The following is a 72,089-nucleotide window of genomic DNA, read 5'->3' on the forward strand; positions in this document are numbered from 1 at the left end:
TCGCCGGCAGTTCCAAATTGATAAGCCATTTTTTTTTCGCCATTAGAAAACAATGAAGGGACCAATATAGCGAGAAGCTAACTTGCTCTTGATCTTAAAACAATGTGCACCTCTCATTGGTGTGACGTGAAGATCAGCCTTTACGCCAGGTTGATATACCATATCTTGATGATGACGGTCATACCGACTCATCTAACGAGACTGAGCAACCTTCAGATTGTCATGAAAAATGTGGACTTGATCTTTAGTATGTTGGATAATATCCGGACCGAAGAGTGATCGGTACATTGAACGGTGGCTCGAGAATTTCATACGAAGCCAAGTGTAAAGGATACTTTGGAGTCAAAGATGTACAGGAGAGCCAGGTTTCAATCCTGTGGAACTTTGGGTTATGGGTCCACCATGTGGGCCGAGAGTAGACAGAGGGGTGACATATTAAATGGTCTTGGTAACAAGACATGTCAGAGGATAACCTATCAGATATATTGGGAACATCGTCGATACCAAGGGCGGGGGACGAATAGAACCATTTTCCTGCTCGTTGAAACGAGGCGGGCCAATAGGCAAGGTTCTGTCCACCGGCAGCTACCGGAATGTTATCCACAATAGTAACACGGTCTTACTGACAGAGTTGTACACCAAGAATTTTACCTAAGCAGGGAATTAACACTGCTTAGATAAGTTATGCCACAATAAAAATCAAACAGACCAATGGGAAGGGAAAATGTGTTCACACACACACAAGTATTAGAGTATACCATTCCCGAGGAAATCCTAGATTATGGTATACATGATAGGTCATCCAGTACATAACCATCTTGGTAAAGAGACAAGAAGAATCATCATGTTTATCCATACCATGTGGTTTGGATAATTGATCAGGAACAATTTAGCATCGCGCTTCCAATTGTTCCTGTTGAATTTAGAGTACCACATTCATGCTTTGGGGTAGCATCGACATGGTCATCAGATAAAGGTTGGACTTATGGATATACAAAGAGGAACCAGGAGGGACAACTTACAAAGCTAAGTCATACAATTTCCTCATGGTAGAATGGCGAACCTTACATATGGAAGGATTTATAACAATAGGTCCTCCGACCCAGTGTGCCACACAAGACATCACTGTACCGATTTTCCTAAAGGCCAAAGTTATAATTATTGGGAAATGTTCCAACTATCATATCTGCCAGAGAATTAGATCTGATTGGTGCCGGGACACCTCACACTCAAGATGACTGAGAAGAAAAATGAAGACGCAAGATTCTCATGATATGAACTACACAAGCAATTCTTGAATCAAGAGTTTGATTTAATACATATGAACACAATGTCAAGACATTCGTGCCCACATAGAATTTGTACGTCAAAATGCAACTAGGTTCTCATTTGGACACCATCATCGAGGATAACAAGGCTCCATGTGTAAGTATGGATTAGCTCTTATGAAAGAACTCCTTTTCCTTGATCAAATCAGTCAGTAGCTTGACGTGCTAAGAGAAATTATATGGAGTGAGGATAGCAAATCATCAAAACGTATAACACTTCGCTCATGCATGAATGATTTGGTATTTCATGAGAGGAAGCGAAACAAAACTTTCCATATTCACGGCGAAAAGAGTGCACGTGAACTTTGGGAAATACACTCCTACTATCCACATATTCTTCATGAGCTAGGCACAAGGATAATGATTTCAAGATCTTCATCGTGGTACATAGAGAAGTTGAGGGTGTGGCTGATAGGCTCAACAGCAATCCCTCAAGGTTTTACCAGTGTTGAACTTCCAAAATTTATAATATTAAGGAGATAGCATTTGTCAAATCAAATGGTATAATGTCGTATGCTCGAGGGAACAACAACAATTAAACATTGGTCGAAGGGTGCACTCGGAAATACGGGTTGAGTAGCACAACCAATGCTAAAATGATGAGTCAACACCCAACACACCAAGAAGGAAACAATCAGTTGTTAACCTCAAGGGGATAGGGTTGACAGAAGTATGGGAATCACACATCAGAGTTCATTTGTCGGTATACCGGTTAGAAACAACACGGGACCAAGAAATGAATGGTGACGGCGAGAAATATTACTATATCAAGAATTCTTAAGAGGCATGCAATCCTCACGACATTCTTGACATAAAAGATAGTAATACTTCAAGGCAGAGGATAACATAAGCTGAAAAGCAAGGAACTTAAGGGACAACACCAAACACGAACATGTTTGTGTTGGCGGGGAGGCAAAAAGGTTGTTGATGAAAACACAAATCATCAAGGGGCAAGGATGGCATTTCTCATCATGCATTCGATCGATACCCTGCAAGAGCTCGGCATGCTGACGATGACCACGACATAATTGTCGAGAACGTCATGAAGATGTAATCGATCAGCGGCGACATCAAGCAAGGGAATGGTGAAGCTACAGGTTGCCGGAAACACAGATAAGACTGCTAGCTTAGAATTGAGATTGCCTTTCAAGACAACCAACATGATGTGGAAAGCTCGATGCAAGCTTATCACACAGTTGGAATCGTGTTCCCGGGATGAAGGGTATAGATAGCATGGTCGAGCTCCAACATGACGATGATGATGTAGCTTAACAACTTGGAATGACAGGATCGAGTACAAACTCGTAAACAAGGAAGATTACTAAAAATTGTTGAATCACAATGCGTACTCGATTCAGTTATCGATGTACTCGCGTGCCCAACAATTCAAAGTACGAGGAAAAACTGGAATAAATGAAGATATCATAGTTGATGAGGAGCTCACAAGATGTTATATTGCTCCGCGATATCCTTGAGCTACAAGGAATAATACTCGGAGGTAGATCAACTTTAAGGTTTGGACCGATGTATCGATCTGAAGAAGACAAGTACTTTAACTCGTCTGAGAATTGAAATTAAGGTAGGACAACATGGTCGGAACCACGATTACAAAGGACAAGATCACCGATACCAGATTAAACCACAGAATGAATTGATTATTTATACGAGAAGTTTCTATGATAGGATCAACGTCGTTTCCATGGGCATGAACACAAAGTTCAAGGTCGACTCCCACTTCATCAATGCATCACCTGCCATTTATTCCTCGCCTTGGATCAAGTTGTAGCTTGAAAGAACATTTGGCAAAACACCAGAAGAGCAAGATTTGTGAAAACTCTTCAGGTCATATTGATTAAGGAAGGCACATGTTCAACCCATCGGGGCATCTTAGGAACATATACCACAAACTTCAAGAGTAATTAGCACATGCTTGAAGGGCATGGATGACAAATCGTATGGTACAACTTATCAAAGGGAGAAGACACAATTTACCAATGGCATCATGTGTCAGGGGAAGCAATCACAAGAATTTTCTAAAGCAAAGGATGTCGTCGGTTAACAACACAGAATGAGTATGGCAGTACACAAAATATCTGATGTCAGTATCGGTGCTCAATCCGAGGGGGTAAAACGCAAGGTATCGGATTATAGAACATCTGAAAAATATTAATACTTAACTACCAAAGGAATTAGGATTTCAGATTGGTGTATCATAAACAGATGCTCTGGTCAAATACCAGTAGGTTGAATGGACTTAGATGGACAGCCAACCAAAGTTGATTTGTCGAGAACCTGCTCCGTCTGGAAGGACGTCTGAGCCGGAAGATAATTCATGAGTATCATCAGATGATTGTGTGCATTCACCCAAATGTAGAATCAATAGATCACAGGAAAATTCACCAAGGAATTTTAATGAATGCGGCTAGTCATATGGATTTAACAATAATGTAAGCAGGTGAGAAGGTCATGAACATTAGGCTACGGAGGATTTCTGAAGAACGAATAGTAAGTCGAAGAACTTTCGAAACCCATGACAACTGATGATGGACGAATCCCCGATATTATAATTCGTTGCATCTCGTAAAACAAGAGCAATTGGAGAAGGAACTATGAACGACATTTGTATGTAGTCATCCGTAGTGGCTGACGAAGGAAGGGAAAATTGCAGAAGCAATGAGAACAACAACTCAAGAGAACATCGAAGAGTAACTGCAGTTCTTCTGAGGGATAAAGCCATCGTGTGGAATACGGGGTTCTCCGGGGGGAAGTATTTACGAGAACCTAATGTTAGAGTTAGCAAAATCTTTGTCCCGACAGAGAAGAGAAAGTAGAGCCCAGAGTATAGGAAAGGAGTAAAAGATACTAATACCACCCAATTGAGATGTGGGCCCGTAAGCCACAACATCACTGTTAGTAAAGTTTTTCAAACACTAGACTCAACTTCGGCCAAGGAGTTGGAAAGGGGGCTACCTACAGGCAGTTGGCTCTGATACCAACTTGTGACGCCCTCGGCTTAATCGTACGCTAATCATACACGCAAATGCGTACGATCAAACCCAAGGACTCACGGGAAGATATCACAACACAACTATAGACACAAATAAAATAACATCAGCTTCATATTACAAGCCAGGGGCCTCGAGGGCTAGAATACAAAAGCTCGATAAACACACGAGTCAGCGGAAGCAACAAATATATGAGTACAGACATAAAACAACATGGGGTGCCTTAGAGAAGGCTAGCACAAAAGATACAACGATCGAACGAGGCGAGGCCTCCTGCCTGGGAACCTCCTAACTACTCCTGATCATCAGCGGCCTCCACGTAGTAGTAGGCACCGTCCGGGTTGCAGTCGTCGGTGGCGGGGACCTCCATCTCCTGGGCTCCATCATCTGGTTGCAGCAACGGATCAAGAGGACAAGGGGGGAGCAAAGCAGCGGTGAGTACTCATCCAAAGTACTCGCAAGTCTTACATCAGAACTATTCTAATTATGCATCAGTATCAAAGAAGGGGGTTATATGTGGACTGACTGCAGCAATGCGAGAATAGAGAGAGAAGGCCTAGTCCTATCGAAGACTAGCATCTTCAGGGTCTTGCAGCAACAGACGAGAGTAGAACAGGGGTAATGCATTAATAGTCATATTGTTGCAGCAATATTAAAGTGAGGTCATGCCTAAGGATCCTCCCTCGACTCCCTGCGAGGAAGCAATCCCGAGACAAACTAATTCCAGTTAAGTAATGATTGTAGTTGTAAAAGATCAGGGCACAACTCCAAGTCGTCCTGTAACCGTGGACACGGCTATCGGAATAGTTAATTTTCATCCCTGTAGGGGTGCACCACATGTCCCGTCACGCTCGATAACACTCTGACCGGACATACTTTTCTGGGTCCTGCCCGGCCTCGGAATATCGACACGTCGCAACCCCACCTAAGACTAATCAGAGAGGCCAGCCCGCCGGTCTAAATCCTAGGCACAAAGGGTTCGTGGGCCCAGTTCCCCTTCACGCTCCTGCACGTGGCGTGGGCGGCCGACGTCAGTCCTAGCATCCCTTAATCACAAGCACGATGCATCTCGGGACCACTCGGGCGCGCGCCGCTACATTGCTGGCATATGAAAAGCTTCGGCTAATACCGCGACGCCGAGTACCCATAATTCTTCCCGCGTAGCCGGTTAGTGCGAAAAGGTCTCCGACCAACCCAGATCAAATACCCAAATCCATTAACATTTTAATTAGGCCAGCAACACAGTCTCACGGGAATCCACCCGTCTTACAACTAATCACCAATGATCCCAGTAACATGGTCGAGTAACTGTGTGGTTGTAACATCGGGGGGAATCCGAGGTATCACCCTCGTTGGATTCCGAACGATGTACCCGTCAAGGTGGGCTTAGAGGAATCACCCTCGGGGGTCCCACACTCGCGGGGTTGCACGACAGAGGCGTCATCGGGAATGGTGAAAGAGGAATCACCCTCGATAACCACGACCGACTAGCTATACTGCAGAGATATCATCAGGAGTACTTAGCGAGGTGTCACCATCGGTACCCGATAGTATCTCTGTAGCGTCGTACAACGAAGGGGGTGAATGTGCTGTGTCGGGTCTGGCTCGTCGATCAGAGATCGAGATTTAAAAACAAGCGGGGCAACTGAACTACGGGGTCAGAGGGGATGACTGCTCCACCTATACTAAGCATATTTAAAGTACAGGACTGAAAGTAACAGTTCATCAAAAATAGGCTATGCATCAGATATAGGAGCTAACTACAACAGTAGCAAAATACTAATGCAAGCAGTAGGAAGAAAGACATAGGCGATATAGGAATGATCAAGGGGAGTTTGCTTGCCTTGCTGCTCTGCGGCAAAGGACTGATCGGCAGGGTCGTAGATGTACCCGACAGCAGCGTCAGTCTCGGGGTCTACCGGTAAGAAGAGGGGGAAGAAACAATAAATAATAGCACCGATGCAACACAAAGCATGACATGGAAAGATGCAGGCTAGACATGAGCTAACGCAGCAACATCCGTCATAGACGGGTCGGAAGAATATCTGACGATATTTTCCGGGTCTCGGGCTACTACCGGTAATACTGGAAACGATGGAAAAGTTCCATGTTTGCAATGCTAGGGACGCGTGACAGACGAATGGACCGTGTATCCGGGTTCGTCTCGTTCTGCTGATCAACTTTCATGTTGAAAATATTTTGATCTGACTTACGGATTATTTTATATTAATTTTCAAAGTTTTATTAATTATTTAGGAATTAAAAACAGATTTAGCTATTTTAATAAAATCCTATTAGGATATCATCGCGATGTCATGCTGACATCAACATTTGACTGGTCAACTGACCTGCGGGTCCCGAACGTCATAGGCACAAGTTTCATTTAAGATTAATCAGATTAATTTAGTGGGGGACCCACGTGTCATACTCTAGTTATTCTAATTAATTAATTTAACTAATATATCTATTTATTTATTTAATAAAAACATTAATTTTTTATTATTTATATTAACTATCGCGTGGGGCCTCCCTGTCATAGACAGCGGGTGCGTTGGTCCCACCGGTAAGTGACCCTAGGCCAAAAACACATTTTTAATCACAAATACATAACCATACAAATGTCGTATTTCTTCACATGCCTATATACGCAAATACATACATAAATACGGGTATCAAATACATACATACATACATACGGAATACAACATTTGTTTTTATTTATTTTCTCTCAAAACTCTCATCTCCCTCTGTGTGTTAACAAATATAACAGAGAGGTTCTTTGCTAACTCCACATAGAAGAACCAAATGTTCAATCCTTCCTACCGGAGTCTACCATCGACGGATCGAAGCCTCGTTTGCCGGAACGGAACCGGGACGGCGAGGAGAACGACATGGTGGGAGGAGCCCGAGGAGGGGCTCACCAACGGTGATGGGACGGCCCGATGAAGCCGGAGTTCGCGGGAAGCGGAGGTGACGGCGGTGATGGCGTGGTGGTGTGATGCCGGTGAGGACGGTCGCCGGAGAAGCCTCCCAGAGCCGTGGTGGTGGTCGTCGCCGGAGTTGGTGATGGGGGCCCGGCCGACGGAGGTCCGGGGGATGGCCAGCCGAGGTGTGGCACGGGAGAGGGCCTGGCCTCGGTTTGGAGAGGGGAGAGGTGAGGGAGGCCGTGGGGAGGGGTGGCCGAGAGGATGGAGGGAGGGGCCAGCGAGGGGTGGTGGCCGGTGGAGAGGGTGAGGCGAGGTGGAGAGGAGGGGGGCCTCGGGGTGGCTCGCCGGTTCGGTGGGATGGGGGAGGGGCTTCGGGTGGAGGAGCCGGTGGAGGGAGGCCGTGGGGGGGGGGGGGGCTCGCCGGCGGGAGGAGGAGGCCAGGGTGGAGGGAGTGAGCTCGGCGAGGATCTGGGAGGGAGAGAACGAGAGGAGGAGGTGGGATCGTGGGGGCGACGGGGGTTTGTGCGTGGGGGGGAGGTGGAACGAGAGGGAGGGAGCCTCTCGGTGGGGAGGGGTAGGTGGGACGGGAGGTGTCGGTGGGGGGGTTGGCGGCGGCCAGTGGGCTGACGAGGGAGGGAGCGGGGGCGGCTAGGGTTAGCTGCGGGTGGGCCGGTGGGGGCGGTTGGGGCTTGGCCAGTTGGGCCACTTGGCCCAGCTCGGCCAAGGGTGGGGCGGTGTTTTGCCTTTTTTTTCTTTTTCTTTATTTGTATTTCATTTTCAGTTTTATTTTACCCTTTTGTTTATTTCTTTATATAATTTTTTTTATTTTCTGCATTCTAATTTAGAAAACATATTAACCACTATTATGTGCTATAACTCAAATATTTTTATTTTTCTTACATGTGAAAATTTAATTCGTTTGTCTTTAAAATAAAAATGATAACTGTTTTGACTTTTATTTAGTGACAACCTAGCTCAGTTAAATATGATGACCTAGCATCATTAGGGTGCGGTTACTCTAGCTTAATTACCGAGGTGTCACAGGTGGAACGTTCATGGAAATCATGTTAGGGGAAGCCATAAAACTCCTAGACAACATCATGACAAACTACTCTCAGTGGCACACTGAAAGGTCACCTACTAGTAAGAAGGTACATGCTATAGAAGAAATTAACTCGTTGAGTGCTAAGATGGACGAGTTAATGAATTTGGTTGCTAGTAGAAGTGCTCCTTTGGATCCCAATGGTATGCCCTTGTCTTCTTTGATTGAGAGTAGCAACGCTAGCTTGGACGTTAATTTTGTTGGTAGGAATAACTTTGGCAACAACAATGCTTTTAGAGGAAACTATGTTCCTAGGCCTTTTCCTAGTAACTACTCTAATAATTTTAGCAACTCCTACAACAATACTCATGGAAATTACAATAAATTACCCTCTGATCTAGAGAGTAATATCAAAGAGTTCATCAACTCTCAAAAGATTTTCAATGCGTCCATAAAGGAAAAACTACTCAAAATTGACGATTTGGCTAAGAGCGTTGATAGAATTTCTAGTGATGTTGATGCTTTGAAAGTTAGATGTGCTCCGCCCAAAATCAACATGGATGAAACTTTGAAAGCTATGCGTGTTTCCATGACTGAGAACCAAGAAAGAAGCGCCCAAATTCATGCTAGACATGAATGGCTTAAAAAGGCATGTTCTCATGATAAGAATCACGAAGATCTTAAAGTGCTTGGTGTGACTCCCATTGAATCTTTGTTTTCTTGTGTCAAACCTAATGATTATGGGGCTGGATATGAATCCACTTTGGTTGAAAAGTGCCCCAATGATTCAGAGTCCATCTATCTTGATGCTTAAAGCATTGAAAGTGGAGTAGAAGACGTTAAAACTTGAGTAGTAATGAAATTACTACCATGGATTTCAAGGAATTCAATTATGATAGTTGCTCCTTGATTAAATTTATTTCTTTGATGCAATCCATGTTGAACTCTCCACACGCTAGCCAAAACAAAGCCTTTACCGATCATATCGTCGAAGGTATGATAAAATATCTTGAAGAAAAACTTGAATTGGAAGTATCTATCCCTAGAAATCTTCATGATGAGTGGGAACCTTCCATCAAAATCAAAATCAAAAACTATGAATGTAATGCTTTGTGTTATTTGGGTGCTAGTGTTTCTGCGATTCCAAAGTCTTTATGTGATGTTCTCGGTTTTAATGAGATTGAAGAGTGTTCTCTTAATTTCCATCTTCCTGATTCTACTGTCAAGAAACCCATGGGAAGGATCAATGATGTTCTTATTATTGCAAATAGGAACTATGTACCCGTGGATTTCATTGTGCTTGACATTGATTGCAATCGTACATGCCCTATTATTCTTGGTAATATTAGATTCCAATTTCCATTAAGGAAGGGCATGGAACAATTTCATAGAAAGAAAATAAGATTGCCTTATGAAGCCATGATGAGGGCCACTTATGGTTTGAGCACCAAAGACGACGATACGTGATTCTATCGCTTTTATGCCTAGCTAAGGCCATTAAATAATAGCGCTTGTTGGGAGGCAACCCAATGAATTTATCTTTTTTATTTCTGTTTTCTTGCGTGCACACTTTTATAATTCTGTTGTGATTGTGTTTTTTGTGCTTCTTTTTGTGTTTGAGCCAAGCAAAACCTTTATGACTAGTCTTGGTAATGGTTGTTTGATCCTGCTGGAAAAAGACAGAAACTTTTCGCTCACGAGATGATTTTTCATTTTTATTCAGAAAGATATTTTGAGTTTATTATTTTTGCTGCTGGTTCATATGACTTTTTCCCAGGCCGTCGTAAGTTTTCAGATTTTTTGCGGTACCATAAGTATACGAAGTATACAGCTTGCTACAGACTGGTTTGTTTTTGATATATCCTGTTTTTGTTGAGTTGGTTGCTTGTTTTGATGAAACTATGGTTAGTATCGGGGGGTACTAGCCATGGAAAAGTGAAAATACAGTAGCCCAACACCAATATATATAGAATTCAAGTTTGCTACAGTACCAAAAGAAGTGGTAGTTTGTTTTCTTGTGCTAATGTTATCACGAGTTTCTGTTTATGTTTTGTGTTGTGAAGTTTTCAAGTTTTGGGTGATGTTCTCATGGACAAAGAGATAAAGAGTGGAAAGAGATCAAGCTTGGTGATGCCCAATGCATCCCAAGCCAATTCAAGGACACCAAAAAGCCTAAGCTTGGGGATGCCCTGGGAAGGCATCCCCTCTTTCGTCTGCAATCCATCGGTAACATCACTTGGAGCTGTATTTTTATTCACCACATGATATGTGTTTTGCTTGGAGCGTCTTGTATCTTAGGAGTCTTTTCCTTTTGTTGTGTCACAATCATCCTTGCTGCACACCTTTTTGAGAGAGAGAGACATGCACTCATCGTGATTTTGCTAGAATGCTCATAGTGCTTCACTTATATCTTTTGAGATAGATACTTTTGCTCTTAGTGCTTCACTTATATCTTTTGAGCTAGATACTTTTGCTCTAGAGCTTCACTTATATCTTTAGAGCACGGCGGTGCGTGATTTGGTAGTTGGCTTATACTATGAAAGTAGTCCCAAATGTGATAGGTACCCAAAGAGGATGCAAAGAAACCTCCATCTTCATGTGCATTGAGTAGAAAGAGAAGTTTTGATTCCTCTCAATTAGTTTTGAGACGTGGATTTGGTAATATTAAGAGCTATGTCAGTAGGGTGTTGTGAATCTAGAAATACTTGTGTTAAAGTTAGTGATTCCCGTAGCATGCACGTATGGTGAACCGCTATGTTAGCAAGTCGGAGCATAATTGATCTATTGATTGTCATCCTTTCTGTTGAGGTCGGGACCGCGCGATGGTTAACACCTACCAACCCTTCCCCTCGGAGTATGAGTTTAGCACTTTGTTTTGATTACTAATAAAAACTTTCGCAACAAGTATGTGAGTTCTTCATGACTAATGTGAGTCCATGGTATAGATGCACTTTCACCTTTCACCATTGCTAGCCTCTCTAGTGCCGCGCAATTCTCGCCGGTGCACAAACCCACCATATGGCTTCCTCAAAACAGCCACCATACCTACCTACTATGGCATTTTGATAGCCATTCCGAGATATATTGCCATGCAACTCCCACCGTTCCGTCTCATGACTTGTGCCGTCACTCTCATATTGCCATTGCATGATCGTAAGATAGCTAGCGAGATGTTTCAACGTCATACGCCATGCTAGATCGTTGCAGATCCCGTTACACTGCCGGAGGCATTTCCTATAGAGTCATCACCATTTTTGAGCTGTGAGTAAATAAAAGTGTGATGATCATCATTATTAGAGCTTTGTCCCATGTTAGCAAATAATAAAAAAAAGACCAAAGAGCCTAAAAAGAGAGGCCTAAGAGCCCAAATGAAAAAAAGAGAGAAAAAGAGAGAAGGGACAATGCTAATATGTTTTTCCACACTTGTGCTTCATGATAGCACCATGTTCTTCATGATTGAGAGCTTCTTGCTTTGTCACTACGATATGCTAGTGGGAATCTTCATTATATAACTTGGATTTTATATTCCAATGATGGGCTTCCTCAAAATTGCCCTAGGTCTTGGTGAGCAAGCAAGTTGGATGCACACCCACTAGATTTCCTTTTGAGCTTTCACATACTTATAGCTCTAGCGCATCTCTTGTATGGCAATCCCTACTCATTCACATTGATATCTATTAATGGGCATCTCCATAGCCTTTTGATATGCCGAGTCAATGTGATCATCTCCTCCTTTTTGTCTCACAACCACCACCACACTCTATTCCACCTATAGTGCTATATCCATGGCTCACGCTCATGTATTGCATGATAGTTATAATTTTTTTGAGAAAGTAAGAGTGCGAAAACAATTACTTGGCCAATTCCGGGGTTGTGCATGATTTACATTAGTTGTGTGAGGATGATGGGGCATAGCCAGAGTATATGATTTTGTAGGGATAACTTTCCTTGGCCTTGTTATTTGGAAAGTTCATGATTACCTTGCTAGTTTCCTTGAAGTATTATTGTTTTCATGTCAATAGCAAACTATTGTTTTGAATCTTACGGATCTGAACAATCATGTCACGTGAAAGAAGTTGCAAAGGACAACTATGCTAGGTAGCATTCCACATCAAAAATTCATTCTTTATCACTTCCCTACCCGAGGACGAGCAGTAGTTAAGTTTGGGGATGCTTGATACGTCTCAAACGTATCTACAATTTTTGATGGTTTCATGCTATTATCTTGTCAAACTTTGGATGTTTTACGTGCCTTTTAAATATTTTCTCGGACTAACTTATTAACTCAGTGCCAAGTGCCAGTTCCTGTTTTTTCCATGTTTTTGACCCCTTTGAGAGGAGATTTTGAAATAGAGTCCAAACGGAAGAAAATCCCCGAAAAGATTTTTTCGTAACGGAAGAAGATCGGGAAGCTTGGGAGCCAAGGAAGGTGAGCCTCAGGGGCCCCACAAGCCCCCACCCCGCGGCCAGGGGGCAGGCCGCGTCCCACAGTCTTGTGGGCCCCCTGAGCGCCCTCTGACCTAGGGGTTGCGCCTATATATTCCCTAAAAATCCCAAAAAAATCAGGATATCATCGAAAGTACTTTTCCGCCGTCGCAAGCTTCTGTCTCCGCAAGATCCCATCTGGGGCACGTTCTGGTGCCCTACCGAAGGGGGGATTCAGACACAGAGGGCTTCTTCATCAACACCATGACCTCTCTGATGATGCGTGAGTAGTTCACCATAGACCTACAGGTCCATAGCTAGTAACTAGATGGCTTCTTCTCTCTCTTGGATCTTCAATACAAAGTTCTCCATGATCTTCACGGAGATCTATCCGATGTAATCTTCTTTTGCGGTGTGTTTGTCGAGATCCGATGAATTGTGGATTTATGATCAGATTATCTATGAATCTTATTTGAGTTTCTTATGATCTCTCTTATGCATGATTTCATATCCTTGTTATTCTCTTCGAGTTGTGGGTTTTGTCTAGCCAACTAGATCTATGATTCTTCCAATGGGAGAAGTGCTTGGTTTTGGGTTCATACCGTGCGGTGACCTCACCCAGTGACAGAAGGGGTAGCGAGGCACGCATCATGTTGTTGCCATCAAGGGTAAAAAGATGGTGTTTTCATCATTGGTTTGAGATTATCCCTCTACATCATGTCATGTTGCTTAAGGCGTTACTCTATTCGTCATGAACTCAATACACTAGATGCATGCTGGATAGCGATCGATGTGTGGAGTAATAGTAGTCGATGCAGAAAGTATTGGTCTACTTGTCTCGAACGTGATGCCTATATGTATGATCATTGCCTTAGATATCATCATAACTTTGCGCGGTTCTATCAATTGCTCGACAGTAATTTGTTCACCCACCGTGATATTTGCTATTTTGAGAGAAGCCTCTAGTGAACACTATGGCCCCCGAGTCTACTCCACATCATATTTTCAGCCTTACACTTTTTACTTCGTTGCACTTTTTGGCTTCAGATCTCACTTTGCAAATAATCTTGAAGGAATTGACAACCCCTTTGAAGCGTTGGGTGCAAGCTTGTTTGTGTTTGCGCAGGTACTCTAAGCTTGAGGAGACCCTTCTTCCGGATCGATACCTTGGTTCTCAAACTAAGGGAAATACTTACTGCTCCTGTGCTGCATCACCCTTTCCTCTTCAACGGAAAAACCGATGCAAACCAGAGAAGTAACAAGAAGAATTCCTAGAGCCAAGGAAGGACTTTTGTTGCCGTAGGAGGGTTGTCAATCCCTCATGGGTATAGTAAGGATAGATTGATAGATGCAAATAGGAGTGATAGAAAATAGAACACAAGAAGGTATTTTTGTGTTCTTTGATAACATAGATCTGAAAATAAAAGAGCAAATAAAATAAAAACACAAATAGAAAAATAGAGATTGCAAATTGATGATGTGAAGTAGACCCGGGGGCCGTAGGTTTCACTTGTGGCTTCTCTCGAGAAAATAGCACACGGTGGGTAGACAAATTACTGTTGGGAAATTGATAGAAGAGAAAATAATTATGACGATATTCAAGGCAATGATCATGTATATAGGCATAACCTCCAAGACAAGTAGACGAACTTCTGCCTACATCTACTTCTATTACTCCACACGTCGACCGCTATCCAGCATGCATCTAGTGTATTGAGTTCATGGAGAAACAAAGTAAGGACTTAAGAATGATGACATGATGTAGACAAGATCTATTCATGTAGGAATATACCCCATCATTTTATCTTTGATAGCAACGATACATGCATGTCATGTCTCTTTTTGTCACTAAGACTGAGCACCTCAAGACCGAACCCATCACAAAGCACCTCTTCTCGTTGTAAGATAAAATATCAAGTTGGCCAGATAAAAACCAAATATCGGAGAAGAAATACAAGGTTATAATAATCAAGCATGAATATGTTTTCATAGACTGGATCATAAACTCGTAATTCATCGGATCCCAACAAACACACTGCAAAAAAAGAGTTACATCATATGCATCTCCAAGAGACCATTCTATTGAGAAACAAATAGAGATAGAAAGCAATGTAGCTACTGCCTACGGGTCCGTGGGTCTGATATGAATTAATCACACATCATCAGAGGAGCACCAATGAGGATGGTGATCCCCTCCATGATCGTGTTCCTCTCCGGAACGGGCTCTAGATTGGATTTAGTGGCTTTTGGAACTTGCAGCGGCTCAAACGATTTTTCATCGAGTCCTCTAGGGTTTTGTTATTATTGGGGTATTTATTGAGCTCAAAGGCACCGGAGGAGGTGCCCGAGGGCTCCACTAGATACCAGGCCGCGCTAGGTGCCCTCGGCGTGCCCTGATATCTAGTGGGTCCGTGGGCCTCATCTGCTGCTCATTCTTGGCTCCCAAGTTTCCTTATGGTCCAAAACAATTATCCGTAAAGTTGGTGGCATTTGGACTTCCTTTGATATGGATTTTCCTGAAGAAAAAAAACAGCAAAAAACAACAACTAGCACTAGGCACTATGTCAATAGGTTAGTCCCAAAAAATGATTTAAAGGTACTATAAAATAATCATAAAACATCCAAGAATGATAATATAACAGCATGGAACAATAAAGATTATAGATACGTTGGAGACATATCAATCATCCTCATTGGTGCTCCTCCGATGATGCGTGAGTAGTTCATATCAAACCTACGGGTCCGTAGGCAGTATCTAGATGGCGTTCTCACTCGTTTTACTTTTCTATACAATGGTCTAGTGGAGAACTATTTGATGTAACTCTTTCATTTGCGGTGTGTTTGTTGGTATCCGATGAACTGTGAGTTTATGATCAGATGCTTTTGGGAGAATTATATCCATGCTTAATTATTATAGCCTCGTATTTCTTCTCCGATAATTGGTTTTTGTTTGGCCAACTTGATCTTTTTATCTTGCACTGGGAAGAGGTGCTTTGTGATTGGTTCGATCTTGCGGTGCTCAATCTCAATGACAGAAAGAGACATGACACACATGTATCGTTGCTATTAAGGATAAAACGATGGGGTCTCTTCCAACATGAATAGATCTTGTCTACATCATGTCATCGTTCTTAAAGCATTACTCGGTTTTCCATGAACTTAATACACTAGATGCATGCTGGATAGCGGTTGTCGTGTGGAGTAATAGTAGTAGATGCACACGCTAGTTGGTCTACTTTTCTGGGACGTAATGCCTATATACATGATCATTGTCTTGGATATCGTTATAATCATTCGCTCTTCTATCAATTGCCCAACAATAATTTGTAAACCCACCATTTTCTATTTTCTCGAGAGAAGCCACTTGTGAAACCCACGGCCCCCGGGTCTATTTTACATCATCTATTTGCAACATCTATTTTGCTGTAGCGACCCGACTCAAGAGGAGTCAAGCCTCTGGTGTTTCCGTACCATCCCAAGATCATGCTGGTACACACTCAGTACATAATGTATTTATTCAAGAGTTCAATCACACAGCTTTATTAATCGAAATCTCATAAAGAGTACTTTATTACAATAAAGGATTACAATAAAGTGGCTGAAGGCCATCTCATGACATATCTAACGAAGACTAGCGGAAGCATCAGGTAGACGAGTCCATCCGACTCCAAGGGCATGTCGCTGAGCGTAGATCGTAGCCTCACTCCTGGTCGGAAAAGTACTCTGCAACATGATACGTTGCAGCCGTGTAGGTCAGCATATTGAATATGCCGGCAAGTCATCAAAGAGAGGAGTAAAATCATAATCAACTATCTCTACATGCATATTTGGCTTGTGGGGCTATGAGTTTTGCATAAAGCCAGATTTATCCTACAACAAGAGGGATTGGAAGCAAAATATTACTACATTGTTTGTGGTTAACGAGATGGTTCCGCCAACCAATTCTCGTACCCGAATAGTTGTTAACACCCACATCATTATTAAGTTGTGTCGAGAGTTCAGGGGAATTTCAATGCCTTCTGCTCAAGTTGTCCATGACCGTGGACACGGCTAATCGATTAGGTTGGGCACTCTGCAGAGTTTTACACACGTTCCCCACAAGATTTGATCGCCTCCGGGTTTGTCCTCGCACTTCAGGGTGTTTGAAGACCGGATGATCAAAACATGGTCTTTCAACGGGTCCCTCTGAATCCCTGTCGGTGCCCATCCATTCCTACCGTTCTTCTACATCTGCTAGCACCGCCTATCCAGAGTAGCCGCGTTGTCCAACCAAGCCAGAGCCTTGAGTCTTGAAGTCTCCGTCCGTCTCTTCGAGCCTGGGTGAAGCTTTCCGCAGGATGTCATGGCCATCCCCAGCATCCCGGGCATCCACTGGGTTCTCCAGGGAGCCGATCAACCGTCCTTCACCCAGAGTTGCATTGCGTCCGAGGTCTTGAAAATCTTGTCTTAGCCGGTCTTGATTATTTAATCAACCTAGCAACACTCGTGATATACACTCAACCAAAAACCCGTCTACTCAAGCATAGCATTAAGAAATTGTCGTCCCGGGGCCAAGTATCGGGGTTGTTGTGTGCCTACCACATGATACTACAACTTATACTAAAGTTTCCAAGTACCTAGGCAGCATGCAATTTGGCAAAGAAAGGTGAACTACCATGCATCCAAAACATAGGAAAATAACATGATCAAAATGACTTGCCTTGATGATAGTTGTCTTGACCGAGCGCTTCTAAGTAACACGCTTCGCACTCCGGATGATCTACCGATACAAACACAAAACACACCATAAGCACTACAATCACGCAACAAGTAAAACTAACATCACAAGTAAGGATTCGCTAATGCCTAAGTAAAAGAGTTCAACACGCGTTACTAAGGCAGAAACTTTTTTCTGTTGAAAACACCAGTAAAAATAATTTACAATTTTTTAAACTTCTACCACAGTAAGAATTGATCACCAGGAAGCAGTAGCAACAAGAATCAACTCAAAATCATTTTTTAAACTCCTGGAATAGGCAAAACAAGGTTTAAACTAAATCTGATCTAACTTATATTTGAAAACTTCAAACATTGATAAATTATATGTTTTTAAAAACTACAGACAAATTGGAGTCTACTGGAACAAGAATCTATATCATTGGACTTCGGGATCAAAAGTTATGGCCAACACAAAACAGAAACGTTTATGTTTTTGCAATTAGACAGAAAAAAGAAGCTAACTAGCTAACTAACAGGGGGGTATACGTGGCGCGTTGTGATAGGCTGCGGGGGTGTTTGTTGCAAGGTTATAAACAAACGGCCGAGGGCTAACAAAACTACTGGCTAACCGTGTTAAGTAAAAAAAACCAGCACGGTTTTCTAATCTAAACCTAAGAGGTACCCTAATCTAATCTACACCGTAGGATATGGATCTAAGGGCTAACTAAAAAAAGAAAAAACAACTGAAAGAGGAGGGAGTCTCACCGGCAGTAGGAGGCAACTCCGGCAAGGGTGGTGTCGTCGGCGAGGGAAGAGGCTCCGGGAGCGGTGGAGGGACGGGGAGGTGGCGGCGGCTGTCCTCCACCGAGGGGAGGCGTCAGGCGAAGCGAAGGGAGGCTCGGGGCGCTGCTCCAGGGGGTGGCCGAGATGAGGAGCTCGGCTGCTCTCGCGGGGCTGCTGCAGGGGGCTTGGGGAGGCGGCTTGATGTGGGCAGGGTGGGAACGGGGTGCGGCCGGGGGCTGGGGTACTTATAGGCCGAGAGGGGGAGTGGGGAAGGAAGGGGGAGAGGGGATTCCGAGAGGATCCCGGTTCCTGGGGAGCTCGGGCTGGGTCGGGCATGAGTTAGGAAGGAGGAGGGAGATGACCGTGGGGGAGGAAGGGTCGGCCAGGGGAGGGGCCCGCGTGGCAGTGGGTGGGAGGGAGTTGCGGTTGGGAAGGGTGGCCGCAATGTAGGGGATTCGGTCCCTCGGCTGTGGGGGTGGCGGCCCACAGCTATTAAGTGCTCGGGGCGGTTGCAAAAAAAACAAGACTTGCCTATTTTAAATCTTTTCCGAAACATAAAAACAAAAGTGAATAAAAGGAAATAAATCAAATATTTAATATAGAGTATTATATACCAAAAAAATCAGAAAAATATCCTCTACCCGAATAACATTTTTCCAAAGCAAAAATAAAAACTTTTTTAAAAAATGTTTTTTTCAGAAATTCCTAAAAATGCTTTATTTTCTTTTTGCAAATATTTTTGGCAAATGATCTTTGGATTTCTTGGCTCCAATATTTCAGAAATTGCCCGCACTTTGGAGGGTCATTTTCCTCCGCTCTCTCTCTCTCTCGCGTGCAAGAGAGTATTCCCCTGGGCATTTCTCGTGCGAGGAAAAAGATGGGAAAGCAAATCAAAAGACGAAAGAATTCACGTGCTAAATTTATTTCAATCAATATGCATAGATGCTTAGCTACAATGTAAAACATTCCCAATTAGGAAAATTGGGATGTTACAAACCTACCCACCTTAAGATGAATCTCGCCCTCGAGATTCGGGTTGGCTAGAAAACAGGTGCGGGTGGTCTCGACGAAGATCCTCTTCTCGTTCCGAGGTGGCTTCTTCCTCGGTGTGGTGGCTCCACAACACCTTGCAGAACTTGATGATCTTGCTGCGGGTAACTCTGTTGGCAGTCTCGAGAATCCTGACGGTTTTCTCCTCATACGTCAGATCACTGTCAAGCTGTATGGCCTCTAGGGGCACTGTATCTCTTAACGGAACTTCGGCCATCTCCGCGTGGCATTTCTTCAACTCGGAAACATGGAAGACATCATGAACTCCGGACAATCCTTCCGGCAGTTCCAGTTTGTATGCAACTTCGCCTCTATGTTCAAGAATTTTGTAGGGGCCAATGAAACGAGGTGCTAATTTTCCTTTCACACCGAATCTCTTGATTCCTCGAAGTGGAGACACCCGAAGATATGCTCGGTCTCCCACTTCGTACGTTACTTCCTTGCGTTTGCTGTCAGCATAACTCTTCTGCTTGGACTGAGCTATCTTGAGTCGGTCACGAATAAGTTTGACCTTCTCTTCAGAATCTCGGATAAGGTTTGGACCAAAAAGTTGTCGGTCTCCAACTCCATCCCACATCAACGGCGTTCTGCACCTCCTTCCGTATAGAGCTTCGAAAGGGGCCATCTTCAAACTGGTCTGGTAGCTGTTGTTGTATTAGAACTCGGCATAAGGTAAATTGTCATCCCAACTAGACCCATAGTCTAGTGCGCAAGCTCTCAACATGTCCTCCAGAATCTGATTGACTCTCTCGGTCTGTCCATCTGTCTGCGGGTGAAAAGCTGTACTGAACTCCCATCTCGTTCCCAATGTTTCATGCAGTTGGTGCCAAAATTTGGATGTGAACTGAGTCCCTCTATCTGACACAATGCTCTTCGGTACTCCATGCAGACATACGATCCTCGTCATATATATCTTGGCCAGCTTGGCACTCGTGTAAGTAGTCTTCACCGGAATGAAGTGAGCTACCTTGGTCAAACGATCGACCACAACCAAAATAGAATCATAGCCAGAACGGGTCCTGGGTAATCCTGTGATGAAGTCCATATCAAGCTTTTCCCATTTCCACTCGGGTATCGGCAGAGGTTGGAGCAAACCTGCTGGCTTCTGATGCTCGGCTTTTACACGCTGACAAACATCGCATATTGCTACGAACTCGGCAATGTCTTTCTTAAACCCTGTCCACCAGAAACTTTCTTTCAGATCCAGATACATCTTGGTGTTGCCGGGGTGTATCGAGTACGGGGAATCATGGTCCTCCTGAAGTATCAACTTCCTGAGTTCGGGATCATTGGGCACATAGATGCGACCCTCAAACCATAAAGTTCCGTGTTCATCCTCACAAAAACCTTTATCCTTCCCGTCTTCCATTTTCTGCTTAATCTCAGCTATCTCCTTGTCTGATTTCTGTGCCTCGCGGATCTTTTCGGTCAAGGTGGACTGAATTTCCAGTGTGGCAACAAATCCTCTTGGAATTATTTCCAATTTGAGCTCTCGGAGGTCATCGACTAACTCCTGGGGTAATCCTCCAGCTGTGAGTGTGTTCACATAACTCTTGCGGCTCAACGCATCGGCTACAACATTTGCCTTGCCTGGGTGATAATGCAATCTCATGTCATAGTCCTTGATCAACTCTAGCCATCGCCTCTGTCTGAGGTTCAACTCCTTCTGCGTGAAGATATATTTCAGAATCTTGTGATCAGTGTAAACATCACAACTATTTCCGATCAGGAAATGTCTCCAGGTCTTGAGAGCGTGCACTACGGCTGCTAGTTCCAAGTCATGCATGGAATAATTCAACTCATGGGGTCTGAGCTGTCTGGATGCATAGGCTACAACTTTGCCTTCTTGCATGAGCACTCCTCCGAGTCCTTGACGAGAAGCGCCACAGTAAACCTGGAAATCCTTCCGAATGTTTGGCAATATCAGCACTGGGGCTGTAACAAGACGTTTCTTCAGCTCTTGAAAACTGGTTTCACATTCCTCAGTCCAAACATGCTTGGATTCCTTTTTCAACAACTCTTTCATGGGCTTGGCAATCTTTGAGAAATTCTCAATGAACCTCTGGTAATATCCGGCAAGTCCGAGGAAACTGCGGATCTCCTTGACTGAAGTGGGTGCTACCCATTCGGTGACTGCTGCGACCTTGGCAGGGTCCACTGCTATTCCTTCTCCTGAGATGACATGTCCGAGAAATCCAACTTCCTTCAACCAAAACTCACATTTGCTGAACTTTGCATATAGCTTATGCTCTCGAAGCTTCTCCAGAACTAGACGTAGATGTTCCTTGTGTTCCTCTTCGTTCTTGGAGAATATCAGTATGTCATCGATGAACACCACGACAAACTTGTCCAAGTATTCCATAATTACCTTGTTCATCAGATTCATACAATATGCCGGAGCATTAGTCAGTCCAAATGACATGACCGTGTATTCATACAAGCCGTACCGAGTGGTGCAGGCTGTCTTGGGTATATTCTGTTCACGAATCTTCAACTGATGGTACCCGGATCGAAGTTCGATCTTCGAGAATACGCGAGCTCCAACTAACTGATCAAACAGATCATTGATCATCGACAAGGGGTACTTGTTCTTGATGGTCACATCGTTCAATGCACGATAATCGACAACCATTCTCAAGGACTTGTCCTTCTTTTCAACCGAGAGCACTGGGGCTCCCCAAGGTGAAGAACTTGGGCGAATATACCCTTTGTCCAACAACTCCTTAATTTGCTTCTTGATTTCTATCAAGTCATTTGCGGGCATCCGATAGGGTCTCTTGGATATCGGGGCTGTTCCGGGTAATAGCTCAATCAAGAACTCAATCTCTCTATCGGGTGGCATGCCCGGCAATTCCTCCGGAAGTACATCTGGGTACTCCTGTACAATCGGTACTTCCTCCTGGACTACTCCCGTGAGAGAGTTTACTCGCTTACTCCGTGTCGGGCGCTGAGACACGTACTTAATCCGCTTCTGCTCAGGGGTGGTGAGGAAAATAGACTTAAGGGCATAATCAATATTCCCTTCATACTTGGCCAACCAATCCATGCCTAGGATTACATCCAATCCCTGGGACTCTAATACGATGAGGTCGGTGGGAAAATTATGGTTCCCGATGTTGAGATTCAAAGCATGGCATCCTATCCTGGCTGTCATCATGCCTCCTGGGGAACTGACCTTAATAGGCTGGCTGAGGGTTCTAGTTGGTAAACTATACTTTTCCACAACTACCCTTGATATGAATGAATGTGTTGCACCAGAATCAAAAAGTACCAATACTGGACGTGAATTTAGCAAAAACTTACCAACCACAGTATCGGGGTGATCATAGACCTCTTCAACATCAATGTGGTTCACCTGAGCTCGAGGAAAAGGATTGGGCTTCTTTGCTGTAGAGTTGCCATTGCCGTTTCCATTTCCTTGCTTGTTCTAGGGACATTCAGTGGCATAGTGCCCCGTCTTCTGACACTTGAAGCAGGTGATGTGAGTCAGATGCTTCTGAGCTGGAGCTGAATGCTGCTGAGTGCTAGTACCGCCATTCTTGAAGTTGTTGTTGTTGCGGTGGTTTCCATTTCCTCCATGGTTGTGGCCTCCATGGTTGTGCACCGGGTGGTTATGCTGAACGTGTCCTCCAAACTTACCGGATCCAGTCCCGGTATTCCCTGAATAGGGGGTGTAGCGAGGCTTCTGCTGAGTGCCGGAGTTGAACTTTCCAACCCCATACTTTCGCTTGCGGTTCTCCATCTGCTGGTGTTTCCCCTCCAAGATGAGGGCCTTATCAACCAGCTCCTGGTAGTTGTTGAAGGTGGCTACAGTCAACTGAATGCTCAGCTCATCATTGAGTCCCTCCAAGAACTTTTCCTGCTTGGCCGCATCATCGGCCACATCTCCAGGTGCATAACGGGCGAGCATGCTGAATTCATCGACGTACTGGCCCACAGAGAGATTCCCCTGGCGTAAGTTGCGAAGCTCACGCTTCTTCAGACTCATTGCACCAGCTGAGACATGTGCGGTGCGGAAGGCTTGCTTGAATTGCTCCCAAGTGACTCCAGCAATGGGGTAAGTGGTGGTGTAGTTCTCCCACCAAGCAGCTGCAGGGCCTTCAAGTTGATGCGCGGCAAAACGCACCTTCTCAGCTTCAGAACAACCAGCAGCGATAAGTTCACGCTCCATCTTGCGGAGCCAATCATCTGCCACAATGGGCTCAATGCTGCTGGAGAAAGTTGGAGGGTTCAACCTCAAGAAACGGGTGAGATTGTCGGCCTGGGGTGGGTGACGGTTGTTGTTATTGTTCTGGTTCTGGATGATCAGTTGCATTAGGGTGTTTTGTTGCTGGATCAACTGGGTGAGTTCCGGCGGAAAGTTGGACTCAGGGGCGCGTCTCGGAGGCATCTGATGTTTGTGGAGGGGTGAGATTAGCATAGAACAATGGTCTAAGAGTAATTACACTACCCATATGAATGCAACACACAAGTATCACACCACACATTTTATTCAATACCATCACAAAGGTTCACACGTGGATACAAAATTCGATAATCCTAAACATCGGCCTAAGCTTATAACGATAAAGTAAATTTGGTGGTCTAGTCTAAGTGTCCTCCTCAGAAAAGCATGGTGATGGGTCCTTCGGTGGAGCTTTCTTCATAGTCCTCGTCGTTGCTGATCAAGGGGGCTACGTCTCCTTCGGGATGAAGGTTCTCGCCCATGTCCAGTTCCTCCTCGAGGTATGCAACTCGAGTCTTTAGCTTCTCGATCCGCTCCAGAAAGTCCTTCACCTCCAGTTCGTGCTCATAGTGGGCTTCCTGGGCTGCTTCTTCAAGTTCAAGCTCGTGCAGTGACAGTTGCTTGATCTTCCTGGCGTCCTTGATCACACGATGCTCCAGAGTCCCGCTGTGCTTCTCCAAGGTCTGGGCATAAGACAAGAGAGCGTCCTTGGTCTTGCTTGAGATGATTTCTCCGTCTTCGTTTCTCCGGGATACGGTGAATAGGTCTGGAGAAATAGGGCAGCCTTTGTATTCTTCCTTGATACGTTCGAGTGCACAATGGATCGCCATGTCCCTTCCAAGAATCTAGTTGGGTGCGATGAACTTGAAATCCATCGGCTCATTGCGCGACTGGAATGTCCTTCCGGGAACGTGCACCTCGATCCTGTAGCATGAATCCTCCGGGTAAGACGAAGTTGGCTTCCCTGTGATAGTCGGCAGAGCAATCCTCAAGTCCTTGGTGATCTGCACCAGCTCCTTTCCGAACGGCATAGTGGCGTCGGGCTGGCAAAACTCCGTGAACTTAACAGGGATGAAGGTGGCCATCTAAAACATTGGAAAATCGGAGAGAAGTCAGAAATGATCAGAAGAGGAAATAGAAGATTTATAGACATAAGAAAATAGTTTTCTTCCTAAGGCTTTTCCATTCCTAGAGGTTACGTCCTAAGGTCAGCGTGTGCTCTGAATACCATTTCTGTAGCGACCCGACTCAAGACGAGTCAAGCCTCTGGTGTTTCCGTACCATCCATAGATCATGCTGGTACACACTCAGTACATAATGTATTTATTCAAGAGTTCAATCACATAGCTTTATTAATCGAAACCTCATAAAGAGTACTTTATTACAATAAAGGATTACAATAAAGTGGCTGAAGGCCATCTCATGAGATATCTAACGAAGACTAGCGGAAGCATCAGGTAGACGAGTCCATCCGACTCCAAGGGCATGTCGCTGAGCATAGATCGTAGCCTCACTCCTGGTCGGAAAAGTTCTCTGCAACATGATACGGTGCAGCCGTGTAGGTCGGCATATTGAATATGCCGGCAAGTCATCAAAGAGAGGAGTAAAATAATAATCAACTATCTCTACATGCATATTTGGCCTGTGGGGCTATGAGTTTTGCATAAAGCCAGTTTTATCCTACAACAAGAGGGGTTGGAAGCAAAATATTACTACATTGTTTGTGGTTAACGAGATGGTTCTGCCAACCAATTCTCGTACCCGAATAGGTGTTAACACCCACATCATTATTAAGTTGTGTCGAGAGTTCAGGGGAATTTCAATGCCTTCGGCTCAAGTTGTCCATGACCGTGGACACGGCTAATCGATTAGGTTGGGCACTCTGCAGAGTTTTGCACACGTTCCCCACAAGATTTGATCGCCTCCGGGTTTGTCCTCGCACTTCAGGGTGTTTGAAGACCGGATGATCCAAACATGGTCTTTCAACGGGTCCCTCTGAATCCCTGTCGGTGCCCATCCATTCCTACCGTTCTTCTACATCTGCTAGCACCGCCTGTCCAGAGTCGCCGCGTTGTCCAACCAAGCCAGAGCCCATAATGACTTGTGGCTGTGCAGGTAAGCCTTGAGTCTTGAAGTCTCCGTCCATCTCTTCGAGCCTGGGTGAAGCTTTCCGCAGGATGTCATGGCCGTCCCCAGCATCCCGGGCATCCACTGGGTTCTCCAGGGAGCCGATCAACCGTCCTTCACCCAGAGTTGCATTGCGTCCGAGGTCTTGAAAATATTGTCTTAGTCGGTCTTGATTATTTAATCAACCTCGCAACACTCGTGATATACACTCAACCAAAAACCCGTCTACTCAAGCATAGCATTAAGAAATTGTCGTCCCGGGGCCAAGTATCGGGGTTGTTGTGTGCCTACCACATGATACTACAACTTATACTAAAGTTTCCAAGTACCTAGGCAGCATGCAATTGGGCAAAGAAAGGTGAACTACCATGCATCCAAAACATAGGAAAATAACATGATCAAAATGACTTGCCTTGATGATAGTTGTCTTGATCGAGCGCTTCTAAGTAACACGCTTCACACTCCGGATGATCTACCAATACAAACACAAAACACACCATAAGCATTACAATCACGCAACAAGTAAAACTAACATCACATGTAAGGATTCGCTAATGCCTAAATAAAAGAGTTCAACACGCGTTACTAAGGCAGAAACTTGTTTCTATTGAAAACACCAGTACAAATACTTTAAATTTTTTGAAACTTCTACCACAGTAAGATTTGATCACTAGGAAGCAGTAGCAACAAGAATCAACTCAAAATCATTTTTTAAACTCCTAGAATAGGCAAAACAAGGTTTAAACTAAATCTGATCTACCTTATATTTGAAAATTTCAAACATAGACAAATTATATGTTTTTAAAAACTACAGACAAATTGGAGTCTACTGGAACAAGAGTCAATATCATTGGACTTCGGGATCAAAAGTTATGGCCAAAACAAAACAGAAACTTTTCCGTTTTTGCAATTAGACAGAAAAAGAAGCTAACTAGCTAACTAACAGGGGGGGTATACGTGGCGCGCCGTGATAGGCTGCGGGGGTGTTTGTTGCAAGGTTATAAACAAACGGCCGAGGGCTAACAAAACTACTGGCTAACCGTGTTAAGTGAAAAAAAACCAGCACGGTTTTCTAATCTAAACCGAAGAGGTACCCTAATCTAATCTACACCGTAGGATATGGATCTAAGGGCTAACTAAAAAAAGAAAAAACAAATGAAAGAGAAGGGAGGCTCACCGGCAATGGGAGGCAACTCCGGCGAGGGTGGTGTCGCCGGTGAGGGAAGAGGCTCCTGGGGCGGTGGAGGGACGGGGAGGTGGCAGCGGCTGTCCTCCACCGAGGGGAGGCATCAGGCGGAGCGAAGGGAGGCTCGGGGCGCTGCTCCAGGGGGTGGCCGAGGTGGAGGAGCTCGGCTGCTCCGGCGGGGCTGCTGTAGGGGGCTCGGGGCGGCGGCTTGACGTGGGCGGGGTGGGAACGGGGTGCGGCCGGGGGCTGGGGTACTTATAGGCCGAGAGGGGGAGTGGGAAGGAAGGAGAAGAGGGGAATCCGAGAGGATCCCGGTTCCTGGGGAGCTCGGGCTGGGTCGGGCATGAGTTAGGAAGGAGGAGGGAGATGACCATGGGGGAGGAAGGGTCGGCCAGGGGAGGGGCCCGCGTGGCAGTGGGTGGGAGGGAGTTGCGGTTGGGAAGGGTGGCCGCAATGTAGGGGATTTGGTCCCTGGACTGTGGGGGGTGGCGGCCCACAGCTATTAAGTGCTCTGGGCGGTTGCAAAAAAAAAAACAAGACTTGCCTATTTTAAATCTTTTCCGAAATAGAAAAACAAAAGTGAATAAAAGTAAATAAATCACATATTTAATATAGAGTATTATATACCAAAAAAATCAGAAAAATATCCTCTACCCGAATAACATTTTTCCAAAGCAAAAATAAAACTTTATAAAAAAATATTTTTTCAGAAATTCCTAAAAATGCTTTATTTTCTTTTTGCAAATATTTTTGGCAAATCATCTTTGGATTTCTTGGCTCCAATATTTCAGAAATTGCCTGCACTTTGGAGGGTCATTTTCCTCCGCTCTCTCTCTCTCTTGTGTGCAAGAGAGTATTCCCCCGGGCATTTCTCGTGCGAGGAAAAAGATGGGAAAGCAAATCGAAAGACGAAAGAATTCACGTGCTAAATTTATTTCAATCAATATGCATAGCTGCTTAGCTACAATGTAAAACATTCCCAATTAGGAAAATTGGGATGTTACATTTGCTATTCGTGTTTCCAATTTATTTGCTCTTTTATTTTCAGATATATATTATCAAAAACCCAAAGTACCTTCTTGTGTTTTATTTACCATTAATTTAATTGCATCTATCAATCTATCTTTTTACCATTTTATTTTAACCACGAGGGATTGACAATCGCTACATGCGTTGGGTTGCGAGGATTTGTTGTTTGTGTGCAGGTACTGCTTACATAGTCTTGTGGATCTTCCTACTAGATTGATACCAAGGTTTCATAACTGAGGGAAATAATTGTCGTCGCTGTGCTACATTACCCTTTAAGCTTGGAGGGAAACCAACGCAATCAGCGAGGAGTCAAGATTTCTCGCGCTGTTGCTATTGGTGAACGTAGTAGTAATTCAAAAAAAAATCCTATGTCACACCAAGATCTATCTAGGAGAAGCCAGCAACAAGGAAGGGGTAGAGCATCTTCATACCTTTGAAGATCGCTAAGCAGAAGCGTTACTATGAACGCGATTGATGGAGTCGTACTCGTAGCGATTCAGATCGCGGAAGATTCCGATCTAAGCGCCGAACAACGGCGCCTCCGCATACAGTACACGTGCAACCCGGTGACTTATCCTTCACCTTGATCCAGCGAGGATAGAGAACAAGTTGAGGGAGATCTCCGCAACACGACGACATGGTGACGGTGGAGCTATGCAGTTCTCCGGCAGGGCTTCGCCAAGCATCGCGGAGGAGGAGAAGAGGGAGAGGTAGGGCTGCGCCGAGAGGTGGTGAAAAGGTGTATGCAGCCCTCCCAGAACCATATCTATATATAGGAGGGGGAGAAGGGGCTGGCCACCCTAGGGTTTACCCTAGGTGGTGTGGAGACCAAGATGGAGGTGGGGGCGGCGCCCTAGGGGTGGGCTTGCCACCCAAGGTAGCCCACCACACATTGGGTTTTGCATCCCTTGCCTCCTTGTGCGCCTTGGGCCTTTGGTGGGAGAGGAACCAGCCCATATAGGGGCTGGTTCCCATCCACTTTTGGCCCACGTGGCTCTTCGGGGCTGGTCGCCCCTCCCGGTGGAACCCTCGAACCCTTCTGGTGGTCCCGATGCAATACCGACGATCCCGGAAACACTTCCGGCGATCAAATCTCCACTTCCTATATATGAATAATTACCTCCGGACCATTCCGGAACTCCTCGTGAAGTTCAGGATCTCATCTGGGACTACAAACAACCTTCGGTAACCACATACTATTCCCATTACAACTCTAGCATCATCGAACCTTAAGTGTGTAGACCCTACGGGTTCGGGAACCATGCAGACATGACCGAGATATCTCTCCGATCAATAGCCAACAACGGGATCTGGATACCCATGTCGGCTCCCACATGTTCCCCGATGATCTCATCGGATGAACCACGATGTCGAGGATTCACTCAATCCCGTATACAATTCCCTTTGTCTACCGGTATGACACTTGCCCGAGATTCGATCGTCGGTATCCCTATACCTTGTTCAATCTCGTTACCGACAAGTATTTTTACTCGTTCCGTAAAACATCATCCCGTGGCTAACTCCTTAGTCACATTGAGCTCATTATGATGATGCATTACCGAGTGGGCCCAGATATACCTCTCCGTCACACGGAGCGACAAATCCCACTCTTGATTCGTACCAACCCAACAGACACTTTCGGAGATACCTGTAGTGCACCTTTATAATCTCTCAGTTACGTTGTGACGTTTGATACACCCAAAGCACTCCTACGGTATTCGGGAGTTGCACAATCTCATGGACTAAGTAAATGATACTTGACATTAGAAAATCTTTAGCAAACGAACAATACGATCTAGTTCTATGCTTAGGATTAGGTCTTGTCCATCACATCATTCTCCTAATGATGTGATCCCATTATCAATGACATCCAACGCCCATGATCAGGAAACCATGACCATCTATTGATCAACAAGCTAGCCAACTAGAGGCTCACTAGGGACACATTGTGGTCTATGTATTCACACATGTATTACAGTTTTCGGTTAATACAATTATAGCATGAATAATAGACAATTATCATGAACTATAAACATAATAATAACCACTTTATTATTGCCTCTAGGGCATATTTCCAACAGTCTCCCACTTGCACTAGAGTCAATAATGTAGTTACATTGTGATCTATCGAACACCCATAAAGTTCTGGTGCTCATCATGTTCCGCTCGTGGAAGAGGTTTAGTCAACGGATCTGTGACATTCAGATCCGATGTACTTTACAAATATCTATATCTCCATCCTGGTCTGGTACACATCCTCCATAAACGAGATCCTTTTCAGGTACTTAAGGATATTCTTGACCGCTGTCCAGTGATCCACTCTTGGATCACTTTGGTACCTCCCTACCAAACTTATGGCAAGGTTCACATCAGGTCTGGTACACGTCATGGGATACATAATAGAGCCTATGGCTGAAGCATAGGGGATTGTACTCATATTTTCTCTATCTTCTGCCATGGTCGGGCGTTGACCTGTGCTCAACCTCACACCTTGTAATACATGCAAGAACCCCTTCATGGCCATATCCATATTGAACTTCTTCAATATCTTGTCAGGGTACGTGCTTTGTGAAAGACCAATGAGGCGTCTCAATATATCTCTATAGATCTTGATGCCTAATATGTAAGCAGCTTCTCCAAGGTCCTTCATTGAAAAACTCTTATTCAAATAGGGCTTTATGCTTTCCAAAAGTTCTATATAATTTCCTATCAATAATATGTCATCCACATATAATATGAGAAATGCTACAGAGCTCCCACTCAATTTCTTGTAAATACAGGCTTCTCCATAAGTCTGTACAAACCCAAACGCTTTGGTCACCTCATCAAAGCGAATGTTCCAACTCCGAGATGCTTCTACCAGCCCATAGATGGACCGCTGAAGCTTGCATACCTTGTCAACATTATTAGGATCGAGAAAACCTTCCGGCTATATCATATACAATTCTTCCTTAAGAAAGTCATTCAGGAATGTCGTTTTGACGTCCATTTTCCAGATCTCATAGTCATAAAATGCGGCAACCGCTAACATGATCCGGATCAACTTCAGCATCGCTATAGGTGAGAAGGTCTCATCGTAGTTAATCCCTTGAACTTGTCGATAACCCTTAACGACAAGTCGAGCCTTATAGATGGTCACATTACCATCCGCGTCTGTCTTCTTCTTAAAGATCCATTTATATTCTATGGCTCGCCGATCATCGGGCAAGTCCACCAAAGTCCATACTTTGTTCTCATACATGGATCCTATCTTGGATTTCATGGCCTCAAGCCATTTGTTGGAATCCGGGCCCGCCATTGCTTCTTCGTAGTTCGAAGGTTCACTGTTTTCCAACAACATTATTTCCATGACAGGGTTGTCGTACCACTCTGGTGCGGAACGTGTCCTTGTGGAACTTCGAGGTTCAATAGTAACTATCATCATCATTAACTTCTTCTCTAGCCGGTGCAGGCACCTCACAAGCATTTTCTTGTGCTCCACTACTCTCCGGTTCAAGAGGAGGTACGATTACCTCATCAAGTTCTACTTTCCTTCCACTTACTTCTGTCAAGAGAAACTCTTTCTCTAGAAAGGATCCGTTCTTGGCAACAAAGATTTTTCCTTCGAATCTAAGATAGAAGGTATACCCGATAGTTTCCTTAGGGTATCTTATGAAGACGCATTTTTCCGCTTTTGGTTTGAGCTTCTCTGGTTGAAGCTTCTTCATAGAAGCTTCGTAACCCCAAACTTTCACAAACGACAGCTTAGGTTTTTGGCAAACCATAATTCATACGGTGTCGTCTCAATGGATTTAGATGGTGCCCTATTTAAATTGAATGCGGCAGTTTCCAATGCATACCCCCAAAATGATAGCAGTAAATCAGTAAGAGGCATCATAGATCGCACCATATCCAATAAAGTGCGATTACGACGTTCAGACACACTGTTACGCTGCAGTGTGCCACACAGCGTGAGTTGTGAAACAATTCCACATTTCCTTAAGTGCGTGCCAAATTCTTGACTCAAATATTCTCCTCCATGATCAGATCGTAAGAACTTTATTTTCTTGTCACGTTGATTCTATACCTCACTTTGAAATTCCTTGAACCTTACAAAGGTTTCAGACTTGTGTTTCATTAAGTAGACATACCCGTATCTGCTTAAGTCATCAGTGAGGGCGAGAACATAATGATAGCCACCGCGAGCCTCAACGCTCATTGGACCGCATACATTGGTATGTATTATTTCCAACAAGTTGGTTGCTCGCTCCATTGTTCCAGAGAACGGAGTCTTGGTCATCTTGCCCATGAGGCACGGTTCGCATGTGTCAAATGATTCAAAATCAAGTGACTCCAAAAGTCCATCTGTATGGAGTTTCTTCATGCGCTTGACACCGATATGACGAAGGCGGCAGTGCCACAAGTATGTGGGACTATCATTATCAACCTTACATCTTTTGGTTCTCACACTATGAATATGTATAACATCACACTCAAGATTCATCAAGAATAAACCATTGACCAGGGGGGCATGACCATAAAACATATCACTCATATAAATGGAACAACCATTATTCTCAGATTTAAATGAGTAGCCATCTTGCATCAAGCAAGATCCCGATACAATGTTCATGCTCAAAGCTGGTACTAAATAAAAATTATTGAGGTTTAAAACTAACCCCGAAGGTAGATGTAGAGGTAGCATGCCGACGGCAATCACATCGACCTTGGAACCATTCCCGACGCGCATCGTCACCTCATCCTTTGCGAGCCTCTGCTTACTCCGCAATACCTATTTTGAGTTGCAAATGTGAGCAACAACATCGATATCAAATACCCAGGAGCTACTACGAGCGCTGGTAAGGTACACATCAATGACATATATATCATATATACCTTCGACGTTGCCGGCCTTCTTATAAGCGAATTACTTGGGGCAGTTCCGCTTCCAGTGACCGGTTCCCTTACAATAATAGCACTCAGTCTCAGGCTTGGGTCCTTTCTTTGGCTTCTTCCCGTAATTGGTTTACCGGGCGCGGTAAATGCTTTGCCGTCCTTCTTGAACTTCTTTTTACACTTGCCTTTCTTGAAACTGGTGGTCTTATTCACCATCAACTCTTGATGTTCTTTCTTGATTTCCACCTCCGCTGATTTCAGCATTGAATACAACTCGGTCTTTTCCATCCCTTGCATGTTGTAGTTCATCACAAAGCCCTTATAGCTAGGTGGAAGCGACTGGAGGATTCTCTCAATAACCGCGTCATCTGGAAGTTGAACTCCCAGTTGAGACAAGCGGCTGTGCAACCCAGACATTCTAAGTATGTGCTCACTTACAGACCCATTCTCCCCCATCTTACAACTGAAGAACTTGTCGGAGACTGCATATCTCTCGACCCGGGCATGAGCTTGAAAAACTAGTTTCAGCTCTTGGAAGATCTCATATGCTCCATGTTCCTCAAACCGCCTTTGGAGCCCCAGTTCTAAATTGTAAAGCATGCCGCACTGAACCAGGGAGTCGTCATCACTCTGTGACTACCAGGCATGCTGAACATCCTCGGCTGCCACGAGAACGGGAGGGTCACCTAGCACTGCATCAAGGACATAGCCCTTCTTGGAAGCAGTGAGGATGAGCTTTCAATTATGAACCCAGTCCACATAGTTGCTTCCATCATCTTTCAGCTTGGTTTTCTCTAGGAACGCGTTGAAGTTCAGTGGGACATTTGCGTGGGCCATTGGATCTACCATATTTGTAAAGACAATTTTAGACTAAAGTTCATGATAATTAAGTTCATCTAATCAAATTATTTAATGAACTCCCACTTAGATAGACATCCCTCTCGTCATCCAAGTGATACATGATCCATATCGACTAGCCCGTGTCCGATCATCATGTGAGACGGACTAGTCATCAGTGGTGAGCATCTCCATGCTAATCGTTTCATCCATACGACTCATGTTCGACCTTTCAGTATCCCGTATTCCGAGGCCATGTCTATACATGCTAGGCTCATCGAGTCAACCTAAGTGTTTTGCGTGTGTAAATCTGGCTTACACCCGTTGTATTCTAATGTTAGAATCTATCACACCCGATCATCACGTGGTGCTTCGAGACAACGATCCTTCGCAATGGTGCACACTTAGGGGAATACTTATCTTGAAATTTTAATAAGGGATCATCTTATCTTTGCTACTGTCGTTCTAAGCAATAAGATGAAAAACATGATAAACATCACATCTAATCATATAGTGACATGATATGGCCAATATCATCTTGCTCCTTTGATCTCCATCTTCGGGGCACGACATGATCATCATTGTCACCCGCATGACACCATGATCTCCACCATTGTGTCTCCGTGAAGTCATCTCGCCAAGTATTACTTCTACTACTATGGCTAACGGTTAGCAATAAAGTAAAGTAATCACATGGTATTGCATCTCATACAATAAATTAAGACAACTCCTATGGCTCCTGCCGGTTGTCATACTCATCGACATGAAAGTCGTGAATCCTATTACAAGAACATGATCAATCTCATACATCACATATATAACATCACATCCTTTTGGCCACATCAGATCACATAGCACACCCTGCAAAAACAAGTTAGACGTCCACTAATTGTTGTTGCAAGTTTTACGTGGCTGATTTGGGTTTATAGCAAGACCGCTTCTTACCTACGTGACAACCACAACGTTGATATGCCAGTGCTATTTACCCATCATAAGGACCCTTCTCATCGAATCCAATTTGACTAAAGTGGGAGAGATAGACACCCGCTAGCCACCTTATGCAACAAGTGCATGCAAGGCGGTGGAACCAGTCTCATGTAAGCGTACGTGTAAAGTCGGTCCGGGCCGCTTCATCCCACAATACCGCCGAAAAAAGATTGGACTAGTAACGGCAAGCAATTGACAAAATCATCGCCCAAAACTTTTGTGTTCTACTCATTCATAGAATCTACGCTTAGAACCTGGCTCGGATGCCACTGTTGGGGAACGTAGTAGTAATTCATAAAAATTCCAACATCACACCAAGATATATCTAGGAGAAACCAGCAACGAGCAAACGGTAGAGCATCTACATACCTTTGAACATCGCTAAGCGAAAGCGTTACTATGAACGCGGTTGATGGAGTCATACTCGTAGCGATTCAGATCGTGGAAGATTCGGATCTAAGTGCCGAACAACGGCTCCTCCGCGTTCAACACACGTGTAGCCCGGTGACGTATCCTTCACCTTGATCCAGCAAGGAGAGAGGAGAAGTTGAGGGAAAGGTCCGGCAGCACGACAGCTTGGTGACGTTGGAGCTATGCAGTTCTCCGGCAGGGCTTCGCCAAGCACCGCGGGGGAGGAGAAGAGGGAGAAGTAGGGATGCACCGAGAGGTGGTGAAAAGTTGTCAACCTATATATAGGAGGGGGGAGAAGGGGACGGCCACCCTAGGGTTTCCCCTAGGTGGTGCGGCGTCCAAGATGGAGATGGGGGCGGCACCCTAGGGGTGGGCTTGCCACCCAAGGCAGCCCACCACGCCTAGGGTTTTGCCTCCCTTGCCTCCTTCTGCGCCTAGGGCCTTTGGTGGGTGGCGCACCAGCCCATCTAGGGGCGGGTTCCCATCCACTTTTGGCCCATGTGGCCCTTCGGGGCTGGTGGACCCCCGGAACCCTTTCGGTGGTCCCGATACAATACCGACGATCCCGGAAACACTTCCGGCGATCAAATCTCCATTTCCTATATATGAATCTTTACCTCCGGACCATTCCAGAACTCCTCGTGACGTCCGGGATCTCATCCAGGACTCCAAACAACCTTCGGTAACGACATACTATTCCCATTACAACTCTAGCATCATCAAACCTTAGGTGTGTAGACCCTACGGGTTCGGGAACCATGCACACATGACCGGGACACCTCTCCGATCAATAGCCAACAACGGGATCTGGATACTGATACGTCTCCAACGTATCTATAAATTTTGATGGTTCCATGCTATTATCTTGTCAACTTTGGATGTTTTGTATGCATGAATATGCTATTTTATATCTTTTTTGGGACTAACCTATGAACTCAGTGCCAAGTGCCAGTTCCTGTTTTTCCGTGTTCTTGACCCTTTTCACACGAGAATATTAAACGGATTCCAAACGGAAAAAAAAATTGGAATGATTTTTTCCGTAACAGAAGATATGCAGAGAACTTGAGAACCAAGGGAAAGGACCCCGGGGGAGGTCACGAGCCCCCTAGACGCGGCCTGGGGGAGGGGGGCGCCTAGATGGCTTGTGGGCCCCCCGTGGATCCTTTGCCCTACTTCTTCCGCCTATAAATTCCCTAAAAATCTGAAAACACCAGAGAGAGCCACGAAAATACTTTTCCGCCGCCGCAAGCTTCTGTCTCCGCAAGATCCCATCTGGGGACCGTTCTGGTGCCCTGCCGGAGGGGGAATTCGGAGACGGAGGGCTTTTTCATCAACACCATTGCCTCTCCGATGATGCGTGAGTAGTTCACCACAGACCTTCGGGTCCGTAGCAAGTAGCTAGATGGCTTCTTCTCTCTCTTGGATCTTCAATACAAAGTTCTCCATGATCTTCACGGAGATATATCCGATGTAATCTTCTTTTGCGGTGTGTTTGTCGAGATCCGATGAATTGTGGATTTATGATCAGATTATTTATGATTATTATTTGAGTTTCCTCTGATCTCTTATATGCATGATTTCGTATCCTTGTAATTCTCTTCGAGTTGTGGGTTTCGTTTGGCCAACTTGATCTATAATTCTTGCAATGGGAGAAGTGCTTGGTTTTGGGTTCATACCGTGCGGTGTCCTCACCCAGTGACAGAAGGGGTAGCGAGGCATGCATCGTGTTGTTGCCATCAAGGGTAAAAAGATGGGTTTATATCTATTGCATGAATTTATCCCTCTACATCATGTCATCTTGCTTAAGGCGTTACTCTGTTTGTTATGAACTCAATACACTAGATGCATGCTGGATAGCGGTCGATGTGTGGAGTAATAGTAGTAGATGCATAAAGTATCGGTCTACTTGTCTCGGACGTGATGCCTATATGTATGATCATTGCCTTAGATATCATCATGACTTTGCGCGGTTCTATCAATTGCTCGACAGTAATTCGTTCACCCACCGTAATATTTGGTATCATGAGAGAAGCCTCTAGTGAACACTATGGCCCCCGGGTCTACTTCACATCATATTTTTAGCTCTACACTTTCACTTTGTTGCACTTTCCACCTTCAGTTCTCACCTTGCAATTAATTGTGAAGGGATTGACAACCCCTTTATAGCGTTGCGTGCAAGTTTTTTTTGTTTTTGCATAGGTACATTGGTAACTTGCCTTGATACTCCTACTGGATTGACACCTTGGTTCTCAAACTGAGGGAAATACTTACTGCTACTATGCTGTATCACCCTTTCCTCTTCAAGGGAAAAACCAACGCAAGCTCAAGAGGTAGCAAGAAGAATTTCTGGCGCCGTTGCCGGGGAGTATCAAGTCAAGAATAGTCTTCCTTCAATGTGTCAATTTCTGGCACCGGGGACTATTCTAAGTGAAGCTTATCGAAGTAACGATCGCAAACTCATCTCTTGCATTTACCTTTTTTTTGCCTTTTGCCTCTCGTTTTCCTCTCCCCCACTTCTGAAAAACAAAACTTACAATTTTTTTGCCTTTTTAGTTCGCCCTTTTCTTTCGCTTGCTTTCTGTTCGCTTGTGTGCTTGTCTGCTTGCTGAAGTCACCGTGACTGAAAACACCAAATTGTGTGACTTCTCGAATACTAATAATAATGATTTTATTAGTACTCCGATTGCTCCCGCCACTAGTGCGGAATCATATGAAATCAATGCTGCTTTGCTGAATCTTGTTATGAAAGAGCAATTTTCCAGCCTTCCTAGTGAAGATGTCACATCCCATCTTAATACCTTCATTGAGTAATGCGATATGCAAAAGAAGAAAGATGTGGATAATGATGTGTTTAAATTGAAGCTATTTCCGTTCTCATTACGAGATCGAGCAAAAATTTGGTTTTCATCTTTGCCCAAAAATAGTATTGATTCTTAGAACAAGTGTAAAGATGCTTATATATCCAAGTATTTTCCACCGGCTTAGATTATCTCTCTCTGTAATGATATCATTAATTTTAAGCAACTAGATCATGAACATGTTGCACAATCTTGGGAGAGAATGAAATTGATGATTAGAAATTGTCCTGCTCATGGCTTGAGTCTTTGGATGATTATACAAATCTTGTATGCTGGTTTGAATTTTGCTTCTAGAAATATCTTGGATTCCGCCTCCTGTGGAACTTTCATGGAAATCACATTAGGAAAAGCCACAAAACTCCTAGACAATATCATGACAAACTATTCTCAATGGCACACTGAAAGGTTACCTACTAGTAAAAAAGTGCATGCTATAGAAGAAATTAACTCTTTGAGTGCTAAGACGGATGAGTTATTGAAATTGTTTACTAGTAAAGGTGCTCCTTTATATCCAAATAATATGCGCTTGTCTTCCTTGATTGAGAATAGAAATGAGAGCTTCGATGTTAATTTTGTTGGTAGGAATAATTTTGGCAACAACAATGCTTATAGAGGAAACTTTATTCCTAGGCCTTTTCCTAGTAATCCCTCTAACAACTTTGGCAATTGCTACAACAATTCTCATGGAAATTACAATAAATTACCCTATGATCTTGAGAGTAATATTAAAGAGTTTATCAACTCGCAAAAGATTTTCAATGTGTCCGTAGAAGAAAAACTGCTCAAAATTGATGACTTGGCTAGGACCGTTGATAGAATGTATTTTGATATTGATGCTTTGAAATTGAGATGTGCTCCTCCCAAGATTAATATGGATGAAACTTTGAAAGCTATGCGTGTTTCCATGAATGAGAGTAAAGAAAGAATCGCCCAAATTCGTGCTAGACATGAATGGCTTAAAAATGCGTGTTCTCGTGATGAGAATCACGAAGATCTTAAAGTGCTTGGTGTGACTCCTATTGAATCCTTGTTTTCTAATGTCAAACATAATGATGATGTGGATGGATATGAATCCACTTTGGTTGAGAAACGCCCCAATGATTTGGAGTTTATCTATCTTGATGCTAAAAGCAGTGAAAGTGGAGTAGTGGATATAAAGCTTTGAGTAGTAATGAAATTACTACTTTGGATTTCAAGAAATTCAATTATGATAGTTGCTCTTTTACTGAATGTATTTCCTTGACGCAATCCATGCTAAACTCTCCACATGCTTATACCCAAAATAAGGCCTTTACCGATCATATCGTTGATGCTATGATGAAATCTCTTGAAGAGAAACTTGAGTTGGAAGTTTCTATTCCTAGAAAACTTCATGATGAGTGGGAACCTACTATCAAAATCAAGATTAAAAACTATGAATGCAATGCCTTGTGTGATTTGGGTGCTAGTGTTTCCGCTATTCCAAAGTCTTTATGTGATGTTCTAGGCTTCAACGAGATTGATGAGTGCTCTCTTAATTTGCATCTTGCGGGTTCTACTGTTAAGAAACCTATGGGAAGGATCAATGATGTTCTTATTATTGCAAATAGTAACTATGTACCCGTAGATTTCATTGTGCTTGATATTGATTGAAATCCGACATGTCCCATCATTCTTGGTAGACCTTTCCTTAGGACTATTGGTGCTATCATCGATATGAAGGAAGGGAATATTAGATTTCAATTTCCATTAAAGAAGGGCATGCAAAACTTTCCTAGAAAGAAAATAATATTGCCTTATAAATCCATGATGAGGGCTACTTATGGTTTGAGCACCAAAGACGATGATGCATGATTCTGTCGCCTTATGCCTAGCTAAGGGCGTTAAACAATAGCGCTTGTTCGGAGGCAACCAATGAATTTATCTTTGCTTTTTGATTTTTGCTTTCTGTTTTGTTGTGTCCACACCATCATAATTCTGTTATAATTGTGTCTTTTGTGTTTGTTTTTGTGTTTGAGCCAAGTAAAACCTTTATTACTAGTTTTGGTGATGGTTGTTTGATCTTGCTGAAAAAGACAGAAACTTTGTGCTCACGAAATTATTTTTAATTCCTACCCCGAAAGAGCTTTTGAGTTGATTCTTTTCGCTGCTGGTTGATATGCCAATTTCACAAATTGTCGTAATTGTTCAGAATTTTTGATATACCAGAAGTATACGAAGTATACACATTGCTACAAACTGGTCTGTTTTTGACAGATTCTGTTTTTGTTCTGTTGATTGCTTATTTTGATGAAACTATGGATAGTATCAGGGGGTACTAGCCATGGAAAAGTGAGAATACAGTAATATAACACCAATATAAATAGAAATCAAGTTTACTACATTACCTAAAGAGTTGGTAGTTTGTTTTCTTGTGCTAATGATATCACGAGTTTTTGTTTAAGTTTTGTGTTGTGAAGTTTTCAAGTTTTGGGAGATATTCTCATGGACAATGGGATAAAGAGTGGAAAGAGATCATGCTTGGGGATGCCCAAGGAATACCAAGACAAATTCAAGGACACAAAAAATCCTAAGGTTGGGGATGCCCCGGGAAGGCATCCCCTCTTTTGTCTTCAATCCATCGGTAACGTTACTTGGAGCTATATTTTTATTCACCAAATGATATGTGTTTTTCTTGGAGCGTCGTGTATTATAGGAGTATTTTTCTTTTTGTTGTGTCACAATCATCCTTGCTGCACACCTTTTTGAGAGTGACATGCACTCATCGTGAATTTGCTAGAATACTCATTGAGCTTCACTTATATCTTTTGAGTTAGGCAATTTAGCTTGCATGTGCTTCACTTATATCTTTTGAGCTAGCTAAATTTGGTCTAGTGCTTCACTTAGTTAGTTTTAGAGCACGACAGTGTCATATTTTGGAGAAATAAGAACTCTCGATCATCACTTATATATTTTTGAGAGTGCTCTCTCTGAGTAACTTGGTAGTTGGATTGTGCTATGAAAGTAGTCCTAAAGATGATATGCATCCAAAGAGGATATAATAAAAACTTCCATATTCATGTGCATTGATTAGTAAGAGAAGTTTGATTCCTCTCAATTAGTTTTGAGATATGGATTTGGTAATATTAGAGTTATGTTAGTAGGGTGTTGTGAATCTAGAAATACTTCTGTTGAAGTTAGTGATTCCCGTAGCATGCACGTATGGTGAACCGCTATGTTAGGAAGTCGGACCATAATTGATTTATTGATTGTCATCCTTTGTGTTGCGGTCGGGATCGCGCGATGGTTAACACCTACCAACCCTTCCCCTAGGAGTATGCGTTTAGCACTTTGTTTTGATTACTAATAAAACTTTCGCAATAAGTATATGAGTTCTTCATGACTAATGTGAGGCCATGGTATAGATGCACTTTCACCTTCCACTATTGCTAGCTTCTCTAGTACCACGCAACTTTCGCTGGTGCACAAACCCACCATATACCTTCCTCAAAACAGCCAGCATACCTACCTATTATGGCATTTTCATAGCCATTCCGAGATATATTGCCATGCAACTCCCACCGTTCTGTCTCATGACTTGTGCCGTCACTTTCATATTGCCATTGCATGATCGTAAGATAGCTAGCGAGATGTTTCAACGTCATACGCTAAGCTAGATCATTGCACATCCCGGTATACTGCCGGAGGCATTTCCTTTAGAGTCATCATTGCTCTAAGCATTGAGCTGTGAGTAAATAAAAGTGTGATGATCATCATTATTAGAGCATTCTCCCGTGTGAAGAAATAAAAAAAAGAGGCCAAAGATGCCCACCAAAAAAAACGAGAAAGAAAAAAGAGGTCAAAGAGCCCAAACAAAAAAAGAGAAAAAGAGAGAAGGGACAATGTTACTATCTTTTTCCACACTTGTGCTTCACAATAGCACCATGTTCTTCATGATAGAGAGTCTCTCGTTTTGACACTTCCATATACTAGTGGGAATTTTCATTATATAAATTGGCTTGTATATTACAATGATGGGCTTCCTCAAAATTGCCCTAGGTCTTCGTGAGCAAGCAAGTTGGGTGCACACCCACTAGTTTTCCTTTTGAGCTTTCAGACACTTATAGCTCTACTGCATCTGTAGCATGGTAATCCCTACTCATTCACGTTGATATCTATTGATGGGCATCTCCATAGCCCGTTGATACGCCGAGTCGATGTGACCATCTCCTCCTTTTTGCCTCACAACCTTCACCACACTCTATTCCACCTATAGTGCTATATCCATGGCTCACGCTCATGTATTGCGTGAGAGTTGAAAAAGTTTGAGAAAGTAAGTGTGCGAAAACAATTACTTGGCCAATATCGGGGTTGTGCATGATTTAAATTCGTTGCGTGGGGATGATGGAGCATAGTCAGACTATATGATTTTGTAGGCATAACTTTCTTTGAGCTTGTTATTTCGAAAGTTCATGATCACTTTGCTAGTTTGCTTGAAGTATTATTGTTTTCATGTCAATAGTAAACTATTGTTTTGAATATTACGGATATGAACATTCATGTCACAAGAAAGAAGTTACAAAGGACAAATATGTTAGGTAGCATTCCACATCAAAAATTCAGTCTTTATCACTTCCCTACTCGAGGACGAGCAGGAGTTAAGCTTGGGGATGCTTGATACGTCTCCAACGTATCTATAATTTTTGATGGTTCCATGCTACTATCTTGTAAACTTTGGATGTTTTGTATGCATGAATATGCTATTTTATATCTTTTTTGGGACTAACCTATTTACTCAGTGCCAAGTGTCAGTTCCTGTTTTTTCCGTGTTTTTGACCCTTTTCACAGGAGAATATTAAACGAAGTCCAAACGGAATAAAATCTTCGGGCTGATTTTTTCCGTAACACAAGATAAGCATGGAACTTGAGAACCAAGGCAAAGGACCCCGGGGGAGGTCACAAGCCCCCTAGGCGCGGCCTGGGGGGCACCTCGCAGGCTTGTGGGCCCCCCATGGCTCCTTTGCCCTACTTCTTCCGCTTATAAATTCCCTAAAAATCTGAAACCACCAGAGAGAGCCACGAAAATACTTCTCCGCCGCCGCAAGCTTCTGTCTTTGCAAGATCCCATATGGGGACCGTTCTGGTGCCCTGCCAGAGGGGGGATTCGGACACGGAGGGCTTCTGCATCAACACCATTGCCTCTCCAATGATGCGTGAGTAGTTCACCACAGACCTTCGGGTCCATAACTAGTAGCTAGATGGCTTCTTCTGTCTCTCTTGGATCGTCAATACAAAGTTCTCCATGATCTTCATGGAGATCTATCCGATGTAATCTTCTTTTGCGGTGTGTTTGTCGAGATTCGACGAATTATGGATTTATGATCAGATTATCTTTGATTATTATTTGAGTTTCCTCTAATCTCTTATATGCATGATTTCGTATCCTTGTAATTCTCTTCGAGTTGTGGGTTTCGTTTGGCCAACTTGATCTATAATTCTTGCAATGGGAGAAGTGCTTGGTTTTGGGTTCATACCGTGCGGTGTCCTCACCCAGTGACAGAAGGGGTAGCGAGGCACTCATTGTGTTGTTGCCATCAAGGGTAAAAAGATGGGGTTTATATCTATTGCATGAATTTATCCCTCTACATCATGCCATCTTGCTTAAGGCGTTACTCTGTTTGTTATGAACTCAATACACTAGATGCATGCTGGATAGTGGTCGATGTGTGGAGTAATAGTAGTAGATGCAGAAAGTATTAGTGTACTTGTCTCGGATGTGATGCCTATATGTATGATCATTGCGTTAGATATCATCATGACTTTGCGCGGTTCTATAAATTGCTCGACAGTAATTCGTTCACCCACCGTAATATTTGCTATCATGAGAGAAGCCTCTAGTGAACACTATGGCCCCCAGGTCTACTTCACATCATATTTTCAGCTCTAGACTTTCACTTTGTTGCACTTTCCACCTTCAGTTCTCACCTTGCAACTAAACGTGAAAGGATTGACAACCCCTTTATAGCGTTGGGTGCAAGTTTGTTTGTTTTTGCGCAGGTACATTGGTGACTTGCCTTTATACTCCTACTGGATTGATACCTTGGTTCTCAAACTGAGGGAAATACTTACTGCTACTGTGTTGCATCACCCTTTCCTCTTCAAGGGAAAAAGAAAAGCAAGCTCAAGAGGTAGCAGACACCCATGTTGGATCCCACATGTTCCACGATGATCTCATGTGATGAACCACGATGTCGAGGATTCACTCAATCCTCTACGCAATTCCCTTTGTCTACCGGTATGACACTTGCCTGAGATTCAATCGTCGGTATCCCTATACCTTGTTCAATCTCGTTACCGGCAAGTCTCTTTACTCATTCCATAACACACCATCCCGTGGCTAACTCCTTAGTCACATTGAGGTCATTATGATGATGCATTACCGAGTGGGCCCAGATATACCTCTCCGTCACACGGAGCAACAAATCCCAGTTTCAATTCGTACCAACCCAACAGACACTTTCAGAGATACTTGTAGTGCACCTTTATAATCACCCAGTTACGTTGTGACATTTGATACACCCTAAGCACTCCTACGGTATCCGGGAGTTGCACAATCTGATGGTCTAAGGAAATGATACTTGACATTAGAAAAGCTTTAGCAAACGAACAATACGATCTAGAGCTATGCTTAGGATTGGGTCTTGTCGATCACATCATTCTCCTAATGATGTGATCCCGTTATCAATGACATCCAATGTCCATGATCAGGAAACCATGACCATCTATTGATCAACGAGCTAGCCAACTAGAGGCTCACTAGGGACACATTGTGGTCTATGTAGTCACACATGTATTACGGTTTCCGATTAATACAATTATAGCATGAATAATAGACAATTATCATGAACTAGGAAATATAATAATAACCACTTTATTATTTCCTCTAGGGCATATTTCCAACAGCTGCTTGCGCAAGATCAAGTCAAGATCTACCAGGTTCCCACACATAAACGCTCATTTCTTTGCAATTACGTTATTTGCCATTTGCCTCTCGTTTTTCTCTCCCCCACTTCACAAAAATTTGCTTTCTAATTTGACTCCTTTCTGTTTGCCGTTTTCTTGCCGGATCTTTTGTTTGCTTGTGTTCTTCCTTGTGTTATTGCTATGGCAAATTCCTCCCGCTCTATGAGCACCCGTGAGATTGAAGTTCTCAATTTTATGCAAATGGGAGGAGAAAATCTCAAATATGTTTGGTATAGGATATGCAATTGTCATGAGAGATCTATCCATAAGAAATTTACTACCGATCTTCTTAAAATAATTATGTGGGAGTTACTACTTGGTATAGATTTGTTCTTGACACTATCACCGAGGGAAATTTCTTAAGTTGTCCACCTTGTGATGCTCTTAATGCCATGGGAAGTTTATTGGGGTCTCCGCCTATCATTATAAATGAAACAATTTTAACTCTTGAGAATGTTATGCAAAGGTTAGATGATATTGAAAAGAAAATTCTTACCAAAGAGCATGGTGAACATTTGGATAAAAGGGTGCAAGATCTTGTTAATCGTATTTTTCAAATATGGGGGGAGATATTAAAATGCTGAAAGAGAAACAACCCATAACTAATCAAAGGGTAGTAGAGTGCCCGGCTCGGATTGATAAATTAGAAGAATTTTTTAGTAACTTGAGTATGGATTTTTATTCCATTAAAACTCCTCCTAGCAATAAAACTACCCAAACTCCCAAGAACAAGGGTGCCTCTTCTAGCAACAACAAAGTAGATCTTAAGATGATTAGGGCTCACTTCAGCTTGAATGAACTTCCTCGTATGAATGAATTCGTTAACTTTATTCCTAGGAGTGTAATTTTTGAGAATATGCATGCTATAACTCTAAGAAATTATGGATGCGTGATTGGGGAGTTGGAAACTAAATATGACAACACTTGAATCTATGCTTTATGCCTAGCTAGGGGCGTAAAACGACATCGCTTGTTGGAAACTAAAGTGTAATTTTTCTTTATGTTCTTGAGTGTTTGCACAATTATGATACTTCTATGATTGTGTTTTCATGTTTTAATTAGTGTTTGTGCCAAGGAAAGCCTTTAGGATCATGTTGGGTCGTAGTTGCTTTGATCTTGTTGGAAAATAGAAACTTTTGCTTCCAGTAGCAGCATTTTAAAAAATCATTGAAGCGATGAAAGTGTGTGAATGTTTCACACAAGATTAATATACAAATTTCCTATGTTTTACTAATTTTTCAGAATTTTTATAGTTACAAAAGTATGAGTAAAATTTGAGTCTTTACAAACTGTTCTGTTTTTGACATATTATGTTTTCTTTGCATTATGTGCTTATTTTGATGAATCTATGGATTGTATCGGGGGGGGGGAGGGGGGGTTATAAGCCATGGTAAAGTTAGAATACAGTAGGTATAATGAAAAACAAAATTGGAATAAGTTTTCAACAGTACTTAAAGTAAAGGTTGGTCTTCTTATACTAACGGGTCTCATGAAGGTTTTTTTGAGTTTTGTGTGATTGAAGTTTTCATGTTTTGGGTGAGATCATGATGGATGAAGGAATAAGGAGTGATAAAAGCCTAAGCTTGGTGATGCCCCATGGAACCCCAAGGTAATATCCATAGTGTACCAAGCAACTAAGCTTGGGGATGCTCTGGAAGGCATCCCCTCTTTCTTCTAACAACCATCGACAATTCTTCTTGGAGCTATATTTTATTCATCACATATCATGAGTTTTTCTTAGAGCGTCTTGTATTATATGAGTCTTTAATTGCTTTGCTTGTTAGTTTGTCATAATAAACTTTGCTGGACACACGTATTTGTGAGAGCCAAATTATGCTATGATTTGTTAGAGTTGCTCTTTATGCTTCACTTCAGTTTTTTAGAGCCATGGAATTGCTCTAGTGCTTCACTTATATATTTTTGAGCATGATGGTTTTGTTAGTTTGAAGAAATTTGCATTCATGCTTCACTTAGATTATTTTAGATGTTAGTAGAAAATTTGAAGAAATCCTCTCTTGCTTCACTTATATTATTTTGAGAGTTGAAAATTTTAAAGAAACTTGTGCTCTCGTTCTTCATTTATATTTATTTGAGAGCTTGATATTTGCAATGGAAATTTTCTTTGGATGAAATCAGTCCGAAAGTGATTCTTTGCAATAGTTTTGCAATATGAAGATGGTTATATGTGAGTTATGTTGATGAATAATTGTGCTTTAGAAAGAATATTGGTGTTAAGGTTTTTGATTCCCTATGCATGCATATGAAGTCAATAATTATGCTATGAAATTACATCCTACTTGTGTTGCATTATTCGGTGTTAGTTTTGTTTAATGTTCTCTTATGATGGTTTTCGTTCCTTGGTTGGGCGCTTCTCAATCTATTTGCTACCTTCACTTGTACTAAGCGGGAATACTGCTTGTGCATCCTAATCCTAAACCCAAAGTTGTGCCAAATTAGTCCATGATACCAACCTATATGTGGTATTTTAGTGCCATTCCAAGTAAATTTGCTAGTGCCAACTCTAATGTTCAAAATAAACTTCTGTTTCGTGTGTCCGTACTGCTCATGAAGCGGCAAGGGGTGTCGAGTATCTTCCATGTTAAATAGTTTATTCTCAAGATGGGTGTTTATTCACTTGTCATTGCACTAGAGTATGCCGGTAATAGGGATGCCGAGTCCCAAAATGCAAAGAAAATTTATTTTATGTTGTCAATTAATAAATCCCTTGGAAAGTGTTGGTATGGACGGTACGCGTGGATGCAGCTAGCCGTGGAGTTGAAAGAATGGTGGAAAAAGGAATAAACTTTATTTTCAGTTTGGGAACCGCCTATGACTTGTTTAGCATGTAAGATATTGGGAACTCTTAGTCATTTTGGTTGACAGGAAAAGCATACCACCCAAAATAATTTATCTCAAAATTTATGTTTTTATCATTTACCTACTCGAGGAGGAGCAGGAACTAAACTTGGGGATGCTGATATGTCTTCAACGTATCTATAATTTTTGATTGTTCCATGTTGTTATATTATCATTTTTGGATGTTTTTATAGCAACTTTATATCATTTTTGGGACTAACCTATTGACATAGTGCCCAGTGCGAGTTGCTAGTTTTTGTTGTGTTTTTCTATACAGAAAATCAATATTACATGAAGTCCAAATGCCACGAAACTTTTTGGAGATTTTTTTGGATTAGAAGGAAACTTGAGGTCCAAGGAAGCCAACCAGGGAGGCCCAGGCGGCCCAATAGGCACGAGAGCTTACCCTGGCCCCTAGCGCCCTGGTGGGTAGTGGTGGCCTCAAGCTCTATGAAATACCGAAATATTCCAGAAACAATAGGGGAGTTGAGGAAAAATTGTTTCAGCCGCCGCAAGTTCCAGAAGCGACGAGATCCAATCTAGAGCCCGTTCCAGCACCCTGCCGAAGGGGAACACAGTCACAGAGGGGTTCATCATCCTCATTGGGCTCCTCCGATGATGCTTTAGTTGTTCATATCAAACCTATAGGTCCATAGGTAGGAGCTAGATGGCGTTCTCTCTCATTTTGCTTCTCAATACAATGGTCTCTTGGAGATCTAGTTGATATAACTCTTTCTTTTGCGGTGTGTTTGTTGGGATCCGATGAACTATGAGTTTATGATCAGATATATGAAATTATATCCATGCTTGATTATTATAGCCTCGTATATTTCTCCAATATTTGGTCTTGTTTAGCCAACTTGATCTTTTTATATTGCAATGGGAAGAGGTGCTTTGTGATGGGTTCGATCTTGCGATGCTCGATCTCACTCACAGAAAGAGACATGACACACATGTATCATTTCTATTAAGGATAAAATGATGGGGTCAATTCCTACATGAATAGATCTTGTCTACATCATGTCATCATTCTTAAAGCATTACTCCGTTTCTCCATGAAATTAATACACTAGATGAATGCTAGAGAGCGGTCGATGTGTGGAGTAATAGTAGTAGATGCAGGCAGCAGTCGGTGTTCTTGTCTTGGACGCGATGCCTATATACATGATCATTGTCTTGGATATCATCATAATTATTTGCTCTTCTATCAATTGCCCAACAATAATTTGTCTACCCACCGTTTTCTATTTTCTTGAGAGAAGCCACTAGTGAAACCTACGGCCCCCGGGTCTATTTTACATCATCTATTTGCAAGATCTATTTTGCTATTCATGTTTCCAATTTATTTTCTCTTTTATTTTCAGATCTATATTATCAAAAACCCATAAATACCTGGTTGCGTTTTATTTACCATTACTTTAATTGCATCTATCAATCTATCTTTTTACCATTTTACTTTACCCACGAGGGATTGACAACCCCTACATGCGTTGGCTTGTAGGATTTAGTATTTGTGTGCACGTACTACTTACATAGTCTTGTGGATCTTCCTACTGGATTGATACCTTGGTTTCATAACTCAAGGAAATACTTGTCTTCGCTGTGCTACATCACCCTTTAAGCTTGGATGGAAACCAACGCAATCAGCGAGGAGTCGAGTACTCATCCAAAGTACTCGCAATACTGACATCAGAACTACGCTAAGTATGCATTGGTTCCAAAGGAATGGGGCTATATCTTTGGACTGAACTGCAGAAATGCTAGAATAGAGGAGGAAGACCTAGTCCTATTGCATACTAGCATCTTCAGGGTCTTGTAACATGAGAATAGTGTAGATGAGTAAAACATATGTAATAATTATGTTGCAGCACATTTATTTCAAAACGTCGACAGATCCTTCCTTGACTCCCTGCCGGAAAGCAATGTCGGAGCCAACATTTTAGTTAAACATCACAAGTATCATGTTCTAGTTATAGAAGATCAGGATACTAACGCCCCGTCTAGAGGATGTCTGGCAAGGGCAAAAAATGCCCGACCGTGCCTCGTCATAATAACGCGGAATCCATCCGCCCCACACATTTCATCATGTTCAAGTACAAAAGTTAAAGTAACCGTGTGTCTATAACATCAAAGGAATCCGAGGTATCACCCTCCATGGATTCAAGTTAATGTAACCGTCAAGGTGAACAGGGAGGAATCACCCTCGATGTTCACACTTGAGGGATTGTACGGGAGAGTCGTTACCGGAAGTGGTGAAGGAGCAATCACCCTCCGTAATCCACTTATGGTTAACTACACTACAAGGTTAACATCAGTAGTACATTACGAGGTATCACCCTCGGTACTCGATAGTAGCTCTGCAGAGTTGTAAAACTAAGGGGTGTGAGGTGATGTGACGGGTCATGGTTTGTCGATCGGATGATCGAGTCTTTGAGTCTCTGAGTCTTCAAGTCGTCGAGTCTTCGATGATGAAGCAGGGGCAACTGGAACTAAGTGTGGTCACTCGGATCACTAATAAATCTATACCAAGCATTTAATATGCAGTAGGGTACAAAAGTAGTTTAATAAAAATAGGCTATGCGTCACAATAGGAGCTATCTACAATAGTAGAAAATCTAATGCAAGCATGAGGGAGAAATAATGGGTGATATCGGATTGATCAAGGGGAGTTTGCTTGCCTTGCTGCTCTGATCCCAAAGGCTGATTGTTAGTGGCATAGTCGTACCTGACAGCATCGTCAGTCTCGATGTCTATCGAAGAGAACAGGGAAAAGAACCAATAAATAAAAGCAAACATATGCAACACGATGCATCACATGAAATAATGCAACGCTAGGGATGAGCTAATGCAGTACTACACGTCAAACATGGTGCGGAAAAATATATGACGATATTTCACAGGTCTTTGGATACTACCGGACAAACGATCCTAATGCCAAAAGTCCATGTTCGTTAAGCTAGGATCATGTCAAAACATGAACGGATAGCGTATTCAGATTCATGGGATTTTTCTAAGCAACTTTCATGTATAAATTATTTTCGTGTGACTTACAGACTAATTTATATAAATTTTCAAAGTTTTAATAATATAATGAAATAAATAGATTTATTTTTACTTTGAAAAAATAAAATTATTGCACGAGCATGATATCAGGGTGATGTTCGGCATCAACTCACCCAGTCCATGTCAAACCTGCCGGCTAGGCCCCACCTGTCATAGACAATGGGTGTAACCAGGGTTTTATTTTTAATTAAAAGGTTCATCTAACTAGTAGGCCCCACATGTCATTGTCTATTAACTTAACTACTTGGTTTAATTATTTCACAGGTTAATTAGGGGGGCACATGTGAGTGTGTTGGTTAAATTACATGTTATATTTAAATTAAAATTGTAGTTATCTCGTGGGGTTTACGTGTGAGTGACAGTTTAGTGGGGGGTTAGTGTTAACTAACTACCCCCTAATTAATAGGGGGGAGGGCACGCATGCGAGTGAGCACGGTTGATGCCGTGGTCGGAGCCTGGCTCGTAGTGGCTATCGGCAGGGAGTGAGCGAGGCCGGCCGATGGGTGGTGACAACCGCGACAGCGGGGCGAGCGGCGGGTTGGAGACAACAACAATAGTGGAGCGATGGGCGCATAGGGCAGCGGCACCACGGGCGGCATGCGGCGGCAGCAGCAACAATAACGCAGGCAACATAGGTGCAGGACAACAGAGACACAACAAAGCGGCAGCGGGTGGTATGCGGCAATGGGAGCAGCAACGCATACGATGGGGGCAGAGAATAGCAGCGGCACAGCAAGAGGCAACGAGCGTCATGATAGCAACTACGGCTGGCCCGGGCACGGCCAAAGGCAGTTGCGGGAGCGGGCGCGTGCGGGTGGGCGTAGCTAGGGCGCGTCCTGGGACGACACGGGGTGCAGGCAGAGAAGGCCCGGGCGTTGGGTGGCCGCGAGCTCGGCTGAAGCTTGTGCGGCATGGGGACGGCAACCACTTTGATTCGAGATCAGGGGGTCGAGCGGGGCGAAACAGAGAGGATCCCACCCTCGATGCAGAGAAGAGGAACGGCATGGCTTGGTGGTGACCGACGAGGCGAATGACGTAGCCGACGAGGGTGTCCGTTGCGTTGGGGTCATGGCGGCTTCACGGATGAGCTCGAGCTCGAGCTCGCATGGAAGGGGATGGGGGCGCGAGGGGGAAGAGGCTAGGGTTAGGTCTGCAGGCCCCGCGGGCGATTTAAAGGAGGGGGCTGACTGGGGATGGCCGCCATGACGGTGTGGCACGGCAATAGCCAGCCGATGGCCGCCATTATCCCCATGCCTCGTGTAGCAAGATTAGGGATGGAGGGGACATATGGGCCGACATGGTAGCTAATGGGCTAAGGCCGAGGGGGTGAAACCGGGAGGCACCTTTCTTTTATTTCTGTTTTTAGTTTTATTTATTAACTCTATTTTGCATTTTATTTGAAAAGAAAACTAGTTTTATAAAATATAAAACTTGGCTCAAAATTAGCATTGCATTTTTAGACACTGCAACAAAAAGTTCGAGGACTAGTTGAAAAGTCTGGGATTCATCATAAAGAAAAAAGCATTTAATTAAATCTTGGGCCTATGTTTTAATTGTTTTAAGGCCTTTAATTACTCACAAAAATGTTGGTCAATATTTTTATGAATACGAGGGGATTATTTGCAACCCAAACATGATTTTAGTTTTCAGGTTTGCAAAAAATATATAAACCACATATAGAACGGAGTTTGAATTTCAAAAGGAATTTAAAATGGGATATGATTTCAATGTGACCAAACATGATTTAGCAAAAACATTAGCTTAACCTTGTTACCTCTATAGCTTGATCATCTAGGTTACTGCAACTGATAATTTAGGGGTGTTAAAGTAGATAGGGCCATGTGTGCAAATGTATTAGGGTTCTCTTTCTACTAGCCCACCCAACTTTGGTGTTGTAGCTCCGTCATTGGTTGTGCCTAGATGTGCCCCATTCACTACATTCACCGTGGTGTTGATGGGGGCAACTAGTGCTTCTGAAAATCACAAAAAATCACCAGTTCAGTAAAACAATGTTGCTAATCAATTTTAATACATGCCACTAAAAATAGAATTACTAAAGAATTAGAGTGGCTAAGCTCCGATGCCTCGGGTGCTTTTTAGTGCTAGCCAAGAGAGATTTCGTGAGTGAGACGTGTGCTCAATTTTTTTATGGTTTATTTCTATTTTTTTAACATGGTTCACTTCTAGTTTTGCAGTTTGTTTAGACTACTAAATAATAGCGCGCTATATCACTGTTAATAGCACATTGTAGCGTTTTGAGGAATGTCGCTCTAAATAAATCAATGGACAATGTCTCTCTAATAGGAGCCATAGCACACTAATAGCATCTATAGCATACTAGTAGCATATTTTAAAGGTGGTGCTATCTTACTATAGCGTGCTAATTTTTATATTGGTTTGGACTAGGCTAGATGTTTCTGATGGACTCTAGAAACTACGTAAGTCTCATCCCCATCGCTTTATCCTCTCGCCTCGATTTGACATAGTTGCTTGTTCTTCTCTTTTTCCTCCTCTTTGTTCAGATCCACCCCTCCCTACACATCAGAAGCGTCAATTCTCCGTGGACTCAAACGATGCCCCGTCTCTACCCATGGTAGGAGAGTCGAGCATTTCCCCGACTTCTCCCACTACAGCGTGCCTTGCGATGGGAGCTAGCGGCCGCCAGCGTGGATTTCTTGGGATGGGCTATAGAGCAGCATGACACCCTCATAGATGACCTCACCATCATGCTCTCTCTGCTAGTGCCTCTCTTTGCTACCTTGGGAGCCAGCACCACAAACTCGGTATCCTCACCCTCATTGAGGACCTAACATTGTCGTGTCAACCCCTATCTATCTCGCCTACCTTACAAACCTTACCTCGGTCGTCTCCTTAACTCCTCGGCTCCAACACCATGCCAGCTGCTTCCACTACCTCACGATGTCCGGATCCCCGACTTCAACTCCCGTAACCTCTTCTTCCTATTTAGCCTTATATGAGTTTTTTCTCGCTGCGACCTGCGACCCTACTTCCTATGTGTTTTGGTACAAGTAATTTTTTGCCAATTTAAAGGCTGCATTTTTTCTGATTTTATAGGATATTAATTTGAATATGTTTCGAACGTGATGCTTATACCTTTGCAGAATGAGTACTAATAGTTTATAGTTAGCATACATAGGTTGCTTGACTAACATAAAAGTTTTATCATCTTAAAAATGTTGTGAAATATTGCACCACTGGAAATCCATGAGAAAGTTTTGGTATTATTGCTTATGGTATTGGCAAATTGTGTTCCGATTATATTTGATTAATGCTTCTAGCTATTCAAAGGGTTTGCATATGTATGTTTGATTGGTAATACCGGGATTTGTTGAAAGACATAAAAGAGTACAAAAATGACATATATCTTTTAAGCACTTGTTTTCATGGCCATCTCATGTTCAACTCTTTCTAATATCAGGTATGAGGCGAGGATATTCGTTTATCTAGACAATGGCTATTATTTGAGAAAGTTGAGGATTCTAGTCTACATGTTAGCTCACACCTCCTACAAAGTGGAGAATGCTCAAAACTTCCATTGTGAAATCACATTATGTGGGAAATTTTGATCGATCAATGAAAACTATTTAGGTTACCCATATCTTAGATAAATTTATAAATACAAGTTGTGTTTATTGCCTTTGTTTGATTACAATAACAAAGAAGGGATCCTATGATACATGATAGACATATATGATGATAGAATCTTGCGTATTCCTTTCAAACTAGTCACTTGGTTTAGAACTATAACATACATTATAAACATTAACCATTGTACTAAATATACTTTGTAGCTTTCTCTATATTTTATGATGACGCAAGAGTTCAAGGGGAGTACAGTTAATTAGTATCTACATCTGAACTCTGAACCCCACATTCCATCACACAATTTGTCGCACACAAGGGTAACAAAATGGATAGCCCAATATAGAAAGAAAGAAACATATCACTGCTACTCTGAGCCATGCGAAGTTGATGAAGGTAAATACTCACATCTTTTCCATTATTGACAAGCTAAGCACAAATTTGAGTTAAAACTAGAGGCTCTTCTCGCGCATCAGTTTTTCGCACTTCAGCTATTTCATGGATTTTTTATGTCATTGGATCTGGTTGAATAAGTATTGAGATGATTATTCAAACTTCAGTTCATTAAGGGTTGGGATGAATTTGCAAGGTCCATTTCTTTTCTACATACAACAAATCAAGCCTTTTATCATATGTAACCACAGAAGTTTGACTACTTGAGGCTATACATAATGTAGTAAAGGTACTCTATAATTGACCATATGTTATAATTTGAATGCATGAAAATCTCATGATCTTATCTTGTGGATAGAGAAATTCAATTGAAAGGAAGGTTCATGATCGGATGTTCTGAACATAGTGTCCTCTTCTAGACAAAGAGTTCACCATCGATGCATGGTAGTTTTACTATGCATGGTCTAATGAAGGAGATAATGTTCTACTGTTTTTCGTCGTGTTACTTGATAGCCATATCAAGTAACCAGAGAAGTTTGACTACTTGAGGCCATACAGAATGTAGTAAAGGTACTATATACTTTACCATATGCTATAGTTCAAATGCATGAAAGTCTCATGATCTCATCGTGTGGATGCAAAAATTCAAATGAAATGAAGGTTCATGACCTGATGTTCTGAAGATAGCGGCCTGTTCTATACAGAGAGTTCATCATCAATGCTTGGTAATTTTACTATTCATGGTCTAAGGAAGCACAACATGTTCTACCGATTGTTGTCGTGTTATCTGATAGCCATATCAAGTGCTATCAAGTGAATGCTGAAAGCATAAGAAATACTTGGTATGTCAGCTTTAGTTGAGGTTAGTGAATTGTATTTGCATCATCTTATGTATATTTAAAGCCCTCAACTCTTCTTTCTTACTTACCTAAGTAATTCAATTTGCTCCGGCAAAATAAATAAAATCTGTCTCTATATGCTAAGCCTAATGGATTCACATGTTCATTATGATGTTGAAGGTGCATTATGAAAGGAGAATGAATGATATCATTCAACTTATTGGCATCTTTGATACTTTCAAGCGTTCGGCATCATAATTGAAGTGAATAAGTGGAAGCGAGCAATCACCGAAGGATAATATACACTATCAACTATCAAGCTAGATTCATATACTGAATCCAACAATTTCTACTCTTTTCGACACTTCGTAATCTTATCAGATTATTTAGTAGAACCGGATAACAGAAAGTAAATACGAGCAACCAACAAACTAAACTGCAATTTAGCTAACAACGGGATCATACTCGGGCACGGGTGTCGCTGAGCCTTCCGCCTGCTAGTAAATATAAAAATCGCATATAATTACTGTGTGTTTGCAAAGAGATCCTTGACTCAGTGATTGGGATGCGGTTGTGGAACCTAATGACCCGAGTTCCGTTCCTAGAATTGACACGTGATGCACGTGGGTTTTCCCCCATTTATTGAGGATCAAGTTTGATGTGTGGTGGGACCATTCATCAATAAATAAGTTGATACTCATTTAAAAAAATTGAGGACCATATTTATCTTGGTACCCATACTAAAATGGTTGTATGCATCCCTTGTTGGTGTAGAGGTCGGGAAGTGAAAATCTCTCCCATTTTAAAGGTCGAGATCCTCTCATAACCCCTTGTGCCGCCTCCCCCGGGCGGCGCAACGGACCCCTCGAACCCTAGCCACCAGACCCCATCCCCTCCATCCTCAGCCGTCGCTGCCGTCGACAAGGGCCGCAGTGGCGCTGGGACGATGTTATTGGCTCTAGGGTGGGTGGTATCCGCGGTATCCCTTGTATGGCGGAGGAGTCGTTACATGCAAGGAGGTTGGGGCGACAGTAAGGGCGGCGCCCCTGCTGTGAGAGGGAACTTGATATTTTCGAAATATCTATAAGCATATGTTCCCGTCTCATAATAATTATCAGTGGGATCATGTATAAACTCAACAATATAAGTATCACATAAAGCATTGTTACCATGATCCACATGGACTTCATGAAGAGGATAAAACTTGGAGTAGAAGAGAGGCCGAATCTCTTCCCAATCCCGTAGGTGAGAATCATCTAGTAGCCTATACCATTCCAATGCTTTTCCTTTCAGTGACAAGGCAAATAATTTGCTCATGACTCCATCTCTTGTCAAACCTGAAATCCTAAACAACCCACAAAGTTCTATGAGTTTCACCAAATGAATACTAGGATTGATTGTTCCATCTCCTGCATAACAATCATTCCTAATTATTTTAATTATCCCAAGTGGCATTTTGAATGGGATACCTTCAGTAGGTGGAGGAGACTTTTCTACCATGGGTGTGGTAAAGCGGCCTTCCCCAAGCAGCAAACTGAGAGTGCAGTTTTCCATAAGCCTAACTAATGAAGTCACACAACTTAGTGTTCTCAGTGGAACCCATAGCAACAGCAACAAGTAAGAACAAAGCAACTAGTTTTTTTGTGATTTCTGGTATAAGACTCTCAAGCAAAAACTAGAAAGCAAACTAACAAGACTAAAAAGCAAAGGTAAATGATAGCATGCAACTCCCCTATCTTGAAGACTGGAGTCCCCGGCAACTGTGCGAGAAAACTTTCCTTGATGACGAAATGATGTATATACTTCTCGCACCTCGTTGGTTACCCCAAGTGGAAGGTTGAGATGTAGTCAACAACAAGTTTTCCCTCACATGGGAATTGTAATGTTTATCGAAGCAGGAGGACTCCTAGGATCAATAAGTAGGTGTCTTCCACCCTTGCGCTAGCAGAAGACGTGGACCTGCACACACACAAATAACTTTGCTCCCAACGAGTACAGAGAGGTTGTCAATCTCTCCGGGCTTGTAGCTTGCAATGGATCAAAACACAAGCGGGAAGGTAATAGTGATTGCAACGGAAAAGTAGATGTAAGCGTTAAATGATGGAGGTGTAAACAATGATGGTCATATGGACCGGAGTCACATGATGTTCACTAGTGATGTCTCTCTCCCAAAAGACGATAAACAACTATGATTTGGTAAAAAAATCACAGTTGGGCAATTGATAGAATTATGAACGCACCACAATGCTAATTATGCTACTTGATAGTTACAGGTTCAATAGTAATGGGCAGTACGCCAAGACAATTAGACCGTTTATTCGTCAGCATCTACTTACTAATCATCCAACTTGAGATATCTATCCATAACATCTCGCCGGTATTCAGTATCGAGCCCCACCCAAAGTGTAAACTCAAAGCAACGGACAACTACATTAACGAACTGTGCGTAAGGTAAACAATCCTTGCAACCATGGTCACGCGCACCGTTGTTTTCTCCCTGGTGGCAACAACACATCCCCTAGTCTCATGTTTCTGTCACTCAAGCTAGACATCGAGGGGCATGAACCCACAATCATGCATAATGCTCCCTCTTGGAGTTACAATCTACTACTCGGCCAAAGCAATAAATAGCAATGGATAACATGCATGAATCACTAAGGAACATAATATAAAAGGATAATCAAATATATAACTCATAACAATGTGAATATAATCTCATAATCCATCGGATCCCAAAAAACCGAGCATAGCAATAGCAAGAGAATTACATAGATGCCTTGATCATGTAGGGCAGCTCACAAGGATTAACCATTGAAGCACAAGATTGGTGAGAAGACATCACATAGTAACTGGTCATGGACCCATGGTCCACGGAGGACTACTCATGGCACGTCCGGGAAGCGTCCATGGCGGTGGAGAAGCTCCCAGAGGTCAATCCTCCCTCCAGCAGGGTGCCGGGAAGAGGTCTCTTGACACTCCCGATCTCAGAAGCGCCGCGGTGGCGGAACGATGGAGAAATTCGCGATTCTAGAAGTTGTGGAAGGGTTTCCTCGTGGAGGACTAAATATAGGCCAAAGGAGGTCACCGGAGGAGGTGGGGCCTACCTAGGCGGCCTCCTGGCGTGGCCAGGGGGTAGGTCGCTTGGGCGGCCCCTGGCCCCCCTCTGGCCCATCTTCGGTGATCTCAAAGCTTCCGTTATGCTTATTTTGATATATTTTTCCTGAAATTTTTGGGGCTTCGAAAAATTGGGTAAAAGCCCATGCAAAATAGACACCAGGAGACAGAAACTGGCACTGGGTGCACTAAGTTAGTAGGTTAGTCCAAATACGTGTAAAATGATATAAAAGTGTAGCAAAACATATAATAATGTCACCCAAAAGATCATGGAATAAGAAGAAATTATAGATACGTTTGGGACGTATCAGCGGTGTGCTAGCTATCGGCGCAGCGAGCACTTACCTCGCGGGCCAATGCCTGTCGGCACTGCTCATGGATTCACAACGAGCACCGACGGTCGAGTGACGAGCGAGGCTGGTGACTTCGCTTGCGGTGCACCGGACCCGAGATATAAAATGGCCATGGAGTCCCTTTCTTCTTCCTCACACCCGGCCTTGCTCCCTGCTTCTTCTCCCGCCTTCTTTTCTTCTTGCAGGTGCTCGAGAAAGGCTCCAATGGCGGACGAGCTCCTCGGGTGGCTTATAATCCTCCTATGTGGAGCAGCGGTGATGCTGATCGGGGTCTCGATGTTGTACTGCACGATCATTCATGATGAGCGGTGGCAGGGTCCATGATGACGAGGCAACCACGTAGTTTGCGAGTGGTGCTAGTGGGTTAGCAGCGAGTCCGTGAAAATAAAATACCCATGATGTTTCCTTCCCAAGAGGAAACTTTGGTGTTCCATAGAGGCAATCGGTTAGGTGCTAAATATGTGTGTGGTTCTACACTTAGTGCATGTAGTGTAGTGAATGTGGTTGTGGCCCGGGTGGATGTTCGATTCTGGCGTGTCTTCAGATGTCCGGTCTTCTAGCCTACATGTATCTTCATGCCATAGTCGGCATAGCCGGCAGAGGAGTTGAAATGAACCTTGTCATCTCTTATCCATCGCCGTGGCTTCTCAATCATGTCGATACTTCACCTTGTTTGTGTGGGATTTTCTTCTACTGTTTGGAAGTTGCTACGAGGAGCCCATTTTCTCAAGGTAATGCCTCACTCTCGAGAGGCATGGCGACCGATGAAGCTCTGGGGTTTCAAGGAACATAGGATGATAGTGAATGCCTATCATCATATCTCTAAGCACATTCCTTAGATGCCAATAGCCTAACCTCTATCTCCGTACAATATCACCCTATATCATCGAGAACACCATCTCACATAAGTTATCTCCACATCTCTCATGCTAGTCAACTCTGGAGCGTGAGGGAAGATCTTAACCTAAATCTCATACATATACTATAACTATGTTACACATGCATTTGAAAAGACCTCGATGACGCCTAGAGGGGGGTGAATAGGCTATTTAAAAACTTCTTCAGATTTGGCTTGAACCTGATGCGGAAATAAACTAAGAGGGTACTTGTCAAGCACAAATCCTAAGTGCACTAGGCACTGCAACGTGTATCAACAACACGATCTACTAAGATGGACACAATGCAGTTACTAACAAGCAAAAGTAAGTTACACAAACTTACTTGAGCTATATCACACGACAAGTAGGTGAACAACACAAGATACTAGATCACACTATATCACACGATATATCAAGGGCTGCAAGTATGTACGTGTGAATATAGAGGGTATGCTTGAACGATTAATCTTGTACAAGAAATGGCCAACACAATATAATGAGCACAAGCAATATGCAATGTATGTATGCTCAAATAACACAAGTAAACCACAAGTAAGGAGTTAGGGTTAAGGATAACCAAGGTCACTGAGACGAAGATGTATCCCGATGTTCACTTCCTTGGAGGGAAGCTAGTCACCGTTAGAGAGGTGGATGTTACCACGAAGGCACACCAACGCCACGAGGGCTCACCCTATTCTCCCTTTGAGATAACACCATGAAGGCGTTTCTCAACCACTAGTGGTAAGCCTTTGAGGTGGCTTCCAAACCCTCACAAACTTTTTCGGGGGAAATCACACGGATTGATTCCTCTCCGAAGAACTCCTAACGCCTAGGAGTCTCCAACCTCCAAGAGTAACAAGATCACGGGGAATGCTCAAAACTTGCTCAAACCACAAATAGCTTGGGTTCAGAGAAGGAGAGGGAGAAGATCTATCTTTTGATTGGAACAACTCTCAAAGGGGCTCACAAATGCTCTTGGGATCTAAGATTTGGAGTGAGCAAATGTGTGTGAGGTGGAAATGTGTTCTTATGAGGATAAGGCTGTGTTAGGCAACCCTCTCACGAAGTGGGAGGGGGGTATTTATAGTGTGGAGAGAAAAAGAGCTGTTGGGGACACTTTAAGTCACACAGGGTCCGGACGTCCGACAGTTGTCGGAAGTCCAGGCGACCGCGAGGGGTCGGACGTCCGACAGGGGTCGGTCGTCCGGGGCCTGTAGATACGACTGAAACTATTTTGAATTAAACAGCGACCGGACGTCCGACAGGGGTCGGTCGTCCGAGGCCTGTAGGTGTGCATGAACATATTTGAATTCATCAGTATACGGACGTCCGGAGTGGCCCGGAAGTCCGTGTTATACAGCACAAGTTCTACTGGTGGTGGCTTCCGGATGTCCGATGGGTGTCGGACATCCGGTGCTCGGGCATCCGGAGGAAGCCGGATTTCCGAGATATAGTGCACACATTCTACTCGTGTTGACCTCCGGATTTCCGGATCTTGGCCAGACGTCCGGCCCTCGGACGTCCGGAGGGAGTCGGATTACCGAGATATAGAACTCAACTTCTACTGGTGCAGGCTTCCGGACTTCCGGGACTTGGCCGGACATCCGGGCCTCGGACGTCCGGAGGGAGCCGGAAGTCCGAGTTAAATGGCTCTGATTTCTCTGGTATAGGATGCCGGATTTCCAAGGTAGTCGGTCGTCCGACCCTCGGACGTCCGGGGGAAGCCGGATGTCCGAGGCACGGGTTATGTTAACAGATAACAGCAAAGCAGTGGAGATGTGGTATGAGCAGAAAGTGAAGTTGTAGTTTGAGCAAGTTCATCGCAAAACCTGTGATCCCCTCTTAATAGTGCGGGTTCCCTAAGGACTCAAGAATCATAAAAAAGTACTGATGATCCATACTTGAGTGTATACTTTTATTCGCTGATCATCACTCCGCACAACTAACGTCAAAGGAACTGATACCTTTGAGTTAGCCCTTTCACCTGAGCTTGATGTTGTTGTTCCTTCTTGGCTCAAGTTGAAAGCAAGACATGATGAAGTCTTCAAGTAGCTTTCCCATACACAATGCGTAAAGCCTAGCTTATGTATTCATCTTCATTTGTCCACCATGTGAACATCCACAAGAATCAAGCATGAAGTTCTCAAGAATGCTTATCTTGATCTTGTCCAGTCCACCATGTGAACATCCACAAGAATCAAGCATGTAGTGCTCAGGAATGCTTATCTTGATCTGTCCTTGTTAGCACATGAGGTTGTCCTTGTCAGCACATGATCATTGACAATAGTTTCAATGATGTATTCGTGCTGATCCGCTTGAACTTGCACACCACAATCTTGATGACGATCACCACTTGACGTCATCCTTCATGGGTTGTATGAGATATTCCTTTTGACGCAAGCCCAATGGAAGCACACCTAACCCCCACATAGGAGTCTCACAAAGACCATGGGTTAGTACACAAACACGTAATGGACAATGCTTACCATACCATGGGATCACTTGATCCCTCTCGGTACATCTTGTACGCTTTGTGTGTTGATCATCTTGATTTACTCTTTGTCTGAGATCTTGATCAACCTAGTGTTTCTATGACCATTCTTTGGATAATACTTTGAATAACATCTTGGTCATCATATAAACTCCTCGAACCCAACAGATGGACTTCAAGAAGTGCCTATGGACAAATCCTATAAATATAATTTAAAGCAACCATTAGTCCATAGGAGTTATCATCAATTACCAAAACCACATATGGAGATATATGCTCTAACAGCATCCCTATGAAAAAATCCTCGGGAGAGCATACAAGCTTCTAAGCTTGAATTAAGACACCACAAATCCAAGTGTTCAGCTAGATCATCCAATGGACAGTGTACCACATTCCTATATTAAGGAAATACGTAGTATACCAATCCAAGGCCTGGTTTCCTTCCTACGAATCCAATCAGGTGGTCCACCAATCCTATTGATCACCATTGGACCCATCACTCCTACAATCCGATATCGATGGGGTTCTACCCAGTCACTTAGAGTCTTCATAATTCACATATTGTTGCAAGGACTACGTCATAGTGTATCCACCAACCTCCAATACTATGGCCACCTAATCTCCAAGGCCAAGCTTATATAGGTTTGCAATTTAATTCTACAACTCCAATTACTACTACTTGTTATCCACCGAGAAACATGGTATCACGATTGATATCGTCGGGCTAAATTCGATTTACTCCGAATGATGTGGTCTCTGTCATCATTGATACTCTATTGAGATACCTATTTAAATCCATACTCAAGTCCAATAAGGACTTTACTCCCTACTCCAAGTTATCATGGTAACATCGTCAAACCATGTTTACTAATCGATAAAGCCCATTTATTATATCACCAAGATTTTAGCTCACGATCATAATTGTCCTACTGAATCCAAACTTACCCGAGGATCATGCAGGTTATGCTACTATATCAACTTGTTCCACCAAGTTCACCTACCTTTATAAGGGCCTTATGGTCCACCAAGTTAGTCTAGCTATATCCTCAAGATACATATTATCATCAGAACGACTCATTGACTACATATCATATCTCTGAGGACGATCCTTCCTATGACATCATGGTTATGGTGCAAGCTTAAGAATAAAGGATACTTGTTCACTCTGATCACTCGTTCCATAAAAACCCAATGCTAAACAGGGTTTATCGGAGCTCAATGGGTGCTCTGGCAATCCGTGCTTTAAACACGTGATTCGATATCTTGAGCTCGGGAAACTAGTGAGGTTTGGGTTGGTCTAGGGAGGGTTTCCAATCTCGAGGGATAGCATAACTTCTATCGGTCGCGCCTGGTTGAGCACGTCATAGTCAGCGTCTTCAGTATCAAGTGTTCATCAAAGTGGATCCTTGGTGCATCGTGTCTTGCTGGTCTCTAGTTGTGCAAAAAGGTGAGAGAGAGGATAACAACATAGAGGGAAGTGCCTACAGGGGTGGTATAGTGCAGCGCAATCAAACAAGTGTCGGAAAGTCAACTAAAACATCCAGCTGAGGCAGGTGATATAACCGCGTGCTTGTTGCCTCGAGCAAAACGCGACTTACATCAAAGCACAAACAACAAAGCCAAGCAACACACAACATGGTTTCCTCCGAACCATTTCACAGACTCTACTTCGTATAGAGGATTCGCGACACATCCTACCCTAGGGTTCTCGTACTCGACAGTCGTGCTTGCTTCGTGCTTCGGAGATGATTTCGCTCAGTCTTCTCGACCTTCTCATGGTTTCGTTGTGTCCCTTGTTGTTGTTTGCGGAAACGAATCGAGTTGGGCTGAAAAGAGTCCATGACGACTTATCATCTATGAAGTTGTTGACGAATGTGGTTCCTCATGGCTCTCATTGAGAGGGTCTTCTCTTATCTTTGCAATCTTGTCATTGTCTTCTTGTCTTCCAAGGTGTCAAGAGTTCCAAGTGGACAACTTTTATGCAACGACATCAGCAAGGCATGATAGAGTTTCGACCTGTCATTCACGTTGATCACAATATCGACACCTAGAGCAGGGGATGAAGAGAACCATTTACCTGCTCACTAAGGTGAGGCGGACCAAATGGCGAGGTTCTCATCCACCGGTGGTGGTCGACACAACCTTGATATCGACAGGGTTGCTCTATTAGTGATGCAAATCATGGTCTTGCACATATTACGTCCTGATTATCGTAGATGAAGGTGGCATCACTCCGGAATAGTGTCGAGGGTGTCGCCATCTCCTGGGTCTCGATGTCCTTGTTCCTCATGGAGGTACTTCTTTCGGTGTCCTCTGATCGTAGCATTGCCATCCTTGTCATCCAAGTCCGTTGGTGGTCGCTTGGAATGATTGCTTCCTTCCAAGCTACTGATAACCCACAAGTATAGGGGATCGCAACAGTTTTCGAGTGTAGAGTATTCAACCCAAATTTATTGATTCGACTCAAGGGGAAGCGAAAGAATATTCTCAAGTATTAGCAGCTGAGTTGTCAATTCAACCACACCTGAAAGATTAGTATCTGCAAGCAAAGTATCAGAAGCAAAGTGGTATGATAGCAACGGTGCCAGAAAAAGGTCTGTTGACGGCAGACTATTCCTGACTTGTTGTATCAATGGCGCCAGAAAAAGGTCTTGCAGCAGGTAACATCAAAGTAACAAGTAACATCAGTAGTGACAACAGTAGCAAGTAACAACAGTAGTGACAGAAGTAGCAAGTAACAGCAGTAGTGACAACAGTAGCGGCAAAGTAACGTAGCAAGGACCAGTAGTAAAAGACTCGTAGGCATTGGATCGGTGATGGATGATTATGCCAGATGTGATTCATCATGTAACAGCTATAACACAGAGAGATAAGTAACTAGCTCCCGTTCGTCAATCTAATGTAGGCGTGTACTCCGTATGTAGTCATACGTGCTTAGGGAAAATAACTTGCATGACATCTATTGTCCATCCCTCCCGTGGCAGCGGGGTCCTAATGGAAACTACGGGATATTAAGGTTCTCCTTTTAATAAAGAACCAGACCAACGCATTAGCACTTGGTGAAGACATGAACTCCTCAAACTATGGTCATCACCGGGAGTGGTTCCGGTTATTGTCACTCCGGGGTTGCCGGATCATAACACATAGTAGGTAACTACAACTTGCAAGATCGGATCTAAAACACACATATATTGGTGACAACATAATAATTTCAGATCTGAAATCATGGCACTCGGGCCCTAGTGACAAGCATTAAGCATGGCAAAGTAGTAGCAACATCAATCTCAGAACATAGTGGATACTAGGGATCAATCCCCGTTAAAACTAACTCGATTACATGATAGATCTCATCCAACTCATCACCGTCCACCAAGCCAACAATGAGATTACTCACGAACGGTGAAGAGCATCATGGAATTGGCGATGGAGGAAGGTTGATGATGACGATGGCGACGATTTCCCCTCTCCGGAGCCCAGAACGGACTCCAGATCTGCCCTCCAGATGAAGAACAGGAGGTGGCGGCGCCTCCGTATCGTAAAACGCGATGAATCCTTCTCTCTGATTTTTTTCGGGCGAAACGGAATATATAGAGCTGAGATTGGAGGCGGTGGAGCCTCGTGGGCCCCACAAGCCTGCCGGGCGCGGCCAGGGGGGTGGCCGCGCCACCTGGGCTTGTGGCCCACTGCCTCACCTCCTCTGGTGGATCTTTTCGCGGGTATTTTTCATTAATTCTAGAAAAATTCTCCGTAAATTTGCAGGTCATTCCAAGAACTTTTATTTCTGCACAAAAACAGCACCATGGCCATTCTACTGAAAACAGCGTTAGTCCGGGTTAGTTTCATTCAAATCATGCAAATTAGAGTCCAAAACAAGGGCAAAAGAGTTCGGAAAAGTAGATACGACGGAGGCGTATCAGCTACCCACGAGGATTTTTAGTAATCCCGTGATTAGAGGGCATAAGGGTGCTAGCGTCCATTTGTAAGTTTTGAAAAGGAAGACGGGGAGTGTCAAGAGAATGTGGGTGGAAGTGTTAAGGCAAAAACCTTTGCTTCTTTTGAAATTTAGGAGAGGTGAGAAAGATACATGTTTTGTAAGTACTTTTGAAGGTCTGGAAATCAGCTTTGTCCGAACTAACGTCCGTGCCAAATAAGGGCTTCCTACAGTCAGGATGGCTCTGATACAAGCTCTGTGAGGACACCGACTTACGAGTCGAGATCACCAAATGAACGTGCTGAGTGATCCCAGAGATCAATGCTCATCGAACACACAGAAACTGAATAACAAGAGTCTTACATCCATACATATCGTCTCATACAAATAATGACCTTGCGGTCAAGTCTTACATAGATAGGGTCTTGGAGGCCAATACAACAAACTTGACCAATAGAGGAAATATTGGTCGAAAGCGTGAACCCATGCCATCAGCCTTAACCTACAGGTATTCTGAGACGATATGAAATAACCAGGTATTCTGAGACGATATGAAATAACCATGCCATAAGTGTCCTAGCTCGCAGGAATGTCACCAAGGTACTCTTCACCATCTCCTGTTCTCTCTTACCTGGTCAATGAAATAACCAATGGCAAGCCAATGAGTACTTTGAATGTACTCGCAAACAGGCCATGATGCGGATTATGTATTTGAGTGCAATATGTACTATAATGCAGCCTTTGCAGAAAGCAGGTTTTATAAGTGTATAAACATGGTCATGTATTCAGATAGTCATGCATCAATAAGTAAATAGTATCCATGAGAAGAGGTTACAGATATCAACATAAATATTCCGAGGACTGAACACCTCATGTTCATCCTCCATGTCAAGTCACCAAACTTGACCAAGTAATCACATTCTCGTGTAACACCTTTATACACATGCACACTTGGTTTATGCGGAAACACTAGACGTAGTTTAAGCAGCACCACCTAACTGTCTTTGACCGTCGCCATGACTATTCGAATAGTTTGACACCCTGCAGAGGTTGTACGTTGTACCCACGAGATCCGGGAAACTTCTGTGTTATCCACGACTCGCAGTATATAACATACCCGAGGTAAGTACCCGATCAATGCCTTTCTCGTGACGACACTAGACAAGAAGTCCACTCGATTGGTACCCACACCACATGATGTACGTCTTACGAGCACCAACTCTAGACCGTATTATCCATGCAGGGACCAAAGGTGTGACCGGAACACGTAAAAACGGCATAGTCGTGTTACCTGGCATGACCCCATCAGGAGAGTGACCATATCACTCCCGCCACAAGTAATGCGGGATCGTTGCTAGCATGAAGAGAGTAATCAACACAACCCCGTACCATAAAGGGGTATCGTGGTCACACATGTAAGGTTGGGACGGTCGACAAATCTTAAATCTTATCCCATTTCTGAAACCACTCACACAAAACCTTTGTGGTACACCACTTCTTTCTCAAGTGGTCATCCAGCTTAACACCATCACCCTCGGGAATTAGTTGCACCCGGAGGGTTTTTGTAAAACTTTTGTAATCACCTTAGTGTTACCATCACCATGCATATGCTCATCCTATGCGTAGCACTACTATCAACTTGTCAACTTTTATCAGCGTGACCTTCATAGATGGTAAGGTGATGACCCACAAGTATAGGGGATCAATCGTAGTCCTTTTGATAAGTAAGAGTGTCGAACTCAACGAGGAGCAGAAGGATCTGACAAGTGGTTTTCAGCAAGGAAATATCTGCAAGCACTGATATTATCGGTAACAAGTGATTGTGTAGTGAGATGATTCGTAGCGAGCAACAAGTAACAAAGGTAGCAACGGTGCAACAAAGTGGCCCAATCCCTTTTGTAGCAAGGGACAAGCCTGGACAAAGTCTTATAGGAGGAAAAGCACTCCCGAGGACACACGAGAATTTCTGTCATGCTAGTTTCATCATGTTCATATGATCCGCGTTCGTTACTTTGATAGTTTGATATGTGGGTGAACCGGCGCTTGGGTACTGCCCTTACTTGGACAAGCATCCCACTTATGATTAACCCCTCTCGCAAGCATCCGCAACTACGAAAGAAGAATTAAGACAAAGTCTAACCATAGCATTAAACTAGTGGATCCAAATCAGCCCCTTACGAAGCAACGCATAAACTAGGGTTTAAGCTTGTGTCACTCTAGCAACCCATCATGTACTTACTACTTCCCAATGCCTTCCTCTAGGCCCAAATAATGGTGAAGTGTTATGTAGTTGATGTTCACATAACACCACTAGAGGAAAAACAACATACAACACATCAAAATATCGAACGAATACCAAATTCACATGACTACTATTAGCATGACTTATCTCATGTCCTCAGGAACAAAAGTAACTACTCACAAAGCATAATCATATTCATGACCAGAGAGGTAATGAGTAGCAGCAAGGATCTGAACATAAACTCTTCCACCAAATAATCCAACTAGCATCAACTACAAAGAGTAATCAACACTACTAGCAACCTTACAAGTACCAATCGGAGTCGCGAGACGGAGATTGGTTACAAGTGCTGAACTAGGGTTTGGAGATGAGATGGTGCTGATGAAGATGTTGATGGTGACGAGTCCCCTCCGATGAGAGGAGTGTTGGTGATGACGATGGCGACGATTTCCCCCTCCGGGAGGGAAGTTTCCCCGACAGGAACGTCGTGCCGGAGCTCTAGATTGGTTCTGCACAAGTTCCGCCTCGTGGCGGCGGCGAATCCACGAAAAAGCTCCTCCCCGAGTTTTTCCCAGATGGAACACTTCATATAGCAGAAGAGGGGGGCCAGTGGGCCAGCAGGCTGTCCACAAGCCCCCTTGGCGCGACCAGGGGGTGGCCGCGCCAAGCAGGCTTGTGGCCACCTGCTGGCGCCCCTCTGGCGCTTCTTCGCCCCAGTATTTTTTATAAATCTGAATCCTCTTTCAGGCCAGAATTCCAGCTACCGGCATTCTCCCTCTTCATGTAAACCTTGCAATATAAGAGAGAAAAGGCATAAGTATTGTACTGTGAAGTGAGATAACAGCCCAAGAAGCGATAAATATCAACATGAAAACATGATGCAAAATGGACGTATCAACTCCCCCAAGCTTAGACCTCGCTTTTCCTCAAGTGAAAGCCTAGCTCAATAAATATGTCCACATGTTTGGGAGAGAGGAGTCGACAAAACAAGATACGAACATGCATGCATCATGATCATGATTAGAACAGCCATACCAACATATAATTTCTCATGCTAAAGTGATAATTCCGTCAAAAAGTAAAGCATGGATCAAGAACCTTACCGAGAAGTAACAACCGATAGCTTTTAGTCATGGAAGCAATTGCAATTTATCACAACATCGGAAAGAGTCAAATAAGAGCTTTTAAAGCAAATCCACAAACTCAATCATTCTTTCGTTCTCTACAATTGCTACAACTCACGTGGTACTCAGGAGATCAAAATTTCAGTTGCACATAGAGAAAGATAGGGGCTTACAGTTTTGCCTCCCAACTTCTTACCTCAAGGGTAATGTCAACAATAATAATTCATGAATACTTACATCCAAGTTGACGTATGAATATATATCTTTCCCAAGCATATGACGGTTGCCAAGATAATGGCGAAATAAGGAATTGGTGAAGATCACCATGACTCTTTCAAGGGCAAAAAGTAAAGGTACAAGATAGGCCCTTCGCAGAGGGAAGCAGAGGTTGTCATGCGCTTTTGAGGTTTGGATGCGTGTCCTCTTAGTGCAGAGGAACGTCACTTTATATTGCCTCCTGTGATAAAGAACTTTATTATGCAGTCTGTCGCTTTTATGTCTTCCTCATCACAGGTTCGTACAAAGCTTATTTTACACACATTAATAGATCATACATATTAGGGAGAAATTTTTATTGCTTGCACCGATGACAACTTACTTGAAGGATCTTATTCAATCCATAGGTAGGTATGGTGGACTCACATGGCAAAACTGGGTTGATGGTTTATGGATGCACAAGTAGTATCTATACTTAGTGCGGGAGGTTTGGCTAATGTTAGGTGGAAGCAATCGTCACACGCTAAGGGATCTCTAATCATATAACATTGTTCGGAGCCAAGCAAACACAATTCATTATGTTGTCTTCCTTGTCCAACATCTACTTCTAGGCATGCAATAGTTTAGTGAGTGTTCACAATCATAGATGGTGTCAGAGTGATATATTTATATGTGAACCTCTCCTTCTTTATCACTTCCTATTAATTGCAACAATGACCAAGGTCTACGTTTGTCTACCCTCAACAAGTTTCAATCATCATCCCTTTTATATGTGAACCCATCACTTCCCATAAGATCATTACATGATATTTCATGCTTTTGTTCTTTTCTCACTCTTTTAATCATGGCGACAGGCAAAGCCCTTCAACTTAGACACTCTTTATTATATGGCTCACGAGCTTGAATACATCGGGGGTGACACAAAGCAAAACTCAAGACTAAATACTAAGACTTTTAAACTACTAGAGAAAAAGAAAACTGAAAAGGAACAAACTAAAACAAAGGTAAAGGCAAAAGATGTGATGGTGATACCATACCGGGGCAACTCCCCCAAGCTTGGCACAAGCCAAGGGGATTGCCCATACCCATGTTTAGTTGTCTTCCTTTGGTGGTGATGGTGGCGGAGTTGTTGCAACCTTTGATTCCAAGAGGGCCATCAATCTTTGATTAATACCTTGGAGATCTGTGATATGTTTTTCCACCAAAACAACTTCACGAGTGATATAAGTATTGCGAGCACGAGTTGTTTCACAAAACCTCAAGAGTTCAATCAAGGATGGAGACAGTAGGTGGAGGTAGGGTTGGAGGAAATCCACTTCTTCAACTTCTTTCTCGTTGATCACAGATTGCACTTCGTCCCATGCCTGATTATTCTCCTCAGCTTTGCCATTGGTTTCTTTAGGTAGCCTTTCCTTAGCCTCCATGACCTCCATCCATTTCAGATCAGCATATACTTATCCATAGACTTGATGGAGATTGTTCTCCCCACAGATTCCTCAGACGACATCTTGCTCAAAATCTGTGGCAGAAAACAGGCTCGAAACGAAAAACAGAGGAAATCTACGTGATACAGGGGTCAGACCTCACGGGAGAATATACATTGATTTTTTCCAGACCAGACGACATACTCCGCATGAAAACAGAGTTTGGGAGGAGCACGAGGTGGCCACAAGCCCTTCCTTGAAGAGAGTGGGCCAATAGAAACCTGATTGCAATACCTTGTGTGCAGTTCTATCTCCCGCATGGTGTCCTCCATAGGCCTCGGAGTGACACTTCTGTAGGATCTGTCCCTGTTCATGTTTAGGTACACAACGTCTAATAACACCATCTACTCCTTCCTTATAAAGGTGAGGATCATCCCAAAAGTAATGCCTCAAGTCAAAGAAGAACTTCTTCTTTTGCTGGTATGTGAAACTAGGTGGTATATATTTGGCAACGATATAGTCTGCATAATCAGCATACCACGGTGCACTACGTGAAGCATTGATGACATTCAATTTCTCATCGGGAAAGCTATCATCAATAGGTTGTGGGTCATCAAGAACGTTCACCAACCTAGACAACGTATCTGCTACTGGGTTATCAGCACCCTTCCTATCAACAACGTGCAAATCAAATTCTTGTAGCAAGAGAACCCATCTGATAAGTCTAGGTTTAGCGTCTTTCTTCTCCATGCGGTACTTAATGGCAGCGTGATCAGTGTGAATAGTGA

The sequence above is a fragment of the Hordeum vulgare genome, chromosome 1H (genome assembly GCF_904849725.1).
Source record: "Hordeum vulgare subsp. vulgare chromosome 1H, MorexV3_pseudomolecules_assembly, whole genome shotgun sequence".
Classification (NCBI taxonomy): Eukaryota; Viridiplantae; Streptophyta; class Magnoliopsida; order Poales; family Poaceae; genus Hordeum; species Hordeum vulgare.